General features: G+C 48.8%; 2 protein-coding genes across 13 annotated transcripts; one reads left to right on the top strand and one right to left on the bottom strand.

Annotated features, from left to right (window-relative positions):
- Positions 1–316: 316 nt before the first annotated feature.
- Chrnb2 (cholinergic receptor nicotinic beta 2 subunit) lies at positions 317–8532 on the top strand. The gene is made up of 6 exons (NM_019297.2): positions 317–566; positions 1548–1693; positions 1866–1910; positions 2383–2492; positions 3231–4200; positions 7856–8532. Exons 1-6 carry the CDS (start codon positions 506–508, stop codon positions 8024–8026), a joined length of 1503 nt encoding a protein of 500 aa, NP_062170.1. The 5' UTR covers positions 317–505; the 3' UTR covers positions 8027–8532.
- Positions 8533–11653: 3121 nt separating this feature from the next.
- Adar (adenosine deaminase, RNA-specific) lies at positions 11654–51547 on the bottom strand. Of its 12 annotated transcripts, XM_039103210.2 has the most exons (17): positions 51479–51517; positions 48069–48272; positions 29470–30625; positions 29203–29352; positions 26529–26712; positions 25232–25380; positions 24607–24745; positions 24296–24480; positions 19297–19522; positions 18911–19082; positions 18265–18358; positions 17625–17747; positions 17242–17375; positions 15272–15454; positions 14764–14876; positions 14351–14478; positions 11654–14173 (listed from the first exon to the last, which is right to left on the bottom strand). In XM_039103210.2, the coding sequence occupies exons 2-17, from the start codon at positions 48118–48120 to the stop codon at positions 13927–13929; spliced, it is 3435 nt and encodes a 1144-aa protein (XP_038959138.1). In that variant the 5' UTR covers positions 48121–48272; positions 51479–51517; the 3' UTR covers positions 11654–13926.
- Between the last annotated feature and the right edge of the window lie 291 nt (positions 51548–51838).

The following is a 51838-nucleotide window of genomic DNA, read 5'->3' as shown; positions in this document are numbered from 1 at the left end:
AGAATCATTACTTTGGGTAAGAGCATAGAGGAAGACAGAAACGCCCCCAACCCACCCCCCACACAGAGAGCCCTGACCTACTTGTCTCCCTCCCACTCTCACACCCTCCCAGTCCTGCTCAAACCTCTCCATGTTGTGCCCCAACTTCGGAGCATTTGAGCAGTCGGTCGCTTTCATCTCACCATATCACGCACACCCCACCTAGGCAGGCCCAGTCAAAGGTCCTCTCCCAGGGACCACCTTTTTTTCCCTGGGATCCCGCGCTTCCGCCTCCGGGGCGGAGACTCCTCCCCTCGCAGTCCCAGTTGTGTTCCTTGGAAGAGCAACCGGGACCGGCAAGAAGCCGGGACCTCCCCTCGTTGCAGGAACTGCCCGTTCAGTGAGCACTTTAGACCTGGAGGCCGCGAGCCCCACCCGGGAGCAGGCGGCTGCGCGGCTTCAGCACCACGGACAGCGCTCGACCCGCAGCCCTAGTATCCGAGAGGCTGCGCGCTATGCTGGCTGCATGGCCGGGCACTCCAACTCAATGGCGCTGTTCAGCTTCAGCCTTCTTTGGCTGTGCTCAGGTAAGAACTGGCCGGCCAGGTTCCACTGCCTCAGCTAGTGGCTCAGAACACCAAGCTCTGTCACTCCTGCTAGGACAAAGACGAAACGAGGGATTCTTTAGGGGCGGAGGAGCCTGCTGGGGGATGGGGAGAGACTCCAGGGTCGGCAGGGAGCCTCTGGAAAACTGATCTGGAAGGAAGACCCAGGCGCAGGCGCAGGCGAGAAGCCTGGGAGAGGTGGAAACCTGACCATTGCAGGGAGGAAGCAAATGAGCACAAAAAGGAAGGAAGAAGAGGATTCTGAAATGATAAGAGGGTTGAGTTAACGTCTGAGTTTTTATGACCTGAGTTAACACCTTCCTCTAAGCTCCTGGCTCCCCATCGTTTCCCACTCCCTTCATTAGGGTCCTGATATGGGTCACCTCATAGAGGGGGACAAGGCAGGAAAGGGAGAGGGGGTGACTTCCCATCTCTTTGTAGGATGGGTCGGGGAACTTGGAAGAGTAGAAAATGCCTGACTGAGGCAATTTGTAAGGTGTCCAGAAGAGGGGGCTTTGTGCAGAGGCACAGAAGGGGAAGGATGAGGAGAGGGGTCAGAACAAGGCAATGCACAATAGAACGACAACACAAGAGGGTAGAAGCTTGTACCCATAGGTCAGGAGCCCCACTATCCTATTTCAACCCATGGAGGCAGAACTTCAAGCTTTGTCCCTCTGACACGTTTTGGGGGAAAACAAGTCTCTATTAATCCTTGTAGAATAGTGTCTCTCTGGAGCTGTTTGAACTCATGGTGTGGTCTGAGAGAGGGACTTATCTATGAAAGACAATCTGCTGGTTCCATGGCTCTGTGGCATAATTGAAAATTTTACAATATCCTTAAAGCACAGGGCTGTAAGAGGCTATGACTTTCAGGCTGTTCTAACTGATCAATCGCCCCACTTTTAAGTAGGTGGGCCTTTCTGAGCCCTTCTGTTTACTCACTTCCTGTTTTCCCTTGCCCAGGGGTTTTGGGAACTGACACAGAGGAGCGGCTAGTGGAGCATCTCTTAGATCCCTCCCGCTATAACAAGCTGATTCGTCCAGCTACTAACGGCTCTGAGCTGGTGACTGTACAGCTCATGGTATCATTGGCTCAGCTCATTAGTGTGGTAAGTGTGGGTCTTGAACTCTGTCCAGCTACAGAAGTCAGCCCAGCCAGAAAGGTTTAATGCCCAAGTTTTCTTAAGTGCTTCCAGGGTGGAAGAGACCTTAATAGGGTGGTGGCAGGTCTGAGGGCTTGGGTTGGAGCATCTTCTCAGCAGCTACCCTGTTTCCCTGCAGCACGAGCGGGAGCAGATCATGACCACCAATGTCTGGCTGACCCAGGTCAGTGCTATTTCCTACCCACATCCCCTCCTCCCTTCCCTCCTTCAGAGAGGAGTCCTGAATAGTTGAATTTGAATCCTTGTTTGGGCCACTCACCAGCACTGTAACTAATCAACTCATTTAGAATCTCTTTTCACTGTGTGGTCCTGCTAAATTGGAACAGGTGGAACAGAGTGATCTTGAACTCACAGAGATCTGTCTGTCTCCACCTCACTAGTGCTGGGATTAGTCTATTCACTACCATAGCTGTTCAACTCCCAAGATTCACTTCACATCTGTAAACGTTAAGTCTAATGTTCTGGCTTAGCTCTGCAAGTTAAACGAAGAAGTATCATCATGTGACCAATGTCTGGGCAGAGAAGTCACTGTGCAGAGAAGGCTAACCATATGAGTTTTCTTTGGTCCCTTTCCTTGACTTTGGGCTCCTCTTGGGGCTGGAGGTTAGTACTGCCTTGTTCTCTCCCTTTCCCAGGAGTGGGAAGATTACCGCCTCACATGGAAGCCTGAGGACTTCGACAATATGAAGAAAGTCCGGCTCCCTTCCAAACACATCTGGCTCCCAGATGTGGTTCTATACAACAAGTAGGTGACCCTGAAGTGATAGGAAGGTTAGGGAAGTCCAGAGGGTGTGCTCGGGAGGGGATCAGATCACGGCAGGTGGGAATACAAGATAAACATGCTGTTGTGAAAGGGAGTGGGCTTTCTCTTAGCAGGCGGTAGGCAGGCATATCTACACAGACAGACCCAACCATTGGGATGCAGTGTAGACAGTTATGGTGACTTGGACCTTGACCAGCTCCTTCCAGCCACTTAGATTGCTGGGGGTAAGGATATTGAAGACTGACAGTTCTCAGTGCCTAACTTGATCTAAGAATGAGAACTTCTGGAAGTCTGGGTGGTGAGAAAGAACTTATGGTCCTAGTTTCACCTAGATTCTGTTCTGCTCCCTTCAGTGAATCTTCTTCCCTTTAAGGCACAAAACTCTCCCACACCCTTTCATTGCTTGGGGCTCCTTGCCCTGGCCTCTCCAGCTCCCTCTCCTCTTCACTCTCATGAGCACTAATCAGCCTAAATGATGTGGGACAAGTAGCAGAGGTGCTCCTCCCCCATCATTCTCTTTAACCACTGAATGAATATGCATGCCTCCTGACCAGGAGGAGACCCATTCTTACTACCAACCTATATACATTCCCACCCTATCTCGATTTCTGGGCCATCTCAGTGCATTAGATGGGGACTCCCAGCCTGGGTCCTTCTTGCTGGGTAGATGAGTGGGATTCAGACCCTCAAGCCAGGGCTGACTGCCCCATTCCTTGGCAGTGCTGACGGCATGTACGAAGTCTCCTTCTATTCCAATGCTGTGGTCTCCTATGATGGCAGCATCTTTTGGCTACCACCTGCCATCTACAAGAGTGCATGCAAGATTGAGGTGAAGCACTTCCCATTTGACCAGCAGAATTGCACCATGAAGTTTCGCTCATGGACCTACGACCGTACTGAGATTGACCTGGTGCTCAAAAGTGATGTGGCCAGTCTGGATGACTTCACACCCAGCGGGGAGTGGGACATCATCGCACTGCCAGGCCGACGCAACGAGAACCCAGACGACTCCACCTATGTGGACATCACCTATGACTTCATCATTCGTCGCAAACCACTCTTCTACACTATCAACCTCATCATCCCCTGCGTACTCATCACCTCGCTGGCCATCCTGGTCTTCTACCTGCCCTCAGACTGTGGTGAAAAGATGACACTTTGTATTTCTGTGCTGCTAGCACTCACGGTGTTCCTGCTGCTCATCTCCAAGATTGTGCCTCCCACCTCCCTCGATGTACCGCTGGTGGGCAAGTACCTCATGTTCACCATGGTGCTAGTCACCTTCTCCATCGTCACCAGCGTGTGTGTGCTCAATGTGCACCACCGCTCGCCTACCACGCACACCATGGCCCCCTGGGTCAAGGTGGTCTTCCTGGAGAAGCTGCCCACCCTGCTCTTCCTGCAGCAGCCACGCCACCGCTGTGCACGTCAGCGTCTGCGCTTGAGGAGGCGCCAGCGAGAGCGTGAGGGCGCAGGCGCGCTTTTCTTCCGTGAAGGTCCTGCGGCTGACCCATGTACCTGCTTTGTCAACCCTGCATCAGTGCAGGGCTTGGCTGGGGCTTTCCGAGCTGAGCCCACTGCAGCCGGCCCGGGGCGCTCTGTGGGGCCATGCAGCTGTGGCCTCCGGGAAGCAGTGGATGGCGTACGCTTCATTGCGGACCACATGCGAAGTGAGGATGATGACCAGAGTGTGAGTACCAAGTGCAAAATAGGCATGTCGGGAGCAGGGACCCCTGCGTGCGGGCAGTAGGTGTCACTTAGGGTCACAAAGCAAGGGTACAGGGGAGAGGCAACATGGTTGAGGTGGACTCGGTAGGGTAGGCTTCCAGATTGGCTTGCCGGTGTCTGTACCAGATGACCTTGTAGCTCCCAGAGGACTAGTACTCAGGGTGAGATATGTCAGTTAAGGCATAGTTAGTGTGAAAGAGGTGACTAGGAACCTTAGGGCAGGGAGTTCTTTTGGGTCTGAGGGTGTCACCGAGTTAGCTCACATGAACACTTCAAAGTTGTTAATGTGCTGCTGTTCTTAGTGCAAATGGAGATGAGTCCTTGTGGACCACAGAGTGGACAGAATTGAGGACGGGGATGATGACAGATAGGAAAAGGAAAAGTTTAGAGGTTCCATGGGACTGGTCCCAGCAGAGAAAGTAGAATTTAAAATCAATATCCCGGGGTTGGGGATTTAGCTCAGTGGTAGAGCGCTTGCCTAGGAAGCGCAAAGCCCTGGGTTCGATCCCCAGCTCCGAAAAAAAAAATCAATATCCCATTTCTACTGTCCTGGGCCTTGAAAAGAGTCTAATGAAATATTTATAGAAACGGGGTGGATAAAAGCCAGGGCTAGACACTCTCGCCCTCTTTCTGCACACCCAGCTCTGGCCTTCTCTGCAGTCTTCCCAGAAGGAGATTCCTCGAGACTAAGCCAGGAGTTGGGGGAAGGTGCGATGAGGATGAGTTAGCATCCTGCCCCCCCCCCCCCAGTTTGGGTACCATCTGGTCTTCTCTGAGATCAGTGTTCAGGTACCTGACTGGTTCTAAGCCAAGGCTCAGTTGTTGCCATAGTGACCAGCAAGGTTTCCTCTGGGACTCTGCCATTCCGGCTGGGGAAGGATAAAGGGCAAGCACTGTGGTTTGTGTTGGGAGCTGAGTTCAGACAGCTTCTCCCCTGGGCAGCAGACAAGCATGGGAGAGGGAACATCGTATAGTTCAGAGGAAGGGAGAGAGGCTGAGACTGGAGGTGAGGCAGCTGAGGTGCAGGGTGCCTCCGTCTCTGCTGCTGGATCACTGGCCTCCGTCTCTGCTGCAGTCCACCATGGAGCCTACATTTCAAGTCAGGTGCTGAGGTGCAGTGACCCACTTGGATGCCTCAGAGGCCTCTAGAACTCAACACATCCAAAACCTAGCGTTTGATCTACACCCCCAACCCGGCCCTATTTTGCCCCTAGCTTCTCTGTCTTGCTGTAAATGGCATCACCATGGGATAAGCAGTTCAGACTGAAGCCTGGATGATCCTTTTACACTCTCTCTCTCTCTCTCTCTTTCTCTCTCTCTCTCTCTCTCTCTCTCTCTCTCTCTCTCTCTCTCTCTCTCAGTTCTCACCACTGAGGTTATCAGAATTCCTGTCCTGGGAGTACCACCTCCAACATGATTCCCTGCTTGTCTTTTTTCTGTCACCTTCACACTAACACCCTTGTCCTTGGGCTCTGTCAACTTTTGTGTGGACCGGGAGAATTTCCAAACTGCCTCCCTGTTCAGCTTCCTATGCCACTGTTGAATAGCCCACAGCCCCAGGCTGGTGACACAGTCCCTTGCTTGGGTCACTAGCTTATCACTCAGTTGTCTCTAGCAAGCCAAGCTCTTTCCTGCCCTGGAGGCTTTGCATCTGGGTCCCTGCACTGGGAACAACCTTTGTTTAGTTACTTTCTCATTGCTGTGACAAAAATCCTCCAGGAAAGCAGATGCAGGGAAGCAGACTTTGTTGGGCCTCACAGTTTGAGGTTACAGCCCAAGGCATTAGTGGGAACACTGGTTCTATTTCAGTCTGGAAACAGGGAGAGGGGAATACCGAGTTCAACTAATACTTTAGTTTCCCCTTCTGTCTGGGACCCTAGCCCTTACTCCAATCTAGAAAAAGCCCTATGGACTTGCTCAGGCTTGTTCCCACAATGGTGCTAAATCTCATCAAACTTATGATATCACACTTTCTTCCACCTCACCCCCTCAAGTCAAAACCCAAACCTATTACTGTTATTATTTGGCTCCATTCTTTAAAAGTAAACACGCAACCTCGAATCCCAAACACTCGGATGTCAGGCATGGTGCCCTGCATGCCTCAGCTTCAGGCTGGGAGTGGGGCTTAGTGTAGATGCACAGTGATCGTGTGAAAGGCCTCGAGTTCCAAATGCTATTGACAGCCAACCAAAATAACAGTGAAGTGCCTGGCTTCGAAGACCAGATTCTGGAAACGGCATCAATACTTTTACCACCATACGGTCCGCATTCAAGGTTTTCCTGCTGTCCCAGTAGCATCCTTCCTCGAAGCCCGACATCACACCTAGGAGCCCAAGCTGCACTGAGTTGCCGAGCCTCATTGGTTCGCCCTCAGCTTTCTTTGCCTTTCATGGGACAAACAGTTTAAAGAGGCCAGGCCGGGCTGCTGTTCTGCTGGCTTTGCCAAGTCTTCAGTGTGGACCTGAAACAGGGCTTCCTCCCTCCCTAGCAGAGTTTGCTGTACGCGTCATCTCCTGGAAGAGGCTTTCCCAGGGTGCTTTGCTACTCTTCCTTCTGTGTCTCCATCCTAGTCTTCCATCCCCTCTCAGGGTATAATCATCGGTTTATTGTCTCTGTCTCCTTGAAGAGACTGAAAACCATAGGATTCGTCCATTGGTTGTGTCCCCGAGCCTTGCAGGATGGCAGGTCTGTGGCAGGCCCAACAATGACTTCAGTGAGTGAGCGACAGGCTGGCTGGCAGCTACATGAACTGCACAGTTGCCTGCTTCCCATCCCGTGAGCTGGCTGGACCCCAGAGAAACACGTACGGAAAAAACAGGACTCAGTCTGGAAGAGAAGCTGGCTTTCCTATGACCCTGCAGATGGTTCTCAGACCCTGGGATTATAACCTTTTGGACTGATGTTTTTTTTTTTTTTTTTTCCAGAGCTGGGACCAAACCCAGGGCCTTGCGCTTGCTAGGCAAGCGCTCTACCACTGAGCTAAATCCCCAACCCCTGGACTGATGTTTTAACACTTGGGCTCCACTTTTACCTTCCAGGCTCTGTGTAGGAGTGAGGATGTTGGATGGGGTATTCCAAGTTATCATAAAAACAGAGCCCCAGAGACAGCAGCTCTTAGTTACTGAGCACTGTCCTGATGCTAGCAGGGTTCCTCTCATGTAGGAGTTTGAAGTTTGGAGGAAGGCCAGACATACAGATTAAAACAATAGGGTATACCGAGATGGCTAGTGCTAGGGAACAAAAGGAGCAGGGAAGCCACTAATTGTTTCACTAATAGACAATTAGGAAATTAGGGCTTTGAAATATGTGTAGGAGTTTACCAGGTTTTTTTTTTTTTTTTTGAGGTGAGAGAACTAAGAAGACATGCTGGAGTTCTTACTAAGTCTGAATTTGGGCGTGGGAGGCAATATGAAATAGACTCGTATTTGATAGGTTCGGGTGGGCCCTGGAGCAGCAGGAGCATTAGAGTCTTTAGAGTAGGCAGGATCGGAGCTGTGAAAAGTTGCTCTGGGTTTGCTGAGGGAGAGGAGTGGGCGTGTGCATATGTGGGAAGGACTTTCCTACCCCTTCCCACATCGTGAGACTGAGATCTGGGTCACTCTCTTCCCTCCATCCAGGTGAGGGAGGACTGGAAATACGTTGCCATGGTGATCGACCGCCTGTTCCTGTGGATCTTTGTCTTTGTCTGTGTCTTTGGGACCGTCGGCATGTTCCTGCAGCCTCTCTTCCAGAACTACACTGCCACTACCTTCCTCCACCCTGACCACTCAGCTCCCAGCTCCAAGTGAGGTCTCATTCATTTGCAGCTCCTCACCCCGTGACCCCTGCGGTTCAGTACTGGGTGCAAGATGGATCTCTCCCCACTCCACTGAAGCCTGCTTCACACCTCCGTTCACACATAGTCCTCCAGCCTGGAGGCTGGACCCGCTGCCTTGTGGTCGAGCCTTCTCCTTTCCCTCTGAGCTCGTTCAGGCAGGAGTGCCAATGGTGGGGGCCACGGCTGGTAAGTAGAGGCCAGAGATCACAGAGCCACCTACCCCGATGAGGGTGCTGGAGAAGGCGCCAAGAAAGAGACAGAGTTATCTGTGACCTCCAAGTCATCGGAGAGGAGGAGGTAGGATAAGGGGCTCAGACTCTGGCAGAGTGCGGCTAGTACTTGGCGCCCACCCACTTAAGTGAGCGACACTGGTCTGGGAGGACTCGAAGTGTTGGGGAGCTCTCTTGGGAGCTCGGTCTCCCACCCTGTACCTCAGAGGGCTCCAGACCCGGGCTTCAGGTTCCCTTCTGCCAGTGCGGAATTCTCTATACCCCTCGATTTTCCTCTTCCCTTTCTCACTTGGGAAAGGTGAGGTATTGGAGGAACCCGTGAAGGTCATGAGCTAGGTGAGAAGTCAGCGCTCACAGTCTCAGGCTGGATTCCAGTGGGAACCATGTTACAGAATCAGAACAGGCCTGGAAGGTGGGCCCCTTCCCCCTTGCCCCAAGGCCACAGACTGCTTAAAGGACATAAGTGACAGACATCTGAGCTGTCAGATGAACTCATGGGCATCTTTGCATGGTGACTGGAGAGACCTCCTACTAGAATGGGAAATTAAAGGTTGCCTGTGTAAGGCCTCCCTTGCCCCCGTAAACTTCCAGCCCCAGAGAAAGCACCCTGGAGTCATAGGCAGCACCTGGATAAGTATTGCCCCTCTGGAGGGTGGCACCAGTGTTGCTTTTCCGGCTTCTGTGAGACCCCACCAGCTGCTGCTAGGACCACCCTTGACTTTACTACCTCCTATAACTGGCTGTTGTCCAAATTAGTCAACAGCCAGGACTGGGAATCTCAGTGAGCAGTTTGTCCAACTCCTTCCCATGTCCCGTTGAACATATCAGGCAAACAGTGCCCATCTTAGAAACTGCTTTCAGCATTTACACTGTGGTAATAGAGGTAGGTAGGGCTGTGCTGGGTGGGAGGGACCCTGGCATGTGGAGGATCATGGGACAGTGCTGTTCTTGCCATTTTTAGTTCTTGCAATGGGGTAGGGTGGTAGGAGGTTATCATGTGTTAGGACAGTGTGAACCCTAAAGGATACTGGGAGGTTTTGGGGGAAACTCAGCCTCTGCCATTTTGGGGCCTTCTGTCTCCATCCGTGCCTCCTCCTACATGGAGCTGTCTCTAGCGAGAATCAGGTACCTGGTTTAGTGAGCCTGGATGGGAACCTGGGATGGGGTGGCATGGGAGTGGCAGTGATGAAAGGTGTTAGGGAGCTCCAGTAACCTGGCAGCCACCGCTGCCTGGGACGATGGCCTACAGGCTCCCTGCTTCTGTGGAGACCTACAAGTCTGGGGCAGCCGGAGCCAGGGGTGTAGAAAGCTGAAAACGAACAGGACACAGGACCCTCCAGATGGCTCTTTTGGGGAAGGTTGAAGGGGAAGGAGAGGACTTCCTTGTAAGGAACAAGGACAATGGTGGACTGGCCACTGTGCCTATGCTCTGGCACTCCGTCGCTCACAGTCCTAGTAAGCTCTTGAGACCGGAGCAGCAGCAGAGCGTGTCTTCCCGTGGTACCTGCTCCTTGCCTGTCACCATGACCTTTGGACAGGCAGGAGACTTCCTAGGAAGGAAAGCAAAGGCCTTTAGAACCTTCTCTGAATTGTTCCCCAAGAAGAGTGACAGGTCTTCCTATTGTCACCTTCTGCTTTCTGCTTTTAGGCAGAAGGGGCTGTTGAGCCCCACGTACATTGGCCAGCTTCCCACTCACCAACTGGTTGGAACAAGTCACTTTGTAATAATTATCCCATGATGTCTGAGAAGTCTGTCAGTGTGCCGGTCACATGCTTTCCAAAGGACTTAAAACTTTAGGAACTGGTTGGACACCTCACCCACCCACCTTCAGTGCACTGTCCTAGGCATACCTTTATCCCCACTCCTGGAATATTTTCCATGGTCCACTCCCGCCCCAGACTTATCCCCCCATAGCTGGACTTACATCTCTTAAAATTGTTTCCAAATATGTCGCGTTACTTTGTTGTGTTTGGGATAAGGGGACTAACCCTTCCAGATCTGATTGGCAGATACGGAAGGGTAGAATGCTGGAGACTCTCCACTCCAGGGAAGGTAAAGCTCGGTAAAAGTCAGCAGACAGTGCAGTGTTATCTGCTCCCCTTAGTAGATGCAAAAGAAGTGGCCAGGTGGCTAGCCCAGAAGGGACCTCTGGGGAAGACCTTCTGTAAGGAACCAGCGGGGGCAGGGTGGGCTGGGGCTTCCTTTCCAGTCCAGGTTCTAAAATACCCAGGCTTCAGTCAGCTGGCCGACTCCCGCAGCATAGACTTGATCTGTGCTCAAATCCTGGGATCAGAGTGAATTTGTTGGGGAGCCTCTTTGGGCCTTCACCTAGGCTTTAAGGAAACCATCTACTGTCTTTAAATTTGAGGGCCAGGGATCAGCAGAATCCACTTGTACATGATACTACTTTATTCTGAGCAACATTTGTAGCCCACAAAGCTGGCTACGCCCTCAGAGACTGGAATACTCCATCCCCCAAATCTGAACCCAGTGGCCTGCACTGAGACCTCCGGACTGCAGGAGCTGTCACCCTGAACTGCCTTCAAAATTGCTGAGTTCCCTGAGCATTACATTTTTTTTTTTTTTTTTGGTTCTTTTTTTCGGAGCTGGGGACCGAACCCAGGGCCTTGCGCTTCCTAGGTAAGCGCTCTACCACTGAGCTAAATCCCCAGCCCCCCTGAGCATTACATTTAAACAGGTGGTAAATGATACCATGAAGTCCTGGACTAAAGTGTTGTGTCCCAAAACATGTCACTGGGTCTTCTACCCTCAGCTGACTCATCTGTCTAAAGGACGAGGGAGTTTACACTCAATGTCTGGGTATGGTGTCACCGTTGAAAGGCCAAAGATAGGTTTTCCAGGAGTTCTGAAGTAAGTTACTAAGAGCTGGGCTTCCTTAAAATTTAAGAGGGAGACTTTCAATGCCATCCACAAAGCTAAAGTTAAAAGGTGAACCTGAAAGCGTTGTGGTCCTGGCTGCAGTTCCCTTCCAAAAGACACAGTGTAAGGCCGAAGGCTTGTGGGGAGAGAAACCCAGCCAGACTGGCAGAAGCTGAGATTTCTGAGTTTTTAGTGCTGTCTTTTCATTTGGGGCTGTGAAATCCAGTAAGCCTCAACCTCCACACCCCCCGAAAATGGGAACAAAAAATAGGAGTAGGCGCAGGTGGGAACGGGAGTTTTGAAGCAGGGGAAGTGCTGAGGGCATACCTGAGTGCCCAACCGGCTGGCAGACCACACTGCAGACTGCAGAAGCAGTGGGTCCATTGAAACAGCTGTGGCTGTGGCCAGAGCTCTTAATGTCACAGGTCCCTTTGTTCCCAATGTCACCTCCCCCAAGCAACCAAGATATAAAACTTTCTAACAGTCCTGATGCTTCAGCGTTTTTATTCTGAGGAATGTATACTGTCACTTGTATAGGGACACAAGAAGGGACTGCATCCATCACAGCGCGGAGGCTATGCCTGGCCACTGCCCTACTAGGCCAACAAAGTCCCTTCAACTTGAGTACAGGAAATAGTTTCAAGCATTGACAATTCTTAAACGTGATTATTCAAAGAATGCAAGACAGCCACAGTTCAGACAAATCAACTACAGAAATTATTAAGAGACGTTGTGGAGGGAGGCCCTGCTTTTTAAAGATCACACAAAAAGGTGAAGGAAACACAGTGGGAGCTCTGCCCTTGGCCAGCAGGACTGGAGGCAGGGGTGGGGTGGGATGCAGATACCAGTGGCTCGCTTCAGCAAGCACACACAGCACAGGGATACCTTGCTCTCCTCCACCCACAGGAACCCAGAACCACAAGTTTTCTAGATAGGGGTCTGTGTGAATACCCAGAAAGGACCAGAGGAACCCTAGGAATCAAAGGGAACGTCTCTGGCCTTTAGACCCCAGATCTAAAGCTTCCTGCCAGGCTTGGGGCCACAGTGGTTCTGCTTCAGATGCGGGTGCCAGAAGGTAACATGCCTCCAGCTGACACAAGCATGGTGCTGCTCTCGCTTCTGCAGACACCAGCAGTTCTGCAGGATGATTTGGTGCTGTGCAGACATCCCCAGTATATTGTTAAGTCCTAAGTTCCTGTGGGATCCAGATTTGATCATGGGTTGAGTAGGCAGTAGTCATTAGACTTAGTGTGAATGTGATGTTTGCTGTTGGCAGTGGGCCGGAGGGTGGGGGAGCCAGGCAACACTGAGGCGTAAGCAAGGGAGTGCAGGAAGCTGCTGAGCACACTGGCAGCTGTCTCCAGAGGGAGCCGCAGCATTCAGAGGAAAGAGGTGGGCTCGGTCCTGGAGGGGCAGAATGGAGCAGGGTCGAACTGTCTGGTTGATTTGAGGCTAGAGTCAGACTCTACAAAGACTAAGGCTCCCACATAGCCACAAATCACTGTCAGAGGGGGAGGAGTCAAAGAAGCCCACCCCAGGGTGGGAGGCTAGCCTGCCCTGCCATCTACAACACTTTTATGTATATGAAGATTCTCAAAGGAGCAGGATAGAAGATTCCAGGCCTTGTGCCCTGCCTGTGAACCAGCTTCTGAAGCTATCTGATATAATGAAGTACATTCACTAATGGAAAAATATATTTGCATCTCAAGTCTGCGATGCAGTTCAGAATCAACACCTCTGGCTTTTTAGAAACAATTTTATACAAGGCTTTGTCAACTTCTGCTGTATCTGTGCATGAGAAGAACCCCAACGGACCAACGTTGACGTTTTGCATTTACTTTTGCTCCGTCTGGACAAAGATAATCTGCCCTCCAGGACTTGTCCTTGGCTTTCACCAGTCCCTGGGGCCTGTGTCCCCATACCCACGGGGGACAGAGCCAGCTTCTGGGGATGCTCCATGGAGGACGGATGGCGGTGTAGCTACATTCCGAGGAGTGGTGATGCACTCTGGTCAGTGCTTTGTGGGCCCCTGCTGGGTCTTGCTCGGCTTGGGCACCTTCCTCAGTCCCATGGCTGACTTCCAACTTCCCAGCTGCCCAGGAGGGGAACTGCCTTGGCGGGCCAGCACGGCCCATTACTAGGTAGGGTTTGCCTGTCCAACCACATCTTACCACATTCCTGTTGCCCTACAACCCCTGACACACTTTTCGACTCCTGCCCTTGTAAACAGTTCACCCATCCTTTGTTTGCCTCTATCTATCCTCTGGGGTGGGTAAGCAGAAACCTCACAGGAAGGCATCCTAGGAGGAAGGGGGACAGAACGGGGACCTGCACATCTACAGGTGACATCATTAAGTCCCTGACATGATTTACAGAGAACTGATGGGGATGGGATCAAACCCACAAGAGGCCAGTGAAGCAAAGGAAAAGGAGATGAGAAAAACTCCACAGAACTAAGCCCAAGGGGCCCAGGCTCCATGTGATCAAGAACTGTCTATGCTACATGTGGAATGGTAGTGCTTCCTCTTCCTTTAATCTCGGCCTCTTCCCTTGGGAAAAGGGAGGTGGGAACTTGGCCAGACCCCACCTCGAAATCCCAAAGCAAGCAGGATTAATGGGAACCAAAGGTCTTTACCATCTATTATGGTTTCTCCATTAAAAAATGGGGGGGAGGGGGTTAAAAAAGGCCCCTAAACTCTGGCCCAATGTGATGAGGAATGCTATGACCTCCCTCTGACCCCATGGGAACACACCCCACTATCAGTCATTGGGCACTGGACAGAGATAAAAGTTCTTTTCCTCCTGGGGTTTGCTGATCCAATTCCCATAGCCCATGTCCCTCAGGCTTTTCTTGAAGTAGTTCTTGGCTAAGTCGTAGTCACGGGCAGCTTTCTTGGCCTCCCCATAGGAGAGCTGCAGCAAATCTCTGCGGGCTCGGAAGGAGCAGAGCTTCTTAAACTGAAGGAAAATATTCTTCTTAGACACCCGCGACAACTCTTTCCCTGGTCTGGGGAAACAAAGGCACCGGTTATTCATCTGTAAGCAGATGGGGTGGGTGAGGTGGGGGCCAAGCTGTGAATTTTGCACAGGGTGGATGGCCCTTAATTCTGGACTAGCAGGCAGGGGCCTGCCCTCAGGAGTCTGGAAAGGAAGCCCGGCTGGGCCTCTCCTATGGCCTCCTTACCCATCCACGGTGCCCCTGGTGCCATCCAGGATCTCCAGGTCATAGCCATCAGCCAAGCACCAGTTGACGCTTGTCTCTTTGGTCTTTCCGGACTGCCTTTTGGAATCATACACACTGACTCGGCCGACCTAGGAAGCCACGGAGCAAGTGATGGAAGAGGGAAGGAAGCCTTTTAGACACAGGTTTAGAGGACAAGACTCTGGGAGAGGAGCATGAGGGCCTCATGTTTCCCCTGGTGAGCTGCACTGACTTAAGCATGAGTCAGACTCACTAAGGACCGAGTCTAAGCCCAGGTACCCACAGGGAGGAAAAGCTCGCTCTTGAGACCCCAGCAAAGGATTCCCTTTCCATAGTACATAGCTTTGCCTAAGAAGGAGGTATGGGTCAAGAGTAACCGGAATAGGTCATGGCACCTTGGGGTGGTTGACAATAAAGGGATAACGTAGTCCATCCTCAAATGCATTCCCATCTCTGGTCACACGGCAGCAAATAGCACGGGTCAGATGCCCTTGGCTGAAAAGGTAACCTGGGTGAAGATAGACGCAAGTTTACACCTAGGCTGCAGTGAGTGCCGCCAAGAGGCAAGGGTACACACGGTGTGGGAAGATGAGACAGTCACCAGGACAGAAAAGCAGCTCCCGACTGTGACCACGCAGGCCTTTCAATACCTATGCTCAAGACACAGGCAGAGGTAAGGCAGAGCCTGAGGAGAAGATGCAAGTACGACAGTGAGGCTTTAGTCTGGCATCTTTTCTTGACTTGCTACCCACGCCCACCTTCCCTGACATAGCAGACCAGCCACTTAGATCCCGTTCCTAAGGCAAAAATTAGAAGGGAGACATATAGGACAACATGGCCTACAGCTTGCTGGGATCCGAGCCAAAGACAAGTGCGTTACAGCTCACACAGTAGGACTCTTACCTAATGTCACAGATTTCAGGTACACAGGCTGTAGGAAGTGTGTCAACAGCGCCCCTTGCAGGCCTAGCACATTCCAGCGTAGGATTTTGTCACTACAGGACATGGTACGGAGTCTTTCCCCAAGCCGGATGCCATCCCACGTGGGTACAATGTCACTGGACTCCACAGGAATTGTGCCTTCCCCTGCATCAGACACTTGAGTTAGGTCGATGAAGGCGAAAGGACCAAACCATGTCCTGGGCACACTATGTGCACTCCCGTATGGGGCAGTGGCTGCCGTTTTCAGACACACCAGAAGAGGGCATCAGATCCCATTACAGATGGTTGTGAGCCACCATGTGGTGCTGGGAATTGAACTCAGGACCTCTGGAGGAAGTCAGTGCTCTTAACCGCTGTGCCATATCTCTAGCCTGGCTGCTCATATTTTATAACACCTACTTTGTGCCTAGTATGGTGCTTGGTACTAAGGATGATGAGCAGAACTCAAGACTTAGCTTCTTGCTATGTTTGTGGGATGAGTGGAAAGAAAGGGAGAGGTGCAGAAACTCTGGCTGCTCACAGGGCTCAGTTTACCTGAGTTATGGTGGGGGACAGCACAGAAACTGAGGGCAGAGGAGTCAGGGAAGCTCAAGCACAAGGGAGAAAAAGCAGCTGCACTGAGTGTTGTAGACACAGAACAGCAAAAGCAAAGGCAGCCAGAGTCTTGTGTTTCAGGGAACAGAGAGCGGGTGCAAGGCAGCAGCTGGTTGAGGGGAAGGGGCAGCGTGACACCGAAGGCTTCTGAGTGCAGTGGGGATCCAGATTCACTCAGCCACACTTCTCTCCCTGGTTTCATTATTAGCAGTGTGTATAGTGTGTATGTGCATGTGTGCAGTGTGTGTGTGCATGTGTGCAATACCCTTAGGCAGGCCAGAAACTCATTGGCTGCCAGTCATTCTTCAATTTTTTGAGGCATGGTCTCTGAACCTGATGCTCATTATTTGGCTAAACAGAATCCTCCTGCCTCCAAGTCCCTAACACTGGGGCTGTAGGCAAGTACCCACAATTGGGTTCTGGGGATCAGAATTCAAGTCCCTATGCCTTACCCAGCAGACACTTTACCACTGGGCATCATCTCCCAGCTTTTGGGTTTTTTGGTTTGTTTAGGGCTACGACTCATATGCTACACCACACAACCCACCCACGCTAAACACAACACCAAGTACCCCCACGCTTGTTCCACCACTACAACCGCTCTGGAGCAGCGTCACCTCACAAAGAAGTCTTTTACACTGCAAAGTCCTAGGTCGTGCTCTGTGTCTAGGGATCTGTCTACTCTGTTCCCTTCAGACATGAAACCCTATGGCATGTTCTTCTGTGACTTCTAGCATGTTTTCAAGGTCCATGTTGTGCCAGGCTCAGGCCTCCATTCCTCCCTATGATAGACGGTGTCCCATCATAGGATATAACTCTTCATTTATCCAAGGGCAAGCACCTGTGTTCTCTCCACCCTGGCCACTGTGACTAATGCTACTACAAGCACCCCGTCCGTGTTTCTGTGGACACACACACCCCTCCTTCCCTAGGTGCATGTCTCCGAGGGCAGCACGGGTTGTCTGCTGACTGTGTTCACACTTTAGAGTGTTTGCTTAGCAGGAAGGGAAAGGACAGATTCATGTCTGAGGACCACCTGGATGACACCAAAGTGTGAAGGGACAGGAGCGATGTGACTGGACACTGGAGGACAGAAGAGAGGCTAGGATGCTGGGGGTAGGGCACAGCCACAGCAGGGCATCCCTCAGTGATGTCCAGCTCAGTGAAGCCCACCGCCCATCCGCCTTCATTTCCGCACACCCCCTCCCATGACCATGACTCAGAGTATGGTGCTCCCCAGGCACATGGGGACACCCCTCACGTGCATGCTGCCTCACTGCCCACTGGCAGTCTTGAGGAACCTCTGTGAGGAGGAAGGAGGCCCACCTATCACTTACCATTCTCCACCTTGGTGCGAAGCTTGCCTTGCTTGGGATTTTCAAAGACAGGGTAATGGCGGGACTCTGTGCTTTCCACAGCACGGTCACTGCAGGATTTGTCAAAGAGGGCTCCATCTCCACATGGTGCCGTGCTGCCAAGCAATCACATAGTTAGGACTCCACCTACACCTCTCCTTCTAGCCTCACGGGTCTTGAAACCACTCAACATCCAAGCCAGGGACATTTCATTAAGCCTATATGGGTACTGGGTGGCGGGGATGCTTTGCCATCTGGGCGTGCACCTCAGACACAGAGCAGGTGAGGCTGACAGTGCGAGGGCGAGGGCGAGGGCAAGGGCAGGAGCAGAGGGGTACATGGACAGCCAAGCCAGGGGTGCAGACCTGATGTAGAGGTGAAAAGAAACCGTCTTTTTTATCTGGAGCTTCTCTCCTCCCCTGGCCAGCTCGAATATGCTGTTCTTGGCAGTGTGGTGGTTGTACTTCATCAGCTCACTGTAGAGAAACCTACCAGAAGGAAGCTGGCTAGGAGGCATGGAGCTTGCGCAGAGCAGACCACACCTCCACATGCTCTGCCCGCTGAGCCAGGGTGAGAAAGGTCTCCATAGCACACCGCTTTCCGCTTGTCAGGTAGCAGAGGGACTGGGAAGTTCTCTACAGATCTCTGCATCTCAGAAGAGGTAGCAGTCTTTGGAGCAGCCACATGACTCCAGGCAGAATAACCCGGGTCGAGGCCTCAGAGGGCGGGCTGCTGCTTCTCCCGGCCTCTTGCCCTTCATAACTTAAAGAGGACTCAGAAGAAAGCTGGCCGGGGCAGGGGATGTACAGGTTCTCACATGGAGGGGAGCTGCTTCATTCAAGGATAAGGACTCAGATCGCTGTATGTTGAAGAGATGCGGCCAGGCCACAAAAGGGACTGACTGAACCACAGGCCCAACAGACTGCCACCGATCTGCTGGGGTCTCGGGGAGGCGAGTGGACTTGGGGCCCATGAAAGACGAACGGCTGCACCCATCTTACTCACCTGATGAAGCCTCTCCGGGAGATGATTTCAGCATGGCAGTCATTGACAGTCTCTCCTTTCAGGCTGAGAGAGTCCCCTTTCACACAGCGATTCCCTGGGAAGGCCATCAAAACAGAACAGGGGTAACAGGGGTGCTGGTGAAGCAGGTGAAGATGGAGGGCAGAAATGGCCCTGAGCAGACAGATTCTGGGCTCTGTGTCTTAGACTAGGGAACAAGAACACCCCTGACAGCACGGCGTGCACACCTATCTCAGCATCTGAAAGGCTGAAGCATTGAGCTCCTGCATCAACGCAAAACAAAATCTTCAAGTCAAACCCCACTCAAACCCAAACTCATTCCAAGTCTGAGTTGACAGCAGCCAACATGAACAGAACGAGTCCTTACTGAGACGCCAAGGGACAACCTCAGACTTCAAAGACTGAATGTTTCTGCTGGATTTACCTGCTAACACTAACTATAAAAATCTTAACTGCACCAATTCTAAAATGTTTTGAGTGTCACATTGAGTGTCACAACATTGAAGACACTCAACCTACATGGAGTCTTTTGTCTTTGTCTCTTTTGGACTCGCTCACAATGACTTCAGAGAGGGTGAGGACCTGCTAGCAGGCATCAAGGCCCATGTCTCAGGGACCACTCACTCACCAGTCCCCAAACTGACAACAACACCCATGTCCTCAGGATCTCTCTTCATAATAATAGCAGCCAGGATCTTGCGGCCGAGCAGGGAGGGCTGGAAACTGTTGGTCAGAGCGTTGAAGCATCTGTGGCTCAGCATAGCTATCTGGTCGTGGAAGGTGCTACCAGTGAGAGGAAGCTGTGGGGACAGGAGCAGTGTCAGGGGCTGCCCTGCCTGCGTCCACTGCACGTCAGTTGCAGGAGAAGTCGTCTTTCCCCATCCCACACCCCAGACATGCACTCTACTGAGACCAAGACTGAAGCCTAGGATTAATTACAAATCCTCCCAGGGAGGAGCAAGCAGAACCCCACCATGCCCCAAAAAAGAGAGTGCCAAAAGCAGATGTCTTAACTGTCTTTGGATGTGCATCTGGGGACCTGGAAAGGAGTAGCATAGTTCTTCTGAGACTGGCCCCGGTTACTGGGGTTACCTCTGCGAAACCCAACTGCTCTGCCTTCTCGCTCTCCCCGATCAAGACACGAAGGGCTGCATCCGCTGCGTCTTGCTTGCCCTGTTTCTTGCTGTGTGCACACACGGCTGGAAACCAGCGGCCCCCAACTTTTGCTTGGTAAACAAACCTTTGGGATGAGAAAGAGAATGAAGACAAGCAGCAGAGGACCCTGCCAGCTGTGCTGTGGGGAGGCCATCCTAGCAAACATAAGGGCCTGCTGGTCTCATTTGGAGGCACGGCTCAGATTTTGGTCATTCAGGAATTACATGACTTTTTTTTTCTTTTTCTTTTTGCTACCCAGATGACAGCTGTACTTTTTTTTTTTTTTTTTTTTTTTTTAGTATTTTCTTTTAAACAGACCCATGAGAACTATAAATATATTTAAAAGTAAATTTCATTTCATTACCATAAACAGGAAAACAGTACCATTTCCCATAAATGCTACAATCTTATTAAATTCTGTCTAGGCACTGTACTGGTACCTGCAGAGTCTCTGAGCTGTTCCTTATTTAAAGAGAGGATGAGAGCGAATTGGAAAAGGTTTCTTTACAGGCTGGGAAGATGGCTCAGTTGGTGAAGTACTTCCCTTGCAAGCACTAGGACCTCCTCCCCCACAAAAAAGGTTTGGCACGGTGGTGCAGCATGTCTGCAAGCCCAGCAGTAGAGGGAAAGGCAGGTGGATTCAATCCCTAGGGCCAGCTGCCTAGATAGCCGAGCCAAGCCAGCAGCTTCAGGCCAAGGGAGAGACCCTGTCTCCAAATTTCAAAACAAACAGAAAGAAAAAGAGTAGTGATGGAGACGGAGGGAAGACAGACATTTATTTGCACTCCACTCACACAACTGTGTGCACACATACATGAAAAAGCTTTCTTCTCAGGTAGAAATGAAGGAATAACTGTCTTCCCACATACCCGGGTGTTCCGCACTCTCTGATCCCCAGACTTCAAGACTGGGCTCCATGGAGACCAAGCAAGTGCTCTACCACTGAGCTGTATCCCTAACACTGTCTGATTTTTAAAATATCCAGCTTTAGTTGGGTAGTGGTGGCACATGCCTTTAATCCTAGCTCTTGGGAGTCAGAGGCAGGGGGATCTCTGAGTTAGAGGCCAGCCTGGTCTACAGAATGATTTCTAGGACAGCCAAGGCTCTCAAAAAACAAAACAAAACAGTATTTGTTCCTTTCCAGCAGGCTTGAGATGGCCATAGGGGAGTGGGGTGGAGGGTGACCCCACTGTTCGTTCCTGTAAACCCCGTGGCAGCCGGAGCACAGCAGCATGGAAACTAGCACCCTTTTGAAGTCTTTCCTTTCTGCCAGACCCTAACGCAAATTTAGTTCTGGATAAAGTCAACGGTGCGGAACAAGCACAGCCCGCCTCTGCCACCCACACTGGGCTTCCCACTGCCGTTCAGGAACTAAGTATCTAGATGCCTGGTTCCCTTCTTAGCCCATGTTGGCAAGTCCCTTCTAGCTGGTGGGCAGATTTCAGAATTACAGTAAGGGCGGCAGGAAAGAGTCTAGTGAGCAGGGAACTGTGTTGGGTCTCTGCCTCTGCAGACCAGGACTCTGGCTAGTCTGTCTTTGGAAAGGATGACACCTTGTCACATACTCTTGTGTATCTGAGTAAGCTTGTTAATTATGAAATGAGAATCCTTTAGAGCTGTCCTTTCTCATAAAGAAGTCACAAGCCACGACCAGTTCAGGCCCTCAGTTATCCTGGCCACACTTCAAGTGCTCAGTGACTACATTCAGACAGTGGACAGGCTTTTAGCAGAGACAGGCAGGGTTTTATTTTTATTTTAAATTGTGTATGCGTGTCTGTGCAGTGCCTTGGAAGGCTAGAAGAGATGTTGGCTCCCCCGGGAGCTGGAGTCACAAGTGGTTTTGAGCTGCCTGGTAGATTCTGGGAACTGGAGTCCTCTGCAGGACCAGTCTGCACTCTAACTGCTGAGCCTTCTCTCCAGCCCTCAGAGGGAGTGAAGAGTACAACAGAATAAACTGATGCTGGGTAGAGCATGCAGGGAAGCACGGTTCAGACAAGGCCTCTCAGAGACGGGTAAGGGATTAGTGTACAGGCGGAGGTCAACAGGCCAAGACAGGTTATAAGGAGAGGCAAGGAGGAGAACGAAGATGAGGAAACAAGCACGTAAGGGGAGGGGACCGGGACCTGAGCTAGGAGGAGTAATTCCTTCATACTTCCTGACAGATTCAAGGAAGGCAGGTGGCCTGGTCTGGAGAAAATCAAGTATTTCCTGTTTTCTAAACTGGGAAGTGAGGTTACCAGTTTAGATTGCTAAGAGCGATTTTGGTGGATTCTGAGGCAAAGGTCTGGAAGAGTTCTCTCAAAGCAGAAAAAAGAATTTAGCACAAAGTGCTAGTAAGAGACAAGGGTGGTGAGAGGACAGCTCCACTCAAACCATCAGTGACTCCTCACTGCTTTTCTGCTACGGCTCAGCCGACCTACAAGGCAGGCCCTGTGGGCGGCCCAAGTGCTGCTGCAGCAGTTGCTACCAGGCTCACCCTCCCCTCACTTACTCCCTGCTCCCCACCAGACCACCTCTCAGTCCCTTTAGCAGATCTGTCCTCCCCACAGGAGTAGATAGACGGCTGTCCCTTGGTGTCCATGGGAGATGGTTCTAGGACTCCTGAGGACACCAGAACCACTGAGCACTCAGTCCTTGATATAAAATGCCATGGTGTTTGCAAATAAGCCTGAGTATTCTGCTGTGCCTGCATCGTCTCTAGCTACTCACAATACACTGCGTAGTGATGTACTGGGTACGAAGTAGTGACCTTACCGCTCAGGGAACAATACGTATCTGCGTATGTGCAGTATTCGCACAGCTGTGTGAGAGGTGATGCTGAGAATTAAACCCAGATGCACTTCGTTAAGTCAAAAGATGCAGTTTCAATGGACACAGGCTGCCTGCCTTGTCCTACATCCTGTGTTTTCTCTCAGTCATCTGAAAGTGATTTTTAAGCATCACTTCCTGGGAGAAGCCTTCCCCTGAGGGAGTCAAGCTGGGCCACGCAGGGCAGTCTAGCCTTCCACAAGACTTAGCAAATGTAACTTCACACTTCCTCAGTGACTGCAGGCTACACTGATAAAAGGGGCTCCACACACATGTGTTATGTGCTGTTGAAGTTTTTTGTGTATTAATATTTTCGTTCATATTTTGAACATATAGATGCCATATTTTGTCTATTTGTAGTTTATTTTATGAAAGAGTTCTTCAGAAAGAACCTATGCAAGGTAAATAATTTAGGCCTGGGGTTATTGTGTATTTTTTCTTAGGTGGTCCTTTTACTCTGGATCAATTTTTCCAGGCCTTTTCCTTTATGGCTTTGTTTTGTGGAAGATCTTAGAAACGCCCCTGCTTTCTCTAGTGATTACTGTGATTTCATTTATGTAAATCTTGGATTGTGTGGAATTGAGGTGCAGGAAAGGGGGCAGGCAGAGGCCATCCCATGCCTGTCTCTTCTGGGCACTGCCCTTGCTCCTCTGTTCCTGTCTATCCACCTACAGTTCCCACTGTTTCAACGCCTGCTAGGGTCATTACACTTACTACTTCGCTTTTCTTTAATTTTCTGAGCTATTCGTTTTAATTATTGAGACAGAATCCCTCTACAAGTTTTGGTTGTCCTGGTACTCCCTACGTAGGCAAGGAACTTTCTACCTGCCTCTGCCTCCCAAAGACTGGGTTTAAATTAACGGCATGCTCCACCACCCCTGCTCCTTCTGAGATATCCTTAAAGATTTATTTTTGGTAGGACTCAGAATCAAGTTTCTAGTTCCAAAATAAATTCTATTGGTGATTTCTTACTAACGTTATTTGAAGCATGGAGCTTAATTAGGGAGCTTTTTTAATGGACTTTCATGAGATGGGGTACAGCTTAGTTGGCACAGGGGCTTGGCTACACCCGTACACATACACACGTGATCGCCCACCTATTGGAAAGTCCACTTGCTTTCTCCATCTTTGACTGCTATTAACTTTCTGTATGCTACATGCTTCACATTACTTCCTACGCTTCCTTATTAGTATAGCTGTACTGGAGGAGGGTGATCTCTTCCACAGCCCTTCCCTCGGCCTACTGCTGAATGTGGAACATGCTGAGTAAACTGGTGTGATGGTACCACTGTGTCATCCCAGCACTTGGGAGGTGCAGGTAGGAGGACAGAGAGTTCAAGGCTAGCCTATTACACAGTGAGACTAAAGCTAAGAAAAATAAAAATAAAAACAGAATATAAAGTGATCTAGAAAGGGATCTGGAGAGACAGCTCCAGCTAAGAGTTAAGAGCACTGCCCGATCTTCCAAAGGACCTGGGTTCAACTCCCGGTATCCACATGGTGGCTGACAACTGGTCTGCTGCTCACAGCAGTCAGTTCCAAGACGTTTGACACCCTTTTCTGGCCTCCTCAGGGATTGCATATCCAGGTGACATTCATGCAAACACACATAAAACAAACAAACTAACTAACTAACTAACTAACTAGCTAACTAACAAGCTAGCTAGCTCTCCCTGACAGTACTTCTAGGTGAATACCAGGCTGCAGGCCAGTGCATGCTACGCCAGGAGGAATGAAGCAGGTACATCTGGCCCAGTGACCAGGAGGGTACTTGAAAGGATAGAAATTAAACTTTCCAAAAATTGCATAGTTTTCCAACCATCTGAATGATCTTTAGTATGAAACTAAAATTAGCTCATAAAACGAAAAAGCTCACACTCAGTGGAACAGTGACTGGATTCTCAAGATGGCTGACCTAATAGCTTCAGGAGGCTGTGCAGACAATTTGCCCTCTCGTTATTCATAGGTAATGTGCATCAATTCTTCCCCTGAGGTCACCAGCTACTCCCAGCTGGTGACACACGGTTACAGTCAGGACTGAGATACTCACTTGGGTTCATGAGGAGGTCCAGACTGGTCAATGAGCTTGAACTCAGCAGCAAAGCCATGAGAGCGGGCGTACTCCAACAAGCCACCCACAGGGTTGGTGTTCAGGTACCTTACGAGCTCACCGATCCTCCGGATCTTGTTGGGAGCCACAGATTCATCAAGTGAGTCTGTGTTCGCACCTCCAGACTAAGAGGAAATTAGTTGAAGAGGAACCAGTAATATGTCAGAAAACTGAGAGGGACTCAAAGACAACCCTACCTGACCGCGCTGTCAGAAACAATGAGCTGTAGCTTGAGCAGGACAACGCCCCACCTGGTCATCAGCGGAATTGGCCGCCTCCTCTTGCAGAGCTTTCATGGCTTCCTCTGCGGCCATCTGCTTTGCTACTTTCTTGCTGGGGGCACTCACAGAGGGGAAAGTCTGGGCTCCTACTGCCACACAGTACTGGAACCTTAGATGAAACGATGGGCAAAAGATCACAATGGCTGGGCTGAGATGGTCTGCCTCACCTTGGTCAAGCCGCTATCTTCCACCTCCTGCAGCTCTTACACACATTGCCTGTGGCCTTGGATGGCCAGCGCTCTGCCCACCTCCTGCCCCTGGTGTCTCCTGACCAGTTAACCACTCAACATGCAGGGGTTAACCAAGCCCTCTCCAGGAAGCCTGGTTTTGAACAACCATGTGCATGGAACTCTCAAGTAGGGAGCTACTAAGGCAAGCCCAGGTCCTAAATCTTTGTGTCCCACCATACTGTCCACACTGTGACCCTACCTAGTCCTCCATCCCCTCGAACTCCTAATCCCAGATTCTCTGTTTCATAGCAGCACCCAGGCCCTGAAGGCCCCTTTCCAGGGAAACGACTCCCCCTCGTGCTGCAGTAAGTATCTTTCCTACTTTGGGGGAGACCTCCACAAGACACACCACACATGAGACATACTTGGGGTCATGAGCAGGGCCTTCTTTGGACAGGAGACGAAATTCACAGGAGTTCCCTAGCTTGTGCATACACTCAAGCAGTGTAGTAACTGGGCTCTTCCCAGAGAACAAGGATGTTGCTGAGGAGCTGGGGGGCTGGGACTCTGCTGGCTGGAGACAAGAGAGGAGAAAGCAAAGGACAAAACAGATACAAAGAACACTAGTCAGTTCATCACAGCAGGAGGCCAGGAGGTTGAGACTTTTATCTCCCCTTCCCCGTTTGTGGAAACAATGTCTTCCCTTAGAGCTCAGCCTGGCCTTGACCCCAAGGCGACCCCCCACCTCAGTCTGCCAAGTGCATAGATTACAGTGAGGGTCACCATGCCCAGCTAAGAATTTCTTTGGACAACTGAATGTGAGGAGATGCTATGGGGACTGGAAGGGATGAGTATCAGCTAAGAGAGGAGAGTGGATCCGAGGTTTGCAAGGCTTGTTTTAACTGCCAATGTGACACAGCTCAGAACCATAGGGAAGAAGCCCCAGTGAGGTGCTGTCTGTATCAGATTGGCTTGTGGGTATGTATGTCTTAGAGAGTGTCCTGACTGTTTTGCTGCTATGAGACCTCCTACCTTAAATGTTGGCAGCCCAGATCAAAGGACATGGGCAGTGAAGGCTCTGCTTTTCTGCGTGCCTCACTGAGGAGTTCCTCTGCGCTATTCCTGCCGCTGACCCCTCCCTCATATTGGAACCAGCTTCTTTGGGCATGAGAGCACCTCTCCAGGCACAGCCAGGCTTTCAGTGCCAGGCAGGGACAGCCAGGCGGGGACAGCCAAGGGAGGCACTCAGCCTCACGGACTCAGCAACTCTCAGTGTTCAGCTGTGTCACAAGCCTCATTGGACAACTCTGGCCAAACCATGTGCCAACCTAAGAAATCCTCTTTTAATTATATGTTCTACAGGTTCTGTTCCTCAGAGAACCCTGACTAATATATGGTCCTTTCAACTCTGACATTCTGCAAATATAATCAGACCAGCAGAAGTAGAAGAGGGGCTGGCGGGGTTGGGGATTTAGCTCAGTGGTAGAGCGCTTGCCTAGCAAACACAAGGCCCTGGGTTCGGTCCCCAGCTCTGAAAAAAAGAAAAAGAAAAAAAAAAAGAAGAGGGGCTGGCTATAAGTGACAGGGAGGGCAGGGCGTAGGAAAAGGCAGGGATGCTACCTCAGAAGAAGACGGACTCTTTGAGCCAGGACAGCTTCCAGAGTCTGTCAAATCCTGACACATAAATGCCAATGGGTACCTTCCCCAGCAAAGATCACTCACCTTCTCTGGGTCTTCCTCCATGGGACAGTTGGACAATTCTTCTGGCTGTCCACTGTCTTTGGCTTTGGCTTCCCGAAGCAGAATCGCCATGGCTTTCACTGCTGCGTCCTGCTTAGCAACTTTCTTGCTGCCAGCCTCAGCTGGGGGAAACTCTCGACCATTGATGACAACCTGGAATTTAAATCTTGGTGCAAAGGATTAGATGTGTGAACATCAGGTTGGGTCATCCCTCTGCTCATTCTAAAGGGATCTCCACCCAAGAGCGTTCTGCTATACACTGAGTGCCTTTCAGGGTCTCTACATAGTCCTGGTTGTCCTGAAGCTCAATATGAAGAGGTGGCCTCAAACTCAAGAGGTCCTCTTGCCAGCTCCTGTATATTAGGATTGAAAGTGTGCATCACCACACCCAGCGGTATCCTTTTAAAAATTTATTACGCATGTGCAAATGTGTGGAGGTCAGAGACAGCCTGTGGGAGCCAGTTCTCTTCTCTCACTACATGGGTTCAGAGGACCGAGCTCAAGTTGTCAAGCTTGGTGGCATGTGTTTGTACTTCCTGAGCCAGCTTGCTGGCCCATCTTTTTTTGAGACAGGGTTTTGCTCTGCAGCCCAGGTTGGCCTTGAACTAACATTCTCCTGACTCTGCTTCCCCAGTGCTGGGATTACAGGCATGCTGGCTCCTGTCATTTCTTAAAAATGAAAATAATAAAGTGCACAAGAGATGGGTAGACATCCACCTACTGCAACGGTGAAGACTGGCCTCCATGGAGGTCCTAAAGGACAGCAATGGTATTACAATGCTCTTTTCATTTCCCAGACCCACAGCAGATGTCTACCCAGTGACAGAGGCCTGCTGGGTGCTAAGAGGGGAGGAAGGGGAGGCAGAGGAGTGGGTAAAGAGCTACCTCTGAAGAAGTCCTGCTGTTTAGGTGGGTAGTGTGTCTCAGGCCACTGGAGAAATCTGTCCTTAGACTACTTGTGCAGGGCTGCAGCTCTGTCTGTCCCAGGTCTGGGATGAAACCCATACCACCTGCCCTAGACCTGCCTTAGGCTGAGTAGCCTTTGCTCAAGCTTTTAGATGCCTTAAGCTGTTTACTCAAGCTGGATCTTTACTTCATTCAGAGAAAGAAGTTAAATCTCTTACTTCCTAGGTTTTCCAACACAAGTGACATTTGACTATGACATCAATGTTTTGTTTTTGTTTTTCATTTTTTCCTCCTTTTTAGTGCAGGCTAAACCTAGTATCCTCAACACTGCCTGAGTTCCCTAAAAATTGGAATTATGGGCTTGTGCCTCCACACCTGGCAGCATCTGTGCTCTTCATAGCTGACACCCAAAGAACGACTGTCAGCAAACCCCACAGCTTTCCCTCCACTCTCTGGAGGGTGGAGGTGAGAAAACAAAAGAACTCGAGCCCCTAGCACAAACAGAAACATGTCCTGGCACTGCCAGTTTGGGATAAAGATACCCCCTTTGTTTACCAGTAACTTGGTATCATGAAGGACGGTATGAAGAAACAGGTTACTACTGGGAAACCCTTACCCTGGAAACCACCCTAAGACAGTTCTGTGCATTTGAGACACCAGAGCTATACAGATAATAGCTGACAGGTAAGATTATATTGCCTTGGGCATCTGACGTGGCTCAAATGGAGAAAAGCACCTTGTTGCTCAGGTCTCACCTCAGGAACCCATGGCAGAAGGAGACCAGACTCAGGAAAACTGTTCTCTGATCGCTACACGAGTGGCATGGCTTACGCGTGCATTTTTTTTGAGGGGTGTGTGTATGTGTGCTTGCTCTTGCTTTCTCTCTCTCTCTCTCTCTCTCTCTCTCTCTCTCTCTCTCTCTCTCCCTCCCTCCCTCCCTCTCTCCCTCCCTCCCTCTCTCTCTTAAAAAGGATTCTATTGAATCTGATGAGGCCTTGTCTTAGCTGCTAAGTACACTCAATGTTTACACAGTACTGAAATCATTCAACAGTGTCATTATTCCGTGTTCCTGTCAGTAAGGAATGTAGGCTATATAGAAGTTGGAGGTGTTTAGCTTTTTCTCTGTCTCTCTAACTACAACTTGCAACTACTCAGCCCCAGTAGTTTCAGTCATCTGACAGGTCCTTGAGTAGCTTCTTCCTGGTCCACTTATCTTCCTCGATCTGTTTCCTGGTGTGTGTAATCCCATAGTGCAGTGGTTCTCAACTCCTTTGGGGGGGTCAAACAACCCTTTTGCAGGGTCATATATCAGATATCCTGCCTATCAGACATTTACATTACAATTTACAACAGTAGCAAAATTACAGTTATAAAGTAGCAACAAAAATAATTTTAGGCTGGAGGGGGCGGATCAGCACAGCATGAGGAACTGTATTAAAGGGTCACAGCATTAGGAAGGTTGAGAACCACTGCACAGTCTGGCCAGCTGCCTGAGTGAATCTCTGACTTCTTGGTTCAACAGCAGCGGCAGCGAGTACAGCCCATCTACCTGTGCAGAGGAAGATTCTGGCTACCCTGCGGTCTCTCATCCCTGATCAGCATTAGAGAAAGGACCAATCAAGAATGATTAGGTGGAAAGGAAAGAAGGCAAAGACAGGAGCCACCAAGGACACCACTCACAAGTAAACCAAGACAGTATTAGAGCCAGGGTCTGACTCACACTAGGCATGATTCCTGGGTAGTCTCTTACCGAGGTTCATGGGACGGTCCACTCTGCTCTATCAGGTTGAAATCACAGGTCTGACTAGTGAACTGAGCATACTCTAACAACCCGCTGACAGGGTTCTTCAGCTGGCACTCAGTTAGCTTCTTGTAGGGTGAACACCGTGGCAAGGTAGGGCTGTAGAAGGAGGGCATCTCCATGATGGCTCGAAACTCACCTGGTGCTGTGTGGATACTATTCAAGTTATCTGGGATGTCATCTGTGGCCCACGGGCCATTTTCAGAGGCAACATACCCTGCTCTAGAGGGGCCGTTGTGATAAGCATGAGGCCGCAGTCGTACTGGTCCTGGTCGGGCCTCGTGCCTACTTTCATACTTTGTCACAGGCTCCTGCCCGTTTTCCACTCTTTTGGAGGTTGCCATGCTGCTTGAGCCACCTGATTGGGGTGGGTGGCAGGTAGGGAATGAGGTGCTTTGAGTGGCTTCTGAGACAGCTGCTGGGGTAGCTGCAGGACCACTGTGTGTACTTCTCTTCATCTGCAGCCTCTCACGCTTCTTGTCCGTCAAGTACCAGATGGGAGGAGTGGCCCCTTCCCTGTAGACATCGCCTTGCCTTTCTAAGTCAATCAACACTGCATTCACATCTCGGGCCTTGGCGAGGCCAATGTTCTTAGCCAGGTTCAGGGCAGAGGACTTTGACACATTGAACAGATAGTCACAGATTTTCTCCTTAATTTCAGCCATATCAAGAAGCTCAGAAGGTCCTTCTAAGTCAGAGGCAGGGTCTCCGTCCTCACTGTCCAAATCGGGCTCTCCTCGAGGGACTTCCTTGTCTGAATTCACAGCTCTAGGGGGCTGAGTGCAAGCCTGACTTAAGGGCACAAGGCTCCACAAAGGAGGCTTCCCCACTCCTCTATGCAGCTTTCCCTTCCTTTCTAAGGAGTACAATATACGATTGATGTCCTTTTTGGGGGTCCTGAGCTCTCTGGCTAGCGCGTAGGCAGTGGTGGCCTTCCCCTCACCAAGCTCTTCCAGGCGGTTTAGGACCTTCTGCTCTGGATTCTGACTGATGCTCAGCTCCTGGAAGTGTGAGCAAAGACCTTCAGCACCTCTCCATGGCGGACCCCTGCTGTGTGGAGGAGGAAGTGGGGGTCCTATATGGAACCCCTGATTTCTGAGAGTCACACTCCTGGGAAACCCCCAGATTTCCGGTTGTTTTCCTTGGGCAGGTGGCCCTGGGAACCTTGGCCAGTGTCCTGGGAGGAATGTCGGTAGTGACTGGGTCTGTGCTCCAATCAAGGGTGCTTCTGGGAGCCGCCCTTTGAGAAACTCTATCTGCTGGAGCTGGAAACTCCTAAGGTAAGACTCCGACCCACGTGGCTGCAGGTATCTCCACTTGCTGTGCTCATAGCTAGGGTCCAAGCAGGGCTGTGTCTGGTGAGGGAACACCCCTGCAGAGGACAACACAGAGGGCAGAGCTTGAGTTAGAGTAGCACATGAGCCTATTATCCCTACAGTTTGTGCCTAGGGAAGGTGTCCCTGATTTCCTAATGGGTGGGGTAGCTGAGCTGTGGCCTACGTTTTCACTAGGGTGACTTCAGTTCACTACTGGCTACTGCTCGGGAGCTCATTAGGGAACAGAGAAGGAACAGGTTGCATGACACAATTTCAGATGCCTCAGTGAGACCTCCAGTAACTTAACTTTTTCCCTTGCAACAGGATATAAGGGGGCTAGGGGAGGGGCGTGAAGAACACCATTCCACTCTCCCCGATAATTTCCCTCTTAAAACTAGAAAACACAGCTAAAAAGTGGCTCAATGGGCAAGGGTACTTGCCACAGACTTGGTGCCTTGGAGATCCAAGGGGTGGAAGAGAAGTGACCTTCCTTTGCTCATCACATGTGCAGGATGGCATATGCACCGTCACCCAAACAAACAAACAAACAAACAAACCCTGAAAGTGGGGCGAAAAACAGGATTTGGGGTGTGTGAGATTGGCTGTTTACATGAGTCAGGTTCTCCAGCACGCAATGCAGCCCCTTTAGTCTAAAACCTATCATGTGCATGATCTTGACAAGCAGCACATAGGACTGGGTGAAATGGAAGTGCACCTCTCCCCAGCAGAGCATCTCCATGTGGTAAGAGGGCCTCGGTGATTTACCTGTCAGTCACAACCCTGGAGGATCAAAATTTTGTTACAGGGAAGCTAGAGAGTTGCCATCTCTGACATGCTCATAGCCTTCCTGACTCTCTTCCTGAAGGCTACAGGAGCTGGGCCACAGATTTCTGTTCCCCACCTGTCATGATTGGGGCTCTTACCATCCTAATCACTATTGTGCTTCCTGACCCTGGGGTTCCTCACTTCCTATGTGACCACCATCTTCACCTTTCAGCTAACGTCCTTGTCTAGTGACCCTATCAATATCACTATTATACAACATGCTTTTAGCCATCAAACCCCAACACTCTTTTCTGGTAGGTGGTGTACTGGCTGGTTTTGTGTGTCAACTTGATACAAACTGGAGTTTTCACAGAGAAAGGCACCTCCCTTGAGGAAATGTCTCCATGAGATCCATTTTAAAGCATTTTCTCAATTAGTGATCAAGGGGGGAGGGCCCAGCCCCTTATGGGTGGTGCCGTCTCTAGGCTGGTGGTCCTGGGTTCTATAAGAGAGCAAGCTGAGCAAGGCAGGGGAATCAAGCCAGTAACATCTCTCCATGGCCTCTGCATCAGCCCCTGCTTCCTGACCTGCTTGAGTTCCAGTCCTGACTTCCTTTGGTGATGAACAGCAATGTGGAAGTGTGAGCTGAATAAACCCTTTCCTCCCCAGCTTGCTTCTTGGTCGTGATGTTTGTGCAGGAATAGAAACCCTGACTAAGACAGCTGGTAAACATTTTCTAGAAGAGGCTAAATAATGCTGAGCAGTGTTTGTGGAACCAAAGTCTACACAAACAAGCTCATCCTTGGTCTTCTTTATGCACCCCTATCCCACAGGGCTGGGATTGAGGTGTCATGGTGCAGAATGAGCAGCCTAATCACACAGCTCAATAATGGGGACTGTAGGGGATCCGATTAGCTCTTTGAGTGAACTTAGGAAGAAGACATTTTCTTTTCAAAGTGGTTAAAGTCAGTTTCTGGATAAATTCCTTTTTTCAAAACCTTATTTCATTTTATGTGTATAGGTGCTTTGCCTGCATTTATGTCTATGCACCACAGGTGTGCCTGGGGTCCACAGAGGATAGAGACCCCCAAGAACTGGATAATGTAGTCACTGTTCTTAACTGCTGAGCCTACCCTAACTACAGTCTAGATCTACACGGCTAGTTTCAGACAACATCTGGCAAATATGCATGTGTAGCTGCAAAGAAGCTGACTAAAGCTGCAACAGCCTCACACTGTGGACATCAGTCAGCTCTGAACATGTGTGTTGGATACACTTGCATTTTTACTACAAAAAACTGGTATATGTTAAAAGTGTAAATGGTAGAGTACATGTTAAGCTGTCTTCTGTTAAGAAAAAGAGAAAACCAGAGAGAGAGAGAGAGAGAGAGAGAGAGAGAGAGAGCACCTGCGTGCATGCACACTAGAATGGGCACAGAAGAAATGAAACTAAGGAATCTACTGAGTTATTTTGGGGAGGTAGGACCAGAGCAGGTAACAACATTTAGTGATGTTTCTGATGTGCTCACAACCTTCCCGACTCTCCTGAAGGCTACAGGAGCTGGCCACAGTCTTCTGTTCCCTACTGTTGTGACTAGGGATCTTACCATCCTAATCACTATTGTGCTACCTGTGCTCTTACCTCTGAAAGTCTCTAAACAAACCCCTGACAGAGCGGCTGCAGACAGTCACTACCAAGACTGTTTCTACACCTCTCACTGCTCTTTCCCTTCAGGCCTATTCACCATGCAAATTATAGAACAAGTCATCTAACATCATCATGGCCCTCCAAACACCATTCTGATCCTGGTTCTCATCTGTAGGATCAAAAGATAAGGCCTTGGTCTTATCATAAGGCAAATATCGTAGTATATGTAAAAAATGCTTTCATTCAAGATAGATGCCCAAAATTTTGAGATTTTGAGGGGAGACACACACACACACACACAACATTAAAGGCTGGGGAAATGACTTAATGGATAAAGCCCTTGCCGTACAATCTTTTTTTTTTTCGGAGCTGGGGACCGAACCCAGGGCCTTGCGCTTACTAGGCAAGCGCTCTACCACTGAGCTAAATCCCCAACCCCGCCTTGCCGTACAATCTTAAGGACCTGAGTTTGAGTCTCCAAAACTCAAGAAAAATCCCGATGTGTGGTATAACAATCAGAAATTGCGGGGCTCTTGAGTGTATAGGGGACCAGGAAGAAAATTCCTGGAAGCCTGAGGGCCTAAGTCTGCGGTTGTCTTTTCGTGGAAAGGAGTACAAGTGTGCATGTACATCTCCAAAATTAAAAGTTGCTTGTTTTGTGTGTTTGTTTTTGAGACAAGGTCTGACTACATAGTTTTGGCCTTGAGCTCAGAAATCACCTGCCTCTGCCTCATGAGTACTGGGATTAAAGGCGTGTGCCATCATACCCACCAAATTAAAAGTTTTAAAACACACACACACACACACACAGACACAGAGAGAGAGTAGTGGAGCATTTGCTTATCAAGGGTGAGGCTATGGGTACACCCCAAATAGCTTTTTAAAATTTGAAGGGTAAACCTGGGTGGGTCATGTCTGAAATTCCAACTGTAGGGATGAAAGACTGGTGGCTGAGGGCAATCATGGCAACATGTAGAAACTGTCTCAAAAACAAACAAACCAGCATAGTCAAATCAAGATAAAGAACATCCCTAATCCCACCAAAGGGTTCTCCATCCCCTCAAGGATCAGTTTCCATCCCCACTGCTTTCCAGAATGTCATAATCAGTGCTGTACACTGCATGAATCCTCTGAATCTGGATTCTTGTGTTCAGAATGCTGCAGCTGAGGTCATGGACCGCAGCAGAAGTCTCATTTTAATGCTAAGCACTACAGTTTACCCAGTAAGCTGTGGAAAGACACCCTTCATGGCCATAAGGTACTTAGAAGACTCCCTCCCCGCCCCTCCCCACCCCCTGCCAGTTAGTTGAGATAATTTAAATTTCTCAGGAAGTTGAAAAAGAGCAAAGAGGGACGTGAGGAAAGTTGCTTATGTGGGGCTCTAGCGCCTCCGCGAGGCGTCAGGGGCCTTAAGAGAAAGGGAAGGGATGATTGTCTTGGCCTGGGTCCTCATCTGGCTTAGATGCAGGTCTATCTTCTTACCTGCCTCCTTCCTGAGAATGCTCAAAGCTACAAGAACTAGCTGAATAGAAATCCCCAGAAGGGATGGCAGTTCGGTTTGAGAAGGGGCACATGAGCCGTGTAACTCACACCACAAGCCAGATATGAGCGTACAGACCCCGTGTGCTTACCTGTGGGTCCCCTGAACCCCTGAGACATAGCTCCGCCGGCAAGGCCCGCACCTGGGGCGTAAGATGGCTGGCTCCCCAGAGTTCACTTTCGTTTCCTTGAAAGGCTTCCCCGCCCAACAGTTGGGCGGGGGGAGGGGTTTGCTCCCGGTAGCCGAGCACATCCCGCCCACCAGAAGAGCTGGGCCGCGGTAGTCTAGACCCACAGCGTTCCTCACCAGTCCTTCGCTAGCAGGGCGCTACACGAGTTATCTGAGAGCTTGGATGCAATCTATTTTACCGACGAGCTTATTTTTGTTCACGGTATTTTGGAAAGCGTCACTCGGGCACTCAACAGCGCCCTCACTGCCCTGTGAGGAAGTTCCTTTTCCGTGTTTAATCAGTACTGTTTTTGAGATTTTTCAAGTCTGTCTCTTCCTAGAGTGACCATTGGCCAATGCCCTGTCCCCACTAGCCTGTCCTTCATCTACCCAAATTCATACCTTTTTGTAAATAAAATTCCTTCCCTCCCGACCTTCTTCGCACATTCTGCTCTTTGTCCTCTCGTTTTTTCTTCCTTTTTTTTTTTTTTTAAGACTTTGGAGGAATTCCACTTCCACATCCCTGTGTACCTGGTGTGTTTGTACCAGTGTCAGCACCCAGCACAGGTAGGAGCCCCAATATGCAGCAGTCTGGGCATCTAGTGTGTGCTACAATGTCAGCACTCAGCACACAGTGTAAGTAGGAGCCCCAACATGCAGCAGTCTGGGCAAGAGGGACAGCTCAAAAGTCACTCCCAACCATGTCCTTCCTGTTGGTAGCCTTCGGTGCTCCCTGGGGCTCTCCAGTGGGAAGGGCTGTTCTAGTCTGTATCCCCTGCACAGCAGTCCCAGACAGTCATAGGTGAGTGGATAACAGTGCACTCAAATAAAGTAAAACAATTTGCAGAACAGAAACTTCACAGGAGGAAATAAAAAAATAGCAATCAACACAGGAAAGAGCTCAATCTGGCGCTCTGAGGGAAGCTCAGTAAAGAAGGTCACAATGAGTTAGTGTTCTTATCCACTCACCAGTGAGGCTCCATTAACTACACATAGGAGGACCAAAAGGAGCAGTCCCGAGTCACTGCAAGAAGTCATTTCTTAGGAAAACACACCCCATGACTTAACCATTCTATGCATATAGCAGGATAAGCTACAAAACACTGGAAACAAAAATAAGCAAATGTACCCACTTTAGAATATTACACAGTAATTGAAGAAAAACTACAGCCACCTGCAGCAGATGGAAAACAATGTAACGATACCGAAATAAAACCTCCTGTCCCAAAGCATGTAAAACCAAGCTCAATCATGCACTGCACAAGACAGGTTCACTCCAAGGGGGAAGGTGTTCTAAATGGAAGGAATGTTCTGGGGGCTAACGATAGTTCAGAGTTTCACCTGGGTAGTGGCTAGATATGTTTGCTTAACTGTTATGCACTGCTGATTTATTCATGTTTACATATGTGTTTGTGTGTGTCTGTCTGTCTGTATGCGTGTGCTATATTCCACAGGTTTAAAAGGCAACAAACAGAACCAACTCTCCCTGTAGTATTCTAGGCCACCCCCCCAACCCCATGTTCTCTGTTCTGTTCACATCAAGCACATGATGCCTTATCTCTGCTTTCTTGCCTTCCTGCTAAATAATCAGGAAGAATCCAGAGGCATTTTCATGGTGATTCTGGTGCAGGCAACTGTCCTCCCAGCCCTCAGTCCTCTGTGATCCAAACACAGGAAGGGCTCTCAATAGAGAGAACTTTTCTTTCCAACAAGATCAGTTTATGCCTTGGAAGAACCACTGCAGTCGTCAGATCTCAGCAATGAGGCCCTGCAGACAGTCTCATTCATATTCTGTGTCCCTCCCGTGGTAACTGTCCTGACTGCCGGGCTCACTGGGTGGTTATGCTATCTGTACTGTTCTGCTCATTACTATTTGTTATGGAACTGATCAGAAAACACCAACAGGTTCACATAACCAAAGCCAGCTTTCTGCTTCTACAGCAATCCGTGGCTGTTTACCCTTTCCAGGTTTCCCCTCAGCTGGAGGGCCTTGGGAACAAATAGGTGGCAGCTTACTTCCCAGGAGCTTGGGAGCTTCCAGTCAGGTTCCAAGATAACCTCTATTCAGCCTGCAATGTACTTAACTCTGAAGGCTTCTCATTAGAGCCACCACCCAGATAACTGTGACATTTAAACTAAGGTCTCACAACCTCCCCTCAGCGCTTACAGAAGCCTGGCTTCACTGTGGCCAGGCTCCAGTTCCACAAGTGTCTTCAGAAGCTGACTGGGTTTAGCTTCCAGTCCTCTTACAATCCCGGCCTTGCTTTTACCTATGATTATTGACTGGATTGCTGTAGATTTTGTTGAACCTTTGTGGAGAGAAAACAGTTTTTGATACGTAACTTCCAGTAGTTAGATGTCAGACCACAGATGACTGTCTACCCACAGCTGGATCCGTCGCCTCTACAGTACAGTAGCGTCTGTTCATTGCCTTCAGTGCTGGCTCCCACAGGGGTACTGAGAAAGAAATGGGCTGTCTGGGACCGCAGGCCATGTTGACAACTAGTGCTGTGTTGTCAGGGAAAGTAGTGAATCACGGAGGCACTCAGTACTAAGCTAGTAATAGTTTAATGATTTGAGGGAGGCAAATATTTATGAGTGCCTGTGGTTTTGGAGGTCTTGGACCCTCCTGAAGCTAGAATTACAGGGAGTTGTGAACCACCTGATGTGGGTGCTTGGGAACTGAATCTAGGTCCTCTGAGAGAACGGCATATACAGTTAACAGTTGAGCATTACTTCAGCCCCAAGAACATTATTTTTTAAGAGGATACACGCAATTTCTTATCCTTGCTTTTTTTTTTTTTTCAATGCTGGAGATTGACCCCAGGGGCCTTGCCCATGCTAAGGCAAACACTTTACCACTGAGCCATATATTCCCACCCTATAACCTATCTCTTAAGAAACATAATCTGTGGTATTGCTAGGTACAAATTTATTAGCCTCTGTTCCTTTTCTCTCATTCTCCCCTCTGTCCCAAGGTCTTACCATATATAACCCTTGGTATCTAGGAACTTGCATGTAGCCCAGGCTAGCCCTGAATTCTTGCCTCAGCCTTGGGATATAGGTGTGTACTATCTATCATGCCCAGCCTCTTCAATATTTATCATTGGGCTTTTCTTTCAACCAAAACAGCTACTATCTTTGAAACATTCATTTAAAAAAAGATTTATTTATTTATTTATTTATTTATTTATGTATATGAATATGTAGCTGTCTTCAGATACACCAGAAGAGGACACAACCATTACACATGGTTGTGAGCCATCACATAGTTGGTGGGAATTGAACTCAGGACCTCTGGAAGAATAGTCAGTGCTCTTAACCACTGAGCCATCTCTCCAGCCCTGAAACATTAATTTTCTAAACTCACAGGGCTTCCCCAGCAGTCTAACTTGCTCAGATAATCTGGGAGGTTTTCAGGAGACAGAAGAATGAGGTGTCAGCTAGCTATATTGACCCTGAGAGATATTCTATAGATGTGAGTAGCCAGAAGGAGCTTTTGGTTTTTTGTTTTGTTTTGTTTTTGAGACAGGGTCTCATATAGTCCAGGGTTACCTTGAACTCCTCCACATACAGCTGAGGCTGACTCTGAGCCCTTATCATCCTGCCTCTACCTTCCAAAGCCTTCTAATTTTGAAATTACAAGAAAGCAAGAACTGTTTTGGGTACTCCCCACCAAAACAAAACACCCAGAGGTCTCCAGAAGAAGGGACATGCTTTCATTACTAAGTCAGAGCTCTCCAGTAAATGGAAGGAAAATATGTGTGTGCCAGGTAAGGTTGGTGGTTACACAATAAAGTTATAGTATTAACGACAATGCTAAAACAATGGCTAACAGTCCATGTAGAACACTGTGTGCATACCAATGCACACTTAGCTGCATGAGCAGCCCACAAAGTAACTCAATAAACGCTTTGGCTCTAATGTATTAAATCCTGTCTGGTGCTCAAGCTGCTTGTCCTGCAAGCTCAGTCCTGTGAGTAGCACTTGATCAGCTGCTGGGGTGGCTCTGGCAGTACAGAGACTCAGTTACTGGCCCACATCTGGGTTCCACTGAGGTAGGGCTCAAGGTAAGGGATTTTCACCCACTGTTTTTCTTCCTCTTCTCCCCCAGTCCCAGCCTGAGCTCTGCTCAGTCCTAGCTTCTGAAAGACAATGGCCCCATCTTTAGCTTGTGGAATAAGTGTTGTACGGGCACAGTGACAACAGACTGGGCCCTGAGTGTTGCTTCTTGGAAAGCAGGTAGATTTCACGAACAACCAATTTGCCAGATGGACAAGTCATAAAATAGCCAATTTAAGAAACAACTAATAGATGGAAATTACTTTTTTCTCCCTATTTCTTTTTCTTTTCTTTTTTTTTTCTTCTTTTTGAGACAGTTTCTCTGTGTAGCTCTGGCTGTCCTAGAACTCACTCTGTAGACCAACCTGGCCTCAAACTCAAGAGATCTGCCTGCCTCTGCCTATTTCTCCCTGTTCTTAATTGAGCAGTTTTTATTCCCTCTTCCTAATAGAGCTTAAAGGTAATGTGTGATGTTGTCTCTTACTGTCCTAGAGCAGAGACTGAGGAGGAAACTCTGGGAGGAGAGGCCAGCTACTCACTACTGCGGACCTTTTGGAGCCACTGCTGGCAGTCACCCACAGTCTTCCCTGCAGAGGGCTCGACTCTGCAATTTCTAACTCTTCTTTGAAATAGGATTCTACTGTGTTGCTCAAGATCCTCAGGTCTCAGCACCCTAAGTGCTGGGATTACAGGTGTGTGCCACCATACCAGGCCTTCTAACTCATTTTATGTATTTGGTTGTGAGCCTAGCCTTTAACGGCTGAGCCATCTCTCCAGCCCCTTCTAACTCATTTTAAAACGTCACTTTTTCATTATTGACAAGTTCACAGAAATTTCCACCCACATGCAGAGGATACGGTCCTCTGATGTCAGAGGGGAGTGACCAAGATGCTGACATTAAAGATGGCAATGACCAGCACCAAGCCAAGCAATGCCAGTGGCCACTGGGAACAAGCAAGGTTAGACACTTCCCTTACAGAGGCAGCCCAGCCCAGCCCACACTTTGACTTCAGTGCAGTGACACCCAGCAGCCTCCAGGGCAGAGAGAGAAGCATCTGCAGTGCTGAGTCACCTGTCTGCAGTATTTGTTCTGGCAGTTGGGGACACATGGGCCTTGCTGGGAAAGTACACAAGCTCAGTTTTCCAATAAATACTCCAAGCAACTGCCATGCCCTGTGTAAAGTGTCGTCAACACCTATAACGCCAGCACTCAAGAGGTAGGGACAGGAGGCTCTCTAACCTGATAGAGCCACTTGCTTAAGGCCAGGCTAGGCTGCATAGTAAGCACTGTCAAAAATAAAATAAAGCTGAGAATACGTAATACTGGTTTGGGGACTCCATGGGTACTTTCCCAATCTTATTTTGATTCTGAAACCTACAAAGTGTTCTCAAATCTGACTGGGTTACTGCTGCCTTTTGAAGGTTACCCATAAATCTTAGGATAAAGGTTCAGGTCCAAAACAATGTCTGCCACATTATATACTGTTGGCTTGGCCTGCCTTCCATCTTGTTTGCCTAATAGTTAAATCACACTCTTTCAGGCTTGAAAAGTCCAGCCCCAGTTTTCTGGTAGTTCCTTTCCAACACCAGGGGATAGAGGGCATATGAAGTTTATAGTGCCCATACTCCTAGGGCCTTCTTTTATACTTACTACTTCTTTTATATTTACATGGTCATTTCATTAATCAAGTCTGCTTGCATGTGCAGTGAGAGCTTTCACTCTCTTGACACAGCACAGGGCCTTACGCATAGAAAGTATTCAGCAAACACTCATCCAGTAAATACTTATAGTCATCAAGTCTAGAGAAGCAGCCAGCATAGTGGCATACTAATCCCAGCAACTTGGAAGCTTTAGAAGGCTAACCTGGGCTAAATAGTGAGACCCTATTATTGCCCCTCCCCACACACACAAAAATTAAAATAGCCAGGTATAACGACCCTGTCCATTAAACCCAGCACTTGGGATGAAGAGGTAGGCAGATCTCTGAATTTGAGGTCAGCTAGGTCTCCACAGTGAGTTCCAGTCCAACTAGGACAACACAATGAGTTGACGTACAGAGAGATATGTGGGAGAGGGAGTGGGAGAGGAAGAGGACTGGAAAGATGGCTCAGCAGTTAAGAGCACCTGTTGCCCTTGAAGAAGACCTGAGTTCAGATCCTAGCCCTCTTCTAACCTCCATTGGTGCCAGGTAGATTGTGGTGGTTTGAATATGCTTGGCCCAGAGAGTGGCACTATTAGGAAGTATGGCCCTGTTGGAGAAGTTTGTCAGTGTAGGCATGGGCTTTAAGACCTCATCCTAGTTCTAGCTGCCTGGAAGCTAGTCTTCTCCTGTTTGCCTTCAGAACAAGATGTAGAATTCTCAGCTCTGCCTGCACCATGCCTGCCTGGACACTGCCATACTCCTGCCTTGATGATAATGGACTGAACCTCTGAACCTGTAAGGCAGCCTCAATTAAATGTTATCCATATAAGAATTACCTTGATCATGGTGTCTCTGCACTGTAATGGAAACCCTGAGACACAGATATACATGCAGACAAAACACCCATAAACATGTAACAAAACAACGAAAAAAGAACAATCAAGGATCTATCTTCTAAAGTTAAACTGACAACCCAACTGCTTTGCAAAGCTACTGGACATTGTACTAACGGTCTTAAGTAAGTGTGTAATCTCAGTTCACGATGATTATAAGGTGACTCTATCACTGAATCACTGAACTAACTAAACAATGTAATCAATGAGTCAGCTGGTGGTCAATGGGAAAGCTGGTCACACATGCCTATATACTCTTGAATTATGCCCTTAAAAATGTCTGAAGATGAAAAAAAATTTCATCAAATGTGTGTGTGTGTGCACGTGCGCATGTGCTCAAGCGCTCACACATGTATATTTACAACCTTTACTCTTTTTCATGTGCACATGTATACAAATGCTCATGTATGTATAGGGGGAGGGTGCCTATGTGTGTGAAGGCCAGAGAACAACCTTAGGAACACAGTCCATCTTCTTTAAGGGAGGGTCTCTCACTAGCCTGAAGCTTACTGAAGTGGGGCTGCCTGGCCATCATGTAACAGGAACCCTCCTCGCTCCATCTTCCCACACTAGCATTACAAGGGGACACTACTGTGCTGGCACGGGCTTTCTGCTTACTTGTTCTGTTCTGTTCAGATTTGTTTTAAACTCATGTTGTGAGGACCAAACTAAGGTCCCTTGCAAACATTTTACCTACTGAACACAACCCCAGTCCCTAAACTTTATTTTATTTTGAGACGGGAGCTCCCTGTGTAGACCGGCTGAACTCATAGAGATCCATCTGCGTCTGCCTCCCAAGTCCTGAGATAAAAGCATCATGATGCCCAGCCTTAGAACTCTTTCTTCATAGTCCCAAACTGGAGCCACCCAAATGCCCTTCTAGTGCTGAACAGACACTTGAGGGCTATTTGCAGGAACACTGAAGACAGCTCAGTTGGAAAGTCCCTGGCACACAAGTGTAAGGATCTCAATTCGGATCCTCAGTGCTCAAATAAAAAGCTAGACATTGCAGTGTGCATCTGTAGTTCCAGCCACTGGGGAGGAGGGACAGGGATCCCTGGAGTTTAATGGCCAGCTGAATTGGTGAGCTCCAGGTTAAATGAGGAACCCTATCTCAGAAAACAAGATGGAGAGAAATGGAGGTAGACACTCAGTGTCCAACAGCTCTGGTCTTTGCCATACACTAAGGTCCTTTGCAAGCATTTTAACTACTGAACAACCCCCCCACTCCCCAGTTTCTAAACCTTATTTTATTTTGAGACAGGATCTCACTATGTAGATCCGACTGGTTTTGAACTCATAGAGATCTACCTGCCTCTGCTTCCCAAGTGGCGGGATCAAAGCACATGAAGTATACATGGATACATATATACCACATACATACATACCACATATATACATATATGCACCACACACACATATATATACCCACATGTATGTATGTATGTATGTATGTATGTGTGTGTGTGTGTGTGTGTGTGTGTGTGTGTATATATATATATATCACATCACATATATACCACATACAGACCAAATAAATAATGTAAGCTGGGTGTGGTAGGAAAATGCTCATACAATCCCACCAATTAGGAGATTGAGACAGGACAGTCAGATGTTTAAGGTCATCATCAGCTATATAACAAATCCAAGGTTACCCTGTGCTATATCAGACTGTCTCAAAAAACAAAACAAGAAGCAGACAAAACCCAGAAACAATAAAAATACACACTCCATAATTCCATTTGCTGGGAGTTTAGAAGGAATCTGTAGTGAAGGACATGACAGCTGCAGTTGTACTCAGGAGTGGTGACTGGAAATAGGCTTCGATGACTTTCCAGTAGGAATGTTTTATTTCTTGATTTAGCTACTAATTAAATGCGTTTATTTTCTGTTACAATACAGGGTGAGTCACATAAAATCTGTACGTACAAGCATATACATCGTCTCAGAATAGAATTTTAGAGAGCATGTGAGAAGGATGGGCAGAGGCTGAACAGATCATCCTGCCTACACACAAAAGGCTGTGCACTAAACCAGTGCCCAGTTAAGCGCGTAAACAGAACTTCCTGCAGCAATTTCTGAAATGCTAAGAATACTAAAATAACGAGCTGTATGAATGACCCTTGACTTCCAATAGGGCTGCATCCCAGTTCATCCACCACCAACTAAAAAGGAGAGAGTGCATGTGCTGTGCTACGTGCTGACCATGGCTTGGCAGACAGCGAAGCTGTGAAAAGCCCTTTGTGTCACTCGGACAGTGTGGCTGGGTACTGTCTGAGTATAAACTGCACATGGCTGCACAAAGACCAAAGTGTGAAATACGTTCCTATTGATGTGTATGCTCTTTGCAAACATAAAGAAGTCAAAGAGGCACACAAGCCAGCCCAGCATAAGCCAGGAGCATTCGTACTGGAGACCAGTTTCACAGCACAGCAATAACAGCATAATTGAACACACAGACCTTCAGTTAACATGCTTAAAGAGTGGTTTATTTCTAATTGCACATGTGTATGACACACCCACATCCACTCACAGAGGGGGGGGGGGGCTACCAGTGCCTGCAGAGGTTAGAAGAGGACACTGGATTTCTGAAGCTGGAGCACTAGATGGTCATAAGCTGCCCATCATGTATGCTTCTGTCTTAGTTGTGGTTTTTCTGCTGTGAACAGATCCCATGAACTGGGCAACTCTTATAAGGACAACATTTCATTGGTGCTGGCTTACAGGTTCAGAGGTTCAGTCCATTATCATCAGGGCAGGAGCATGGCAGCATCCAGGCAGGAATGGTGCAGGAGGAGCTGAGAGTTCTACATCTTGTTCCAAAGGCAAACAGGAGAAGACTGACTTTCAGGAAACTCAGAGGAGAGTCTCAAAGCCCATCCCAACCCCGACACTTCCTCCAACAAGGCCACACCTCCTAATAGTGCCGCTCCCTGGGCCAAGCATATTCAAACCACCACAGTTGCTGTCTGAACTCACACCCTTTGAAGTGCAACTAGTGCTCTCAAGGGCAGAGCCTTCTCTCTAGCCCCTTGTATTATAATTTTCTTTTTAAAATTAACTAGATAAGGGCTAAGAAATGGCTGAGTGATTGAGAACACTGTCTGCTCTCCTTCCAGAGGACCCAGATTTAACTCCCAGCACACACACAGTGGCTACAACTATCTGTAACTCTAGAGCTAGGGGGATCTAATACCTTCTTCTGGTCTCCATGGGTACCAGGCATGCATGTGCAGATAAGTGCACACAAAACCACATGAATTTGTTTTTTTAAAAAGCTCATCAAATTTTTTTTAAAACCTGAAATAAACACAAAACTTGTTTTTTAAAATTATATAAAAACTAAAAATAGAATGAAGGGGGAGAGGGGACATATTTAAGCTTATAGACAAAAAGAAAAGAAAAAGAAAGAAAGAAAGAAAGAAAGAAAGAAGAAGAAGAAGAAGAAGAAGAAGAAGAAGAAGAAGAAGAAGAAGAAGAAGAAGAAGAAGAAGAAGAAGCAGCAGCAGCAGCAGCAGCAGCACCCAATAGGATAAATCTGTCTTTGAGAAGAATGAGAAGTGTTTAATCTCTGGTGCTGGGATGGAAGTTATGCTGTACACACACTAGGCAATCATCTGCTGAGCTACACCCCAACCCCAAATAGAGTTTGTATGGTTAACACCAAAGCCCAAACCACATAGTCGATACTGTGGAACAAAGTTCACAGCAGATCAGCTTTTTTTTTTTTAATAACAAATATACTCATACTTTTATAGCAATGGTTCTCAACCTTCCTAAGGCAACCCCCCAACTATAAAATCATTTTCATTGCTACTTCATAACTGTAATTTTGCTACTGTTGTGAATCATAATGTAAATATTTTTGGAAACAGAGGTTTGTCAAAGGGGTCGCGACCCATAGGTTGAGAACCACTGCTGTAGACCACCTGTGCAATTTATTTTTTAAACAAACTTAAACATAACAAATAGCAAATACTTATTAAGAATTTTGAATATAAAAAGATAGCTGATTGGATATGGGAAAAACCTCACTTAATCATAATGAAATATAAATTAAAACCAGATATTTTCTTTTTTTTTTTTTTTTGATTCTTTTTTTTTCGGAGCTGGGGACCGAACCCAGGGCCTTGCACTTCCTAGGTAAGCGCTCTACCACTGAGCTAAATCCCCAGCCCCAAAACCAGATATATATATATTTTTTTTTGTTCTTTTTTTTTTTTTTTTTTTCCCCCGGAGCTAGGGACCGAACCCAGGGCCTTGTGCTTCCTAGGTAAGCGCTCTTGACTTGAGCTAAATCCCCAGCCCCAAAACCAGATATTTTAAAAACTGATCTTAAGTTTTCCCATTTTTAGTGTAAACATTTGCTTCCGCGGGGCAGGGAGAACCCTGTTGAAGGCAGTAGGAGTGGGTATGAGCTGAGCATTCCGAGCGTCTGAGCAAATGCTCAGCCAGAAGCCTTTAAGCTCTGACACGGTCCACAGGCAGAAGTTCTAAGCCATGAAACTGCTTCACACGAAGCCAGGAGAACTGTTGAACGACGCTGGCGCTGCGTGTATAAGGCACGTATGAAAAGAAAAAGGATATGTGCTGTTTACTCTCTGGCCCATTTTCTAAAGCATCTCATTATACATTTGCAAATATCCCCTAAATCTACCCCCACCCTAAACCCGAGCACTTCTGATCCCAGGAATCCTGTGTAAGGGCCACTTCCTCCTCACTCCCCTATTAAGAAGCACATTAGGACTTCAGCAGAGGACTGTGGCTGAGGGGCTGGAGTTTAGACACCTGGCAGCAGTGCATGGTTAAATGGTCATCTTCTTTCCTTGTGCATGAGAAGCACCCCACCTTCTCTTTCTTTTCAAGTGTTGAGAATGAGTCTAAGGCCTCCTACGTGCTAAGCCAGTGTCTGTACTACAGAGCTATATCCCTAAGCCCACCTCACCCGGCTCCTCCCTTTTCTTTGATTTAAAGATTAGAGTCTTGCTAGAAGTAGAAAGTCAAGACACTTTCAAGTTCATAACATTGACCCCCAAAGCCCAGTCTAAGAATTTGATGCAGTTTGAGAATAAGTTGGTGTTATTTAATTTTTTTTTCTTTAATTCAAGGGCTATAACAGTGCCTGGCACATTGTAGGTACTAGAGGAAGTATTTAAAATTAATATCCCAAGCGGGGAAGGGGACCTCATGGTAGAAACAAAACCGTAACACACCGTATCGAAGTACGGCAAGGAGTCAGTGAGGTAATGCAACCTGTGGTCACAGTAACTTGAGCTGAGGCAGGAGTGTTACTTAAGTTCAAGGCCAGCCTGGGCAACATGGCAAGACAGACTCTTTCTCACATCAGTATGTTCTGAAAGGCTATCTCCCAGGGAAGCATTCCAGCTGGCTTCTCCATGGGCCTGATGCCCACAGGACAAACCCACACATGAGCAGGGGTCTGCCTTCCTGAGATGTCCACTGGGAATGGAGTTTCAGACCTTTACAGTAAGATGATCTGTCTAACACACTGGCACCTCATTAACAAGGCAGCATTCTCTTCATAAACCTTCACTGGGTACAGGCAGAGGCCAACTCCTACCCTAGTCCCAGAGAAAACAAGCAGCTCCTTCCCCCTGCTCTCACCAACAAGACCAGTGAAGACAAGCAAAGACGCAATGCAAGGTGGTCTTCAGTCTGCAGGGCAGACAGTGCTAAGACTGGAGAGACGTAAGGACAAGCCCCTTCTTCCAGTGCTCTGTCCACACAGACGGTGCAGTAGGCACACAGCTCCCAAGCAGAAGCAACCATGGGGCACGGTGGTGCACATGCAATCTCAGCACTCGGGAGACTAAGACAAGAGGATCTTATAAACACCAGGCCAGCTGGGTCTCCATTGAATTCCAGGTTAGTCTGTGCTACATTTTAAGGCCCTGCTGCAAAAAAACAAGAACAAGCTGTGTGATGGTGGTGCACACCTTTGGTCCCAGCACTTGGGAGGCAGAGGCAGGCAAATCTCTGAGTTTGAAGCTAGTCTGGTCTACAGAGTAAGTTCTAGAACAGCCTGAGGTATGCAGAGAAACCCTGTCTCAGAAAACAAACAAACAAACAAACAAACAAACAAAACAAAGCCAGAAAGATAGCCTGCTAGGTTCAAGCTTCACTTCTGCTGTGATAAAATACCTTGACATAAGCTACACAAGGGCGGCTCACTATAGCTTACTATAGCTTTATTCTGGAGCACGGACCATCATCCTGGGAAAGGCAAAGGCAGGAATGTCAACCAGCAAGTCACCTTACATGCAAGTCAGAGTCAGCAAGTCACCTTACATCCATAGTCAGAGGGATGAACGCATGCACTCACCTGCTTGTCTCCAGCCAAACTTCTCCACTCTTACTAGAAGCCCTGCCTCAGGAATGGCGCTGCCCACAGCAGGCTGGGTCTTCCTATGTGAACAGGCTTAAGACAGCCCCTCTCCGAGGCATCCACAGGCAAACCCAATGTAGACAGCACCTCACTGAGACTCTCTTCCCAGTTGATTCTAGGTTGAGTTGACAATTAAAGCTAACCATCACAGGGAAGAGGTGTCTGATCCACCGAAGGACACCTTCTCAGAACAGGCAGAGGGACAGCCAGGAAGGCCAAGCCAAGAGCAAGTGTGAACTCAAGGACTGGGTGAGAAGCAGCTGACAGTTGCTACCACTGAAAACCATTGTATGGTGAGCAAACAAAACCAGACAGATTCCTTCTGGGTCAAAGGCTCTCGTAGAAGGTCCTTAAAAGTGCAAGAGGAGAACACACCTGTAAACAAGTGGAGCCCACGGCAGTCACCTGCTGCTTCTGCTTCCTCCATGGTTATAGAGAATCAGTGTGCACTGCCATCCCAGGAGACAGCCTGTCCAGCCCCAGAGCTCCTCTCCTTCTGTCCACAGTGAGTGATCTGCCATGCTAGAAAGCAGCTAGCCACAAAGCCATGACTTAGGGCAGTCAGTAGTCTCAGCTTTTCTAGTGTATAGGAAAACAAAAAGAAACAATAAACTAAAAAAGTGCAGAGAAAGACAGGGTCCAGAGGGTCCAGATGACATCATTTCAGCCCCAGGAGTTAGCCATGCCTGAAGCTCACCTTTGGACTCCAAATGAAGCAATCAAGGAGGGAAATCTTTTACTTAAGGAGCTTACATAGGGTTCCTGAAATCTGTGGCTACAGTAATATGTTATCTTTCAGGGAGAGAACTTCACTTTCTATGCAAGGAAGGGTACAGACAGCAAGGGAGGACAGATGTCAGAGGTCTCTCCCAGCATCTGATAAAGCAAGTGAAAAAAGCAGATTTCAGGCATTTGGAAAAGCATGGAAAGATCATTTGAGCTCCTTGGGTTCAGGAACAAAGGAATGTGTGCTTAAACCACAGTCTAAAATGGATAAGTTATATAAGCCCAATAGTCTACTCCATAGAACTATAGATTAAAGACAGGAACGGCACACAATAGCTGCTTTAAAACATAAAGAAAGCTGGGCTTTGTAGCATAGACCTGTGATCCCAACTACTCAGGAGGGATAAGGCAAGAAGATTGTGAGTTCAAGGCCAGCAGCAGCAAATTACAGACCCTTTCTCAGAAGAAAAAGAGGCAAGGGATATGGGTCAGTGATGAAGTGAGTACCTAGCATGTGTGAGGGTACAAGCTCAATGGTTAGGGTTAGGGTTAGGGTTAGGGTTAGGGTTAGGGTTAGGGTTAGGGTTAGGGTTAGGGTTAGGGTCAATCCCTAGTACCAAAAAAAAAAAAAAAAAAATCAATATAAAGCACCAAGAACAATTCAAAGCTAGTTCCACAGCTGAGCATCTGTCTTAGCTAGGGTCACTACTTCTGTGATGAAGCACTATGACCAAAAGCCTGGGGAAGGAAGGGTTGACTTTGCTTACATTTCCACATCACAGTTCATCATTGAACTCAGGGACAGGAACTCAGGCAGGAACCTGGAGGCAGGAGCTGATGCAGAGGCCATGGAGGAGTGCTGTTTACTGGCTTGCCTCTTGTGACTTGCTCAGTCCTCCTTCTTATTGAACCCAGGACCACCTACCCAAGGGTAAAATCACCCACAATGGGCTGGGCCCCCCCCATCAATCACTGATTAAGAAAATGCCCCACGGGCTTGCCTACAAATGATTTTATGGAGACATTTCTCAACTGAGGCTCCTTCCTCTTGGATGACTCTAGCTTGTGCAAACCTGACATAGCATCAATCACAGATCGTTCCTAAACACTTACATTTTAGAAAAACTTAGCATTTCAAACTTCTTACCCTGGATGCCAAACAGTTGTCTGGTGCTTTCGAGAAAACTGGGCAAAAGCTTTCAAGCAGCTGAGCCCAGTAAGGCCAAACTTACCAGATGTCACAGCAAAGCGAGCTGCTGTAGCTCAAGAGATCCCTGCAAAAGCCCCAAAGGCCCATCCTGCTGTTTGCACACTTCAAAACTCTAATCAGTTTGTCACAGACAATAATGCCAACCTTGGACTAAAAGGGAGCTTCAAGTCTGTGCATCAGTAAGATGCTGTGTGTGAAGTATAAAAATAGCAGCTGAAAGGGAAGCATTGGTCTCCTGCCGGTGAGAGTAACAGGGTTTTCTCTTCTTTCTACAGGCAATCATCAAACACCTACTGTCTGTTCCAGTACGATCAAGCCCAAGCCCAAGCCCAGGAACCTTCCTCTCCACCCCGAACAAAAAAAAATCTAAGTCTTGGCTCACACCTGAACAATACTGGGTTAAGATGTAAAAGAAGAGACGACAAATCATTTCAATAATTAGATGCTATTCTCACAGGAAATGATGCCCCATCCCCACTGCCAATGCCTTCACGTTGCCAGGATACTAGTCATTGAGAAAGGTTAAGACCCAAACCACATACACAGCCTGATGGTTTGGCTTCAAGCTCTAGCTCTGCGACAGTATTAGGACCCTGGCCAAGACTTACCTTGTGCCATCTGTAAAATGGGTTCAACACTAGGTTGTTGGTGGGGTTAAATAAATTAGTGTATGTGAAATCTGACACAGTATCAGGAGCAAATGTTCCAAAAGGAGAAGGTATAATTAGTATAATAGACTGAAGCCTTAATCTCGTTTCAGCTCCAGAATTTTATGCAGGCTACAGCAGGGAAACAGTGGCAGGATAGCAGATACCCAAAATAGCACAAATATCTCCCGCCTCTGAAGCCACACCACTGAAGGGAAGCAACAGCAGCAGCAATACAAATGCCTGTGCCAGCCCCTAATCATAGCCAGCCACTTTAAATTCTTACAGCGGGTCAAGGGAGGTATAATTATCTTCATTTTGTAGATAAGCGCAGAAAGAAGACCGGAGAGCAATGTCACACTGCCGAGAACCAGTGGACCTGATTCTACCGTTTATGACCGCCTCAGTGTCCTTCTCTGCCTCCCATACAGCAAGCATTCAATTGTAAATAACATGGATGTTTTTCAGGATCTTTAGATAGGAACAAGACCTCTTTCCTAGAGAAATAGTTGGCATCGTCCTTCAGCTGCCCACAATTTGACGTTTCTGCATTCTCTGTCCCTAATGACCTGCTCCAGCAACCTGTCCTCCCTCTCCTGCAGTCAGTGTCGGAGGCCTCAGTGTGCCAGTGTGCAGGGGTCCTGCAGCCGCTTAGACACAGCCCCCTCGGCTGACTGCCCTCGGCTGATTGCACGCTTGCCCTCTCCCCCTACGCATTCAAAAGCTCACCTCCGAGTTTCACCGACGCGGAACGCCTTACCCTCGGGCAGGGCCCAAGAACTGAGCCATACAGACTAAGGAAAGGCAGGTGACGCAACAAGGCCTCCTGCCTCAGGGCCAGCCTGAGGCTGAGCGCCGTGCCCGCGACCCCGCGTGGGAACCCACGGCGGGCACCTCCGTGGCCCCGTGCCAGCTACTCCAGGGTGCTGGGTTGGCTCCCGGAGCCAGGCTCCGGGGCCGCGCATCTGCGGGGAAGGGCACTCTCGGCGGGAGGGCCGCGGGTACCCAGTGGCTCCCGCCCGAGCGCCCAAGCATCCGCGCAGCCCCGCTGCACCCGCCGCCTCCACCACTGCTCCCCGCGTCTCCTTTTCCAGCGCTGCAGGCTGCGGAGGCGGCGGCCCGTGTTGGAAGAGGGGCCTCTTACCCGCGCGCGACTCCTCGGACGCTACCCACTCGTGAGCCCAAGGCTGAGCAGGACTCACCCGGTTGGTCCCAACGCGTAGTCCTCCACCTTCAGTCAGGAATCAATGGTTAGGGCGCAGATTGGTGACATCACTGACGCGCCGGCGTGGGAGGGAAGCCCATGTGATGCATCCCTCTTTTGTTTGAGCCCTTGGAAAATGAGGGTTTGTGGCTCCTTCTCTCTCACTATTTTACCATCTGAGGAGGGCATTTTTGTGTGCATGGTGGGAACCAGGTACTTGGTGTCAGGATACTGCAGTTTTTCTCAGGGCCTTGATTCTACTCCCCAGTTCTCCATAATGTGGTTTGGTTGAAGACCCGAGAGAATATGTGTAGATACAATCTTCTTTTTTAAGTGGACCTGAAGGCCACAGAACTGG

The sequence above is a fragment of the Rattus norvegicus genome, chromosome 2 (genome assembly GCF_036323735.1).
Source record: "Rattus norvegicus strain BN/NHsdMcwi chromosome 2, GRCr8, whole genome shotgun sequence".
Taxonomy (NCBI): Eukaryota; Metazoa; Chordata; class Mammalia; order Rodentia; family Muridae; genus Rattus; species Rattus norvegicus.
This window is presented reverse-complemented; position numbering and strand designations above follow the sequence as displayed.

Coding starts and splice junctions, on each gene's coding strand:
- Chrnb2 (NM_019297.2), top strand. CDS start 506: ATGGCCGGGCACTCCAACTCAATGGCGCTGTTCAGCTTCAGCCTTCTT. Junction 1,694..1,865: donor TGGCTCAGCTCATTAGTGTG/GTAAGTGTGGGT, acceptor GTTTCCCTGCAG/CACGAGCGGGAGCAGATCAT. Junction 2,493..3,230: donor GATGTGGTTCTATACAACAA/GTAGGTGACCCT, acceptor ATTCCTTGGCAG/TGCTGACGGCATGTACGAAG.
- Adar (XM_006232774.5), bottom strand. CDS start 48,120: ATGGAGGAAGCAGAAGCAGCAGGTGACTGCCGTGGGCTCCACTTGTTT. Junction 25,381..26,528: donor TGGAGGAAGACCCAGAGAAG/GTGAGTGATCTT, acceptor TCTTGTCTCCAG/CCAGCAGAGTCCCAGCCCCC. Junction 17,748..18,264: donor TCCCGGAGAGGCTTCATCAG/GTGAGTAAGATG, acceptor TCCTTCTGGTAG/GTTTCTCTACAGTGAGCTGA.